Below are 72,089 nucleotides of genomic sequence, written 5' to 3'. Positions count from 1 at the left end.
GCACTGTTGCCTCACAGCAAGAAGGTCCTGGGTTCGAGCCCAGAGGCCGGCAAGGGCCATTCTATGTTAGCCTGGGCCCGCCCATCCTAAGCGTGACGCAACACGAGGGCCTGTTGCGAGCTTAGTCTGGCCAGGCAAGCTATCTACAGCTCTTCCAAGCTCCCGAAAAATCGGGAACCAATCAACTTTGAGCATCTCCAACGGCCCTGGGTAGAGGCGTGTTCAAGGCACTGACATAGTAGAACTGCGACCGGAAGCCATAGATTGTTTACAGAATCTATGCCGGAAGCGCTTCATTCACGCTTCCGCATCTATTACGCATAGATGCTGTATTGAAAGCATTCAACGGGAAGTTCTCATTGAAAACGGAGCAAAGAGCAGCCCTGGAGGTATTTATTGAAAGGAAGGACGTTTTCGCCTTGCTCCCGACTGGCTTCGGTAAGAGTTTAATCTACCAGTTAGCCCCGTCGCGTCGCATACGTCAGAGGAAAGAGTGATGTGATTGGTTTAAGCTTCGTCACAGCCTTTTCTGGCTTCGACCAGTAGCAAACTGAGGCATTTCAGGGAGGCGGGTCAACCATGGGCTCTGGGAAACGGTTGGGCTTAATATCTTGGCCAGACCAATAGCTCAGAGAGCTTTGAAGTCACGTTAGCCAGGCTAATTCTATGTGGAGTTTGCATGTTCTCCATGTGTCTGCGTGGGTTTCCTCCGGGTGCTCCGGTTTCCCCCACAGTCCAAAGACATGCAGGTTAGGTTAATTGGTGGCTCTAAATTGACCGTAGGTGTGAATGGTTGTTTGTCTCTGTGTCAGCCCTGCGATAACCTGGCAACTTGTCCAGGGTGTACCCCGCCTCTCACCCATAATCAGCTGGGATAGGCTCCAGCTTGCCTGCAGCCCTGTAGAACAAGATAAGCGGCTACAGATAATGGATGGATGGAAGGGTATTGAGTGGCTTTTAAGATGTCTAGGAAGATATTAATTAAAACAATCGCTTGAAATTCAAGTCAGATGAATAAAAACGGCTATATTCAAAGCTCCTCATGTTAACAAAGAAACCAATAAGACTAAATAAAACATAATCACTTTACCAGATATGCTTTATCATGTCCCAGGACCCAATTTGTGAGTCCAAATTTACATTTGTCACTGTCATAACTACATATAATTCTTTTAAGTTTCACTATAATTACTCAATAATAGGCTTCAATATAAATAACTGAATAATAAGTGATTAGATATATTCTTGGTATTCCTGTTCGCCAATTAGCAGGGTAAAACTGGCCCAGTTGCCACCTCTGGTTGTTAAGGGATTAGGAGGCAGCTTGGTGTCACACCCAGCTCTGGGCAGATGGTTCTTGATTTGGGAGGTAGTGCAACTTGCCCCTCAGCTCGGGTCCTGTGGTGTGTTGGATCAAGTCACATCTGCTCATTAGTTCTCAGCTGGTGAGCTGGAAACTAGCATATGTAATTTCTTAAGTGAAAGGCTCACATAGCTCTCTTATGATCTAGCCCAAACATTAGAGACATGAAGTAAACACAGACCACTAATATGCCTTTGAAGTACATGTTTGCTTGTTCCATAACCTTGAACTGAAGCTAGTTTCAGGATCATTTATATTTCACTTAAATCATCTTCAGAGAGATTGCCAGAGAATATTCACAAATAAAATTTTAAACTGATATCTGGCTTCTTTGCCATATGAACATGAGGAATGCACTGCTAGGATCTCCAGTGAACATGTTGTAAGTGTCCCTGACATACTTCCATTCTGTACAGTTGATCAGCATCAGTTAGGACAGGTCAGGGTGTGCTGAGTAGTGCAAAAGGTTAGTTCCTCTCCATTTATTGCTTGTTTCTTTCTTGTGGAAGGTTGTGTGATATGAATTGGGGAATTACAAAAATTGAGGAGTGATGGCTCAGTGGTTAAGGCTTTGGCATACTAATCAGAAGAGGGAAAGTTCAAATCCAATGCTGCCACCGTTGGGTCCTTGTGCCAGACCATCAACTTCTCCTCTCTCATTTATTGGTCACTTTGGACAAAAAGGGCAAATGTAAATGCCTTTGGATATCTTAGACAGCAAACTGTTTTATAGATACAGTAACTGGCTAATCAATTCCTCAGTTTTTGCTCATTGTATATTGAAATTAACCATACCTGAATGCATCTGTTTAAAAAATAGCATATGTCCATTATGGCTGAAGGTTTACATCACTGTGGGACGCCAGTGGTGAGTTCAAGGAGCTGCTTGGCCCATGCAGTTGGCCTTGGAGTGCATTAGCTGGAACATCAGGACCATGTAGATACATCTGGGGCATTTCTTTCATCCTTACTTGCCCAATATGTGAGGTGTGGACAGAGCCTTTATGGCATTAAGCCAAGCGGATGGCTTTGAAGCATGGACATATTTTACTATCCACAATCCCAGAAGCAAAAGCTGCCATGATATTAGAAATTTAGAAACATACAACATGTTTTGCCCCAATTAAAAAAAAAAATGCCCCGGAATAAATCCAGCTATTCAGCTTTGCCACCAAAGACCAGTTAATGTAATGCTTCTGCTGCGTGAAACAGGTTCCTGCATCACCATTTGATACAGGAAGTATTACTATGCTGGAGCAAAGCTCTTGATGGTATTTTCTGTTGTGGTTTGATCCAGTTCAGCATTCCAGAGGCACATATTAAATTACAGAAATGTACATAGTTTCAAATAAAGTTATCCAGACAATTTTATGAAACAGGCAAAGAAAAAGCTACATGGCAAAAGAAAGGTGGTTTATTTTTTAATGTCAAGGCCAAAACCATTTTTGAATAAATTATTTAAACTTTTCCACATTTGGGATTATAAGATATAAGTCTGCGGTGTATACCATACACTCTTTGTAAAATATTCATAACCTTTCCACCAGTATGTGACATATTTATTAGATTAAACACACACGTTTGGTTTTCCAAAGATTTGTAGCCATGAGTAAACCACCACTTCACTGGTGTACAACTTGTCATTTTCTTTTAGAAATAAAGTAATAGACGCACCACAAGCTATGTTTACATGAGGAACTATTGACATGTCTGACACATGGTTTTACTTTACCAAGAGAATGAAAGACATTCGAGCAGACCTGACTGAAGACTTGCTATGCTGCTTAAATGTTAAATCTAGGCAAGATGAGGAATCTTAACTGGCTGCAAAGTTTCAGTGCTGCCCTGAAGAATAGGAAATAGGGAGCGTCTCAGTACAGCAATCAGGATTAACAGCGGAAATATGGCCGAGTCTGGGATAGACATGAAAGACAAGAGAAGCCAGTGAGACGGAAAGTAACTGCTGAAGAGTACTCTAACACACCAGTCAATATTTTCACACTACATAGACCATAACACAAGAGATTTGTTGTGACAACACAAGACATTTTCTTGAGAAAACACTGTTGTGTCGTAGTAAAGTAAAAGGTAGAGGTTGGTCGCATTTTTATTACTCTTCTAGGTTTTAATAATTACAGTCCAAGCAGGCTGCCATTCATCCATTCAGTCTGTTTTTTTTTAATTAAAAGCTAAACATAATCTGGACAATATTTGGATAAGTAAATATAATTACATTTACGTTAATCATCATTAATTCATTAGTGTAGATATTGATCAAATGCATGTGTGTGGAAAAATTAGGCAGATGGCTTTGTCCAAAGTGAATGGACAAAGTGAAATGGGAAGCAAACACACTTGTCTAAGCTGTCACTTGTCTACCTCATATAGCTCGGGAGTTTGCTGGCCTGCATTAATCGTAGTGAGTGATGCCAACAAAGTGTGGCACTGCTCAAATATAAAAAGACAGAATGTTGAATGCCAACTTTGTGTTCTGTCATACATATAGTGCACTACTAGTACTACAATCTTTGACAAAACCATTTTCTTAGTAAGCAACCAGGAGGAGGAAGCCATTTTCAAGATTTAAGACTGCTTTATTGTCATTGTGTAAGATACATAATGATATTCAGTGCACTGCCTTACAAAATTATCCTCAGATATAGACATAAAAGATGACAGGTTTCCTTAAAAGATTCAAGATTTACAAACATTTAAGATTTATAAATATACAGACATGCACATAACTCAGCATATGCGTGAGGAAAGTAAAACTGAGCACTTTTGAAGGATATTGCACTTAGTAATAGATAAATAGATAAATGACCATGTAAATGTTCCCTGCGTGTGGGTGGAGCACAGAGGACGGCAGGACAGAGATCAGGGTGAACAGGAGGCTTTATTGCCGCACTTTTCAGTCTGACAATTAAATAAGCAATCAGAGAGACAGAGACACACACACTGTAGTCTCTTCTGGGGAAGCTTCCTTCCGCTCTCACTCTCCCTCCTTAAATAGGGTGCGGTCACTGGGAAGACACACACAAACACAGGTTAATTGCCGTCAGGTGTAGTGATTCTGTCACTTACCTTCCCTGACTCCGCCCTCCTGTCACAGACCGGTGCTTGACCATGCCCCCGCTGCCACATACCCCCACCGCCCGACTCAGGCGGGGCGGCCGTCCGGCCTGCAGCCGACTCCCCCCCACCCCCTTGACGGGAGAGGAAGTCCGCCACGACCATCTGCGCCCCCGGCCTGTGGACCACCTTTAAATTGAAGGGTTGGAGTGCCAGATACCAACGGGTGATCCGCGCGTTGGCATCCTTCATGCGGTGGAGCCACTGGAGGGGCGCGTGGTCCGACTAGAGGGTGAAAGGGCGCCCCAGCAGGTAGTAACGGAGGGCGAGGATTGCCCACTTGATCACTAGACACTCTTTTTCAATTGTGCTGTAGCGCCCCTCACGCACTGACAGCTTCCTGCTAATGTACAGGATGGGGCGGTCCTCCCCCTCCACCTCCTGGGACAAAACCGCCCTCAGCCCTCTGTCCGACGTGTCAGTCTGCAACACAAAAGGGAGAGAAAAGTCAGGGGAGTGTAATAGTGGCCCCCCACACAGTGCAGCCTTTACCTCAGCGAAAGCCCGCTGGCATTGCTCCGTCCACTGGACTGGATCTGGTGCCCCCTTTTTAGTGAGATCAGTCAGCGGGCTGGTGACATCCGAATAATTAGGTATAAACCTACGATAGTAGCCCGCCAGCCCCAGGAACTGTCTCACCCCCTTTTTGGTCTTGGGCCTCGGGCAGGCCACAATCGCTGCTGTCTTGTTAATTTGGGGACGCACCTGCCCGTTGCCCAAGTGGAAGCCCAGATACCGTACTTCCACCCACCCAATTGCACACTTCTTCGGGTTGGCTGTGAGACCCGCTCGCCTCAGCGACTTAAGGACGGCCCTCAGGTGTTGTAAGTGCCGCTGCCAGTCATTACTATAAACGATGATATCATCGATGTACGCAGCCGCATAGGTGGCATGGGGGCAGAGGACCCTGTCCATCAGCCGCTGAAACGTAGCGGGCGCCCCAAACAGCCCAAAAGGAAGTGTGACAAATTGGTGCAAACCGAACGGTGTGGAAAAGGCCGTTTTTTTCCCGGGATAATGGAGTCAAGGGGATCTGCCAATATCCCTTCGTCAAATCCAGTGTCGAATAAAAGCGAGCCATGCCTAGTCGTTCGAGCAACTCATCAACCCGAGGCATTGGGTACGCGTCGAATTTAGACACTGCATTGACTTTTCTATAGTCCACACAGAACCGAACCGACCCGTCGGCCTTGGGGACCAAGACCACCAGGCTGCTCCAGTCACTGTGGGACTCCTCGACGATGCCCATTTCGAGCATGGTCTGAAGTTCTTCCCGAACCACCTTTTTTTTGTGTTCGGGTAGCCTGTAAGGGCGGCTACGCACTGCCACCCCCGGGGGCGTCTCTATGTGGTGCTCTATGAGGTTAGTGCGACCGGGCAGGGGCGAGAACACATCCGAAAACTCGGCCTGCAACTGGGCGACCTCCGTGAGTTGGGTCGGGGAGAGGTGGTCTCCACAGGGGACCGGAGAGGTACGTGATGCCAATGTTCCTTTTTGAACCTCTGGCCCCAGCACCGCCTTCTCTGGAACCACCGACACCAACGCCACGGGGACCTCCTCGTTCCAGAGTTTAAGCAGATTGAGGTGGTAAATCTGTAGCGCCCCACCCCTGTCCGTTCGCCTCACCTCATAGTCGACATCCCCGACTCGCCGTGTGACCTCAAAGGGTCCTTGCCACTTGGCGATCAATTTGGAGCTCGACGTGGGCAACAGTACGAGTACCTTATCTCCCGGAGTGAATTCTCTAAGGCGCGTACCCTTGTTGTACAGGCGGGCTTGCCGTTCCTGGGCCTGCCACAAATTCTCCTGAGTTAGGTGGGTGAGCGTGTGGAGTTTTGCGCGCAGGTCCATAACGTATTGAATTTGGTTTTTGCTTTGTGAAGGTCCCTCCTCCCAATTTTCCCGCAGCACATCCAGGATGCCGCGTGGCTTATGCCCATATAATAATTCGAACGGGGAGAACCCTGTGGAGGCTTGGGGGACCTCTCGCACTGAGAACAACAAGGGCTCGAGCCACTTATCCCAATTACGTGCGTCCTCACTTACGAATTTTTTGATAATATTTTTGAGGGTGCGGTTGAACCGTTCCACTAAACCATCCGTTTGTGGGTGATACACACTGGTGCGGATCGGCTTAATCCTCAATAACCCATACAGTTCGTGTAGTGTTCGTGACATAAATGTAGTGCCTTGATCAGTCAGAATCTCTTTCAGGATTCCAACTCGGGAGATGACGCGGAAGAGCGCCTCTGCAATACTGCGTGCTGAGATATTGCGCAGAGGCACTGCTTCCGGGTATCGCATTGCCTAGTCCACCAGAACTAATATAAAGTGGTATCCTCGTGCTGACCGATCTAATGGCCCGACGAGATCCATCCCAATTCTCTCAAACGGGGTCTCGATTAACGGAAGAGGGCGCAAAGGCGCTTTTGGAATGGCAGCTGGATTTATTAACTGGCATTCGCGGCATGCCGTACACCACCTACGAACATCGCCGCGAATCCCCGGCCAATAGAATCGGGCCATTATTCGGGCTAGTGTCTTATCCTGCCCTAAGTGTCCAGCCATGGGATTAAAGTGAGCCACCTGGAATACCAATTCCCGGCGGCTCTTCGGAATTAAAAGCTGTGTGACTCGCTCTTTCGTTTGAGTGTCCTGCATCACTCGGTATAATCTATCCTTCATAACTGCGAAGTAGGGGAAGGACGGGGTGGCGTTCGGCTGGAGCGTTTGACCATCGATTACTCTCACTTGGTCAAACGCATGTCGCAGAGTCTCGTCTCGCGATTGTTCTAATGGGAAATCCGCGAGGGATTCCCCAATAGAGAGAGGAGGAGCCGGCGGCTCCTCACTCTGATGCGGAGATGACGTAGACGGCTCTGTGACAGCTGCTCCCGCCAAAGCGACACCGGGACCCCCCCCTGTCAAATGGCAGGACCCACTCTTTACTAGGCGTGTCATTAAACCCCGAAATCCCAGCCAATCAGTCCCCAAAATCAAAGAGTGGGTAAGGCGAGGATTAACCGCCGCCTTCACTATAAATTTTTCGCCTCTGAAAATAATGTGGACCGACACCAAAGGGTAGCAGTGAACATCCCCGTGCACACATAACACCTTCACCCCCTGTGCTCCCCCCAATGCCTCATTTTGCACCAGGCTTTGGTGAATTGAGGTCTGGTTCCAACCAGAATCCACCAACGCCTGATATGTATCCCCTTGGATACTCACCGGTATGCGATACGCTCCGGCCCAATCGAGGGCGGCCTCTGGCGTGTCGGGGATCTGAACCACCGCGCCCACTTCCATTGCCGTGCACTGTTGTTGAAGGTGGCCCGGCTCCCCGCAGCGCCAGCAAACCGGCCCGGGCTTTCCCTCTGCACCGGTGTTCTGGGGATCACTCACCTGAGGGGGGGAGAGACAGACGCAGAAGGGAGAAACGGGAGGGCACCGCGGGTGCGGCGGGCCGGCTGGGGTGGTGCCGGCCCCCGTCTCCGCGGTGGGGGAATGGGGCGAGGACGGGACACAGAAGGAGGGGGAGAGAGAGAAGAGGAGAGAAGGGTCGACGTCATCTGCTGTCCTGCCGCCGGAACAGCCGCCAAATGATCCTCCGCCAGCTTGACTGCCTGATCCAGCGACGCCGGGCGGTGGCACTGGACCCACTCCGCGGTTCCTGCTGGTAAGCGGGCGATGAACTGTTCCAGCACCACCTGGTCGATGATCCCCTCGGCGTCGCGATCGTTGGCCCTCAACCACCGCCAGCAGGTGTCCCGGAGCTGCTGGCCGAACGCGAACGGCCGGACGACTTCCTCCAATCGCAGAAGCGCTGGCGCTGTTGCTCTGGTGTGCGCCCCACACGCTGGAGGACGGCCCGGCGAAGGTCCGCGTAGGCCAGCCGGCGGTTGGCAGGGAGCTGTAGCGCGGCCAGCTGTGCGTCTCCCGTTAGGAGGGGGAGAAGGCGCGCCGCGCGCTGCTCCATCGGCCACCCCGAGGCTTCTGCGACCTGTTCGAACAGCGTGATGAACGCCTCGGGGTCATCCTGCGGGCCCATCTTGGTGACAGTGAGGGGAGACGGGCCCGCGGCCGGAGCGCTGGTGGACCCCGCCGACGCGAGGAGGTGCTGGAACGCCTCACGGTCTTCCTGCTGGGCCAGCACCAGGGCTTCGAAGCGCCGCTCTTGTTCCTTCCGGAGTGCGACGAGCGCCTGGTGCTGGCTTTGCTGAGCCGTGGCGAGGGCATGGACCAGGTCGGCGAATGGGGAGGATTCCATGGGGCTGCTTGGTTGGTGCTCCACTTTCCTGGGTTTCAGCACCACTGTAAATGTTCCCTGCGTGTGGGTGGAGCACAGAGGACGGCAGGACAGAGATCAGGGTGAACAGGAGGCTTTATTGCCGCACTTTTCAGTCTGACAATTAAATAAGCAATCAGAGAGACAGAGACACACACACTGTAGTCTCCTCTGGGGAAGCTCCCTTCTGCTCTCACTCTCCCTCCTTAAATAGGGCGCGGTCACTGGGAAGACACACACAAACACAGGTTAATTGCCGTCAGGTGTAGTGATTCTGCCACTTACCTTCCCTGACTCCGCCCTCCTGTCACAGACCGGCGCTTGACCACGCCCCCACTGCCACAGACCATAATATAAATATTGCGCAAGATGTGGGTAGATTGACAAGTTATTGATTATAGTGTGTGTGTGTGTGTGTGTGTGTGTGTGTGTGTGTGAGAGAGACTTCAGAGCAGAGTTCAGTGTGGTGATGGATTTGGTATAGAAACTGTTTTTGAATATTGTGGTGTGTGCTTTGATTGATCTGTAATGTTTGCCTGAGGGCAGACATTCGAACAGCTGATGGACAGGGCGGGATGAGTCCTTTAGCGTGCAGTGTGTTTTCTGCAGGCAGTGGGACATATATATGTCCTCAAGAGCAGGCAGCTGCTTGTTGGTGATTTTTTGTACAGTCTTTATAACTCTTCACAGTGCCTTCTTATCTGCTGCAGAGCTGTTACCATACTATATCAAGATGTCATGTTTGAGGACAATCTCAATAGTGCAGCAGTAGAAGGACATCAGCAGCTGTTCAGACAGGTTGATTTTCCTGAGAGTTTTCAGGAAATACAGTCTTTGTTGTGCTTCTTTTTTTTTTTTAATGAGACAGTGTATGTTGTATGTCTATGTAAGGTCCTCTGATATATGTGCACCCAGGAAGCTGAAACTAGAGACTCTTTCCACCTCCTCTCCATTTATGTTAGTGTCGGGTGAACATCCTGATGTCTTCTGAAATCAATTATCAGCTCCTTAGTCTTTTTGGTATTCAGATATTCAGGTATGTTCGGTTTTCTGTGGTTTTGTCCCCACCGAAGAGGGCGCTAGAAGAGCGAGACTTGGGTATAACTCAGTGTCCAAAATGTTTTGTTTATTTTTCTCTCTTTACTTGTGACACGGCAGCAGGTTATAAACCTGTGGAAAACACCGAAGTTGTGCTATGCATTAGATGCCATAATTATATAAATAACAAATAGAAAGTCATTATAATATAAATGAGCAATCCATATAAATACACACAAATGCATCCTTAAAGCATCAGCAAATTACTGTATAAATATCTGCAGCTTGTATAAATAATTAATCTTTAAAGCATTACCAACAAGATCCATAAACATCAACATTAGAATGCACAACAGCTAATTTGTATAACAAACAACAGACATTACACTTAATCCATTTCGTTACATACACAACACCAGAGCCATTACTACAATTTTCACGTTCAAAGTAGCAGAGACAAGAACCCATTTACAAAGCCGAGTAAGTGAACCACATCTCCCATCATGCACTACTGGAAATAACTACGACTACAGCCCCCAGAATGCAACGCGAATCAGGAAGCAAAGTGCAATAGCGCTTCCATTCAAAAGTTTGTCCCGTCATCTCAGACAAGTAAACTTAAGCATTAATCGGAGGATTAAAACAACGCACTAGCCAAGCGACCACAGTGACAAAGTCATTAACTTCTGACCAGTTGAAAAACAGCAGCTGACGATCAAGCAGTTAACAACAAACCAGCGAGAGAATATTAAACCCAGCACCTTACCGGTGATGTGCGTCGCTCTTCCAGCATGCAATTGGATTTTTGTCTCTGTGCGTGCTCGCTCCCGTTTATCAACACATTTCACGGAATATTACCAGCCAACGGCAAGCCAAAACACCAAACCAGGTGAGTGTCCCCACCCACCTAATCAGCTGAGCAACATTACTTGTGATCACCCATGTGTTGACGTTTTCTACCCTCCACCAAAATGACAGTGCGCAAAACACCTCCCACTTGACTGAATGATCGCAAGATCCAATGAAGTCACAATTTCTACTAATTTCTCCCTTTCAGAGTCCCTTTTTTTTTTTTTTTTTTTTTTTTTTTTTTCCAGTGCATGATGCAGATTTGCAGTTCTTCATGAGCTTCGTTGACCAGAAGAGCTGCGAGCCATGACTGGTATGGGATCAGTGGTACAGTCACTTTATCCTCATCCAACGACTGGACTCTTCCTCCACAGACAAGTAGACCCGTGGTGGGATGTTTTTGAACGACCAGGCGATCAAGTGTTGAGTCTTGGAACTTGACGTTGTGTTGGGCCTCAAGGGCCAAGAAGTTGAAGGCGGTAGCTCTTTCATCAGTTGAGAGGCATGTTTTTGCCTCCCACTTTAGGGCTCCTGAGGTCTGGGTGCGTTTGCTCAGCCAGATGTCAACTGCTCTCTTCAGCCAGCCAAGAGCTCCACACAGACGTGTCAGAGAGCTGAATCTTTTTGGTTCAACTAGTTTCACGAGAGCGATGATGTTTTGGGCGGGCCATTTCAAGGGCTGAGCTGTGGCGGACAAGACTGTTGCTGAAAATGCCTTCCTTTGAAGCGCTGAAACATCTCCAGTGACTGAGGAGATAACTTCTCCAGCTGTTTTCACAGGCCATTCTTCAAAGGGGAGTGGTTGTTCTCAGCACACCAGTCTGTCAGATTTTGAACCTTCTCTCTGTAGGCAGGCTCATCTCCTCCAGTGATCAGTTCCACCACTGTTGTGCCATCTGCAAACTTTAAGATGGTGTTTGTGCTATGTGATGGTGTGCAGTCCTATGTGTACAGAGAGTACAGGAAAGGGCTCAAAACACAGCCCTGTGGGGCTCCTGTGCTGATTGAGAGAGTGGAGGAGCAGTGAGGACCCATCCTGACTGTGGCTGGTTTTTACATTACATTACAGGCATTTACCAGATGCTCGTATCCAGAGTGACACACGACATACCCAGAGCAGCCTTGGGAGCAGTTGGAGGTTATGTGCCTTGCTCAAGGACACTTCAGCCATTTCTGCTGGTCAAAGGAATCAAACCGGCGACCTTTTGGTCCCAAAGCTGCTTCTCTAACCATTAGGAAATGGTTTCTTAAAAAAGCCAGTATCCACAGGCAGATGTTATGATTGAGGCCTAGGTCAGACATCTTGTGGAACAGTCTGCTGGGGATGGTTGTGTTAAATGCAGAGCTGTAATCCATAAACAACAATTGTGCATATGCTCCTTGTTGTTCCAGGTGGTGCAGTACAATGTGGAGGGCAATGGAGATGGCGTCATCCGTTGATCTGTTGGTTCTGTATACAAACTGATGAGGGTTCAGAGTAGGTGGGAGAGTGTCCTTGATGTATTTGAGGACCAGTCTCTCCATGCACTTCATGAGTATTGGTGTCAGAGCTACTGGCCTGTAGTCATTGAGGCAGATTATTACGGACTGCTTAGGAACTGACACTATGGTGGATGTCTTCAGGCAGGTGGAGACTGTGCACTGTGATAGGGAAAGGTTGAATATATTTGTAAATACCTCAGTTAATTCCACAGCACAGTCTCTGAGGATCCGTCTTGGGACACCATCCGGGCCAGCTGCTTTGTGTGCATGTGACATCTGCAGGCTGTATGATGAGGCAGCTCATGTCTGTGGCTGGAGAAGTGGTCGTGATGGTCCTTGTGCTGTCCCTGTCTTGACTACCAAAGAAGTGGGTGAGTTGCTCTGCCAGTGAGGCACTGCTGCTGCTGGTGACCAGGTTGGTGGTGTTATCTTGTGTTGTGATGTGGCGTATACCTTGCCATGCCCAACGAGGGTCCGAATTATCAAAGTGTTTTGGACTTGGCCTGCCCTGAATGTGAATCTTAGTGCATGAAATATAAAATCAAGCTAAACACAAGTGACATGAAATCATGTAAGTAAGCTGGCTGTACATAAATATGGATCTGAAACATTGAATGTATAATAAAATTGAGGTTGTACCCCTAAAGAGAACAACTGACAAATCTGTGATGATTGTGTTTGACCAGTCAGTGGTCTGCCTATTTATAGCTATAAACATTTGGATACCGGCTCACGTGGGTATGGAAATAATTACCAAACAACATCCTAGATTTGTCATTGTGTTGTACGGCATAACCCATTGGAAAAGCATTACAAGTATCTATCAGCTAAGCAGAGACAACTGCAAGACAATTGTAGGAAGGACAAAGAGAGACAAGTCTTAAAACAAGCATACCGAGAGGGACAAAACTAATGCAAGGGTTGGAGTAATCTGTCACCATCCTCACAGTTGAGGGTTGGCAATCCAGGAAGCTATCGACTAGCTTCCCTGAATTCTCTTGGGTGATTATAGCACACCAGATGGATCCAAACCCTCATTTGGTGGCAGGTACACATACACACCTATGAACAATTTAGAGTAGCCAATTGACCTAATCCACATGTCTCTGGACTGTGAGGGAAACCAGAGCACCCAGAGGAAACCCACGCAGACAAGGGGAGAACATGCAAACTCCACACAGAAAGGCCCCCGTCAGCCACTGGGCCCGAACCCAGAACCTTCTTGCTGTGGGGCGACAGCGCTAACCACAACACCACTGTGCCACCCATTGGCGTAATCAGGTGTGATAAAAAACATGATGATAAAAACAAGAATGATACAGTGAAACTATGAATTAACAATCATGTAGTGAATTACAGGGTGAAATCAAAGCTGTTCAGTTTCATTCGCAACATTTCATCAGCATAGTTTATTCAATTTTCAAAACACGAATATCTTAAATTAACCTTAAAAGCTGTTTTCATTGTACTGCTGCATTTAAAAGCTATTAACAGTGCTGTGATACATACAGGTAAGTCCAGTGGGAACTGCTTTCAGTGGTAACAGACTGGGCTGTCAGAGTAGAACAGTGCTAATTTGTCTGCATCCCCCCTCTTCTCTGCAGGCCTTCTGAGCCCATGTCTGCCTGGTATAGGGGGAGCATTGTATCTCCTCCAGTCTAGACTGCACTCCTCCCTATCACTCCTCCATACCTTCAGCAACCCAGGCCACATGCTGCCTGCTGCAAAAGAAAATTGGCAAAAAAAAATTTTAAAAGAGGTGCTATGGATCAAATAGAAGCCAAGTCATTCCACAGTCTGAGCTGATGTCCACGAAATGGTCAGATTTGCTTTGGACGCAGAGTAACACACATTTCATACTTCATGAAAGGCTCTAGCGGTTGTGCACTGGAAGCTTATCTGTGTGACTGATTATTCCTTCTAAACCAGACTCCTACTAGGAAGCAGCATGGTGAATTTTAATTCTGATGTTTCACCTTTCTGACAGCTGTTCACCAGCGCCACTGCAGTACAGCACTCAAGCTTTCATTACTCGAGGATCAGGAGTGACTCAAGACAGGAGGGATCTCTATATATTTCCTGATATAGGGCTTAACTTTGGACAGATAAAGTATTTTATCTATAGATTGTGTCAAGAACATTACAGTTTGCAGGAATAACTGCCTAACGTTTATTTACATACCAGTAAAGAATGCTGGAAAATGTTATTAATTTCACATGACTGGTAACTGTTTTCCCTTCAGGTCTTGGAGCATACCAAGAGTTTATCCTGCCACGAAGGTTCATGGAGTCCATAATTTGATGGAGACAGTGTCAGTGTGAACCTGACCATTCTTTACTAGCTCTGGTCGAGAGGTGTTGTCTAATGAATACCTAGTAGTTGTGCTAATATTGTATCTAGGCACAAACATATTCATTTGCAGCCTAGGGTGACTAAGCATTTCAACTGAGAGTATCTAATGTAGAGGTTGTTAAGAAACAACTGCATTAGTGAGTTTGCTTTAGTAATACTAACTCATTTGTCATCCTGTGAAAAGCTCTGTACTAACAAGTTGAGTAAACAGAGAGAAAGCTTGGGCCTTTCAGGGCTTTGCTTTGGGCAGTTGGGTGTAATTGGTCTGTTTCAGCATGGACTGAAGCCAGGTGACCACAGTAGAAGCCCAGCTGCCCAGTCTGCTCTGATTGTCTTCCTGCCTTTGTTTGTTTTAGTGATTTCCTGTGTAAACACTGAACAACAAGATCACTCTTTTTCAAATGCGAATTCTGTCAACTGCATCAAATTGGCTGACCTGTTTATTTTATCACTTTCACTGGACTGGATGGAAAGTTTGTTTTCCTTTTCTATCTGCTGGCATTAAAATGCTGCTATTTTTGGAACAATTTCAGATCAGTATTTATTCCAATGTAAAGCCTATTTCTGGAAATATTGGAGCCATTCAAGAGCAATTTATTGTTTTTCAAGGAAAGGAGCTACATCATGTGCAGGAGATTGCTTCCACTAAGCTTCCTATAAACTAAAAATGTACAATAGTATCATTTGTCTGTGCAAATAACATATCAATATTTAAAAAACAGATAAACAAAACCACTTCTTCTATACAGAGAGGAAAGTTTTTACAGGCGGATCATTGTGTCTCTTGGCTGTTTGAAGTGTAACCCTTCTGTATAAGTATGATCTTAAACTGCTGTGTTCCTGTGGGAATCTTTAAGGTAGTTATGTATATAAGAAAGAAAGAAAATAGGGCAAAGGCAGGCACCTATATGCAAGCTGAAGTAAAGGAGGTTTTCTACAGCGAAATGGCAGCTTTGCCAAATTACTGATGGTTTGTTGGAGCACTGGCATGGCAGGACTTTCCAACCTTATTAAGAGGATTAAAGATTTATCCAGCACATTTACTTTTGTGTCTTGGCATAGGAGAAGCACACATTCATGGCTTCTGAATACAAACAAAAGTATGCCATTTTGAAAAGCTGCCTTTAACAGTTTCTTCTTACTGCTGTCTGGTCCTCAAAGATACTGATTAGTTCCCCTAAGGCAAGCATCATGATGAAAACATTTTTTTTTTTTTATTGCTGCAATGAGAAGCAGTGTTTGCAGAAAGATGAAACTATCAGATAATTTACACTGTGGATGCAATTATCCTGAAATAATAATGTTGTATGATTTTACTCTTTATTTCCCCTCAAGCTGATGTCACACACAAAATAGAAAGGATGAGGACCAGAATCTGGGGCTTGTAATGGCTTTCTAAAGTTGTTTGGTGGCATAGATTGCTAAATTATCTCTTATCCCAATGCAAAATGTAAAATTCTGGAAATTTGTTGCTCTGGTTACACAGCACGTCTGTAGTTAGTAGTTTGGAGTTATTCTTTAACAAACATACTTTAAATCCCAAATTATGTATACATTGAAAATCTTCACCATTTGAAATTAACATCATTACCATCATTGTGCCATGACTGCATTGAGTTGGGCATACCTAACCACCTGTGTTTTCTTTCTCTCCCCCCCCCCCCCCCCAAATCTGTCCCTCTGAGTTACATGGAGTCAACAGGAAATCTTTTGGTGGAGACGGTGGGGACCTCGACTGGCTATCGTAGCCTGCAGGGAATCGGCCGTCAGACATTCTGTCGCATGTCCCAGACCCGGTGAAATGTAACTGAATTGTCTTGGCCAGGCCTAAGGGTCCCATCTGCATCTCATCATTGCTGAGGAGTGTGCTCCCATCACCCAATCAAGCATCCAGCCAGAGCAGGTCATGATATATTTTTTACCATATTAACATGCCATTGTGCGTCATGCCTGATGTAAAGACTCTCGTCTCTGCGAGCCTACCACACAGATTTAATACTTGTCATTTTTAGGGCATACCTAACAACGTGTTTTCTTTCTCTCTCTCTCTCTCTCTCTCCCCCCCCCCCATCTGTCCCTCTGAGTTACATGTTGATCCTGGGATTGAGATGCTGGCCTCTTCTGCCCCTCGGACCTGCTTGATCCATCCTGGTGCCCTGTGTCTGGTCGGAGTTTTATCGCCCCACTCCTGTGAAGGACGGCCCCATGAGGACAGTTGAGGGTTATACCTGTTAAAACTGTTAATATTATAGTCAGGCTGTCTGTTGTTGCCCAAATGAGGATGGGTTCCCTTTTGAGTCTGGTTCCTCTCGAGGTTTCTTCCTCATGTCGTCTGAGGGAGTTTTTCCTTGCCACCGTCGCCACAGGCTTGCTCATTGGGGATAGATTAGGGATAAAATTAGCTCATGTTTTAAGTCGCTCAAATTCTGTAAAGCTGCTTTGCGACAATGTTTATTGTTAAAAGCGCTGTACAAATAAACTTGATTTGATGATTTGATTTGATTGTACAATGATTGGATTGTATCTCATGAAAAGTGAACCACAGTGAATGTCACAAAATACATATGATTTTCACTGGCGATAATTTTTTAAATATATTTACTTTCATGACCAAGACCAGATTAGATCATTCTCATGTCCTTGCAACATTTTCTTCATGAGGATGATGTGAATCCGTGCATACACATAGGAACATGCACATGCTCACAGAAATATAGAAAGGCAGCTGCATTTGTGCTTCCTAGATTTTCAGAAAATTGTTTCAATGACCTACAAGGCTCATGATGAGTCTCTTCTGAATAGATAGCAAGATAAATATAAAAGTTCAATCTTGGCCAGGTTAACATCACCCAGCCTTTTCTCTTAAACGAATGAACAAAACTCAGACTTCTGTCATTTTTCCTCTTTATTCATACTTTGATTAGACAATATGTACTTAATCTTTTTACTTCAAGTTTATTCACGAAATACTTTTTTTTAAATGAATACCCGAGTAAGTAATTCACCTGCTATTGTATTTCACATGTGCCTTCTCATTTGCTGATGATGTTCTATACGTGGATAGAAAATGGGTCTAAAAACGTTCACCTGACCATATTGTCAACAAGCCCAACAAACTGCATGAATCTACAGCCTGGGCCAGAAGGAAGTCAACTTCTGTCTCATTACTTCATGGCATTTTACATTGAATGTACTAACCCCATTTCCAGAAAAGTTAGGATATTTTCCAAATAAAAACAAAAATCTGTGATTTGTTCATTCTTGTGAACCTTTATTTAACTGACAAAAGTACAAAGAAGATATTTTTAAAAGATTTACTGACCAACTTAATTATATTTTGTAAATATAAACAAAGTTAGAATTTGATGCCTGCAGCACACTCTGGGACTGAGGCAAACACAAGTTAGGACTGAAGCAAAATAAGACTGAAAAGTTCATAGGATATTTAAGTCATACCATTTTGGAAGATTCTACAATAAGCAGGTTAATTGGTATCATGATTGGGTATAAAAGGAGCAACACCATAGACTCAGTCTTTGCAAGCAAATATAGCTCATGGCTCACTCCTTTGTGCCAAAATTCGTGAGAGAATTGTTAGTCAATTTAAAACAAAAAACATCTCACTGTAAGATTTTGGGTCTTTCAAAATCTACAGTATATAATATTGTGAAAAGATTCAGGGAATTCAGAGACATCTCAATGCATAAAGGGCAGGTCAGAAACCACTATTGAATGTACGTGACCTTCAAGCCCTCAGGTGGCACTGCCTGAGAAACCATCATGCTAATGTGACAAATATAGCCACATGGGCTCAGGAGTACTTTGGAAAACCATTGCCACTTCAGAGTCCACTGCTACATCCAGAAATGCAACCTGAAACTGTATAACGCAAGGAAGAAGCCATTCATCAATTCTATGCAGAAAAGCTGCCAAATTCTCTGGGCCTGCCCGAACTCATCTCAGATGGACCGAAAGACAGTGGAAATGTATGCTGTGGTCAGATGAGTCCACATTTCAGCTTCTTTTTGGGAAAACCAGACTTTGAGTTCCCAGTGCCAAAGGTGAACACGACCATCCAGTTTGTTATCACAGAAAGGTGCAAAAGCCAGCAACTGTGATGGTATGGTGGTGCATCAGTGCCCATAGCATGGGTGAGTTGCATGTATGTGAAAATACCATTGATTATATTGGGGCATATATTGGGATTCTAGAGAGACATATTCATCAAGGCAACATCTATTCCCGGGAAGTCCATGCTTATTTGAGCAGAACAATGCCAGGCCTCATTTTGCACAGGCCACAACAGCGTGGTTTCATAGACACAGAGTGCATGTGCTTGACTGGCCTGCTGCTAGTCCAGATCTGTCTCCTATTGAGAATGTATGGTGCATCATGAAGAAGAGAATCAGACAACAGTATCCACGGACTGTTGAGTAGCTGAAGTCTTATATCAAGCAAAAATGGACAAAAATTCCAATTTCAAAACTGCAACAATTAATATCCTCAGATCCCATACAAAAAGTGTTATTAAAAGGAAAGGTGATGTAATACAGTGGTAATAATGCCTCTGCCCCAACTTTTTTTGAGTGTGTCGCAGGCATCAAATTCTAACTTTGTTTATATTTACAAAATACAATTAAGTTGATCAGTAAAACTATTGAAAACCTTTTCTTTGTATTTTTGTCACTTAAATGAAGGTTCACGTGAATTAACAAATCACAGATTTTTGTTTTTATTACATTTTGGGAAATATCTCAACTTTTCTGGAAATCGGGTTTGTATTTTTACGACAAATATTGGTGTTTTGGTCTTCATTCTATAAATGGTTGAAATAATCAGCCCAGGGTTAACAACAAATCAACCAATGTGAGTATGAAACATTCCACCTTATTTTGATACCTGCTTTTTTTTTAACTTGAAAGAGAGAGAAAGAGAGTTTTAGCCCTATACTGGTGTATTTATACCAGTCAGTCCTGCTTAAACCACATTATTCAGCACCTGCTATAAATTATTTATCAACTACGGTGAAACTAATAGGCAAGGTATGCAGTTATGAGAGTGTGGAATGTAACTCTTATTCAAATCCGAAGACTTTATAAGGTTATTTATAATCACTCCGTTAGACAATTGTGCCACTGCACAGTCTGACCAACAGTAAACTTGATGCCACAAATCCAAGTGAAAATATTTGAAATGCAGTGTGGATCTGGTCATAAACTTGTTGGAGAACAGCTCTTGCTACTGCATGCCATAAAACCAAAGATAATTTATATAATACAGGGTAGGATGGAGAAGCCCTAAATGAGGCCACTTTTAGTTTACAGCTCAATCATGTTGTTGAAAGCATTTTTACAACCCTCCACCATAAATATTGAGTGAGATAAAATAGAGATAAGCACCAGACAAAGACTAGATAAGAGCGAGTGAAAGAGGGTATGCTTTAGGCTAATGCGTTAGCATGTCTTCAGGCACACTGGCTCACTTAAATCACTCAGCTCAGCAGATATGATATCTGTTACCGTGGCCATTACTGAGAGAAAGGCTGACTCACTAAATGCCATTAAGCACACTTTATTTACAGCAGAAGATAGCCAAAAGTGCTCTGACTTGGAAAGCATAGCACAGATGCCTCACATTTTAAACCTTTTAAACATTTGATTGGTTTATCAGCAATATCCCTATAATGTGTTAGAGTGAAGCTGCCATATCATACATGATATTTGTCCATTTCTAATTGTTTTGAGCTGTGCTCTTTATGTAACCTAGCAGATGATCTATCATAAGTAGTTATCCATCACAAAAAGCTTATTAAAGCTGACAGTGATAAATGTGCTCTGAAAATTGCACTGATAAAAAGTTTTCCCTGCAGCTGATATTACACCTGGCGTACATTTTCACCACTGGTGTCTTTAGGTCAAGATTTGCACTATAATGATTGATAGTAGAGTGAAATGTTTAGACCTTTTTTTTTAATGCTGGCAGAAGAGACAGAAGGAGATTTTTTTTTAATCAAAAAGACTGGCTCCATCTGGTCCATATGAAATTGCTTAACAACAATCTGTCTGGTTGTTGTGCTGTAAACGAGCAACCATTCACAATGTGATTGACAGATTTTGGCTGGAACCTGGTCCCACTTAGCCTCCTCTGACATGGGGCAACACACATTGGCCAGCAGGTCATAACCTCAGCCAACCTCAGTTTGTCCGCGGGTCAGCAGACAAACTCAGAAATGAGCTGTTTTATTTGTTTTATGGCTGTATGTTTATCAGCACAATAGTAACAAATATGTGACTGGTATGTACTTACCATAACTGTCAGGTGGTCACCTATTCAAATGCTGAAGCTGTTACACAATTTGACTGATGCACAAAATGTTTTAATTAAGACCTTGACTATGACCGAAAACTCTAATCCAGACATGTAAATATTGTATCTTCTTTGGCCACTATGTTTGTGTAAAGTCTTGCCATTGCCATGTTGGTTTACCATTCAGACCATAGTGGTTACAGTGATTGGGTTACAGTGAACACTGAGAGTTTGGACTCTTTTCGGTTGAGTCAAAGCACAGTGAGCAGTGTGAAAGGCGAAAAGAGCCTTTAAAAGCTGATCAGGTTTCTGCACGCCTACAGCTGGCCATGGCTGGGAAAGGACACCACAGGAGGCTAGCCACTGTTGAGATAAGCCCACGCAATTTAGGAATGTAGAGACAGAGAACGAGAGATAGGGGAGGCCCTGATGAGAACTGTGCTGTAAATGTTTTGCATCCTGTCAGAACATTCATATAGGCTGTAAAAGGCAATGTAAATTACCTTTGGCTCCATTTTGCATTGTTGCAATTGTTTGAAGCATTCTAACCGGATACAGTCTCATTTCCTTGTCACCCAGGGTGGTACCCTCAAATATACCTTTCTTCTGTACCTTTACTATGTACTCTTCCTGGATATGTGCATGTATTGTACCTTTAAATTATTAATCTAAAAGCTAGTTAAAAGGTACAAGAGTAGTGCTTAAAGGGTCCAGCTCTCTCGTCCCAGAACCCAATTTGTTGTTTTTGTTTACATATGGGCCACTGCGTTTTGAAAGTGTGTTACTGCTATTCTGCTGGCTCTCTTTGTGTACTCACCTAGCTGAATACCGGGCCTTTACAAGAAAACTTTTGCTAATAAAAACCACACAATTTTGAACACAATATGCCTGATATTTTCTTTCCATCGTGGCCACCATGAAGACTGAGACTGCCAAGGCTGGGTGTTGTCAATTACAAGAACCGTATGGAAACTGAATGAATTGGTCAAAAGAATTTAAAATCGAACTACTTTTGCAAAATCTATGCCTAGAATGTCGCTGCATTTTTGCAGAGTGTTTTTCAAACAGAACACAGTGGAATATTGATGACATCGAAAATGGTAACTCGCTACTTTGTACAGAGGCTTCTAGCAAGTGTGACCTGGCCCCTTTAAAGCATATACACAGAGCCATGGCCTCACTTTTGTTTATAAATGCCTTGAGACCTCAAGAATGGCACAGGAATAGTTTTAAACATTATAAATAAATCTAATATAGTAATTTTTACAGTTAAAGTGATTCATATAAGTAGCGGTCTGAGTGAATGACGTTGACGTCCGGGAAGGAAGTCTATTGGTCTCATCGCCATTTCCGCTATACTAAAACACAGAGCTGACTGCAACTCCGATCCTTCATTTTGAGGTAATTTATCGCCATGCCACATAGATGTGCCAGCAACACAACAGAAGGTGGATTTACATTGCATTCAAGGCCCAAGAATGTTCAAACTGCAAAGATTTGGACGCTTTTTGCAAGAAGTTCACGGGCACATTGGGCGCCTACGAAGTGGTCTCTCCTCTGCTCTGCACGTTTTACTGAAGACTCATACAAGACCTCTGATCTGTTGAGGAGTGTTGGCTATAAGCCTGTATTGAAAGAGGGTGCAGTACCAGCAATTAAATAAAACTACAAGAAAAGGAAAGCATTTATTTTATTTATTTTTTAAAAGAAAAGTAAGTTCAGTTGCACCAGTTCTCCCAGAGTGTGAGCCGAGGGTTGTTGGTAAAACCCGGGACGGGATGAGACAGGACGGGACATATCGCTCTGGCAGTGACCTCCCAGCGGTTGTTGCTAAAACCGGTGACATCCCGTTGCATCCTGGGTTTTAGTAATTGCCTGAGCCGAGCAGTAATGGCGGAGTACTCAGTATGGAGAAAATGGAGAATGAGTAGAGCAGCTGTCTGATTTCTTCACTGGATATTGCTGCCATCTCGCCCTTACATGGAAAAAGCGAATGAACGAAGAACTGAAAGTCAGATTTTTTTTAAACAAATCGGCCACAGGATTGGCCTTCAAGAAGCGAGAACACAGACGGATAACCTCCAACTCTCATTTGGATGTAAAATAACAAAAACAACACGTAGTTTATCTGCATTTAGATTAATACATGTAGCTTGTATTGTGTGTTTAAGTTACCGGTATAAGATTATTTAATTTGCTTCAGAATGTGATTGTCTCAGTTTATCTGATTATTTAATTAGCCTTTTACGTTTTATCAGTGAAAATGCATGCATGTACATGTATGTTGCATAAGTTATAACACCTATCCTGTTTTAATGAGAGTCAACCCACAATCAATGAAGTTAAATCAGTCTTAGTTGAGCAAGTCGGTAACGGTATTTCTTACTTTCACTATAAACTTTTATTTCTATGACTTTGGTCTATAGCTGTCAAAGGCCTCAGCCTTAAAACCGGTTACTGCTGTGACGTCACGCACTCAGGGCTGGCTGACTCAGCGGGGCAGCTCCAATGCCAACTTTGCAGTTGATTTTAACTCTCAAAAATATATATATATATTTTTAATTCCCATTTATGCAGCATACAAGAGTCAAGTGTGGAGATACTATACACTCAGAAATTTATTTAAAAATAAAGATTCTGCGTATCTGCTTTAAGGTCTGATGTAACTGTAAGGCACACTACATTTACATTACCATGGAAGATATACAGCAATGGTACTTTTGATTGTAGCACCACACTGACAAGGAAAGGTACATGTTTTGTTGGTGGTGGTGTTTTTCCCCCAAAGTGCATCTGTTTGAAATAAAAATAGAAAGAAAGAAAGAAAGAAAGAAAGAAAGAAAGAAAGAAAGAAAGAAAGAAAGAAAGCACAACTTTATTCATCACACACTTGTGAAATTCCTCTCTGCATTTAACCCATCTGAATCAGTGAACACACACATGCACACACACATGAGCAATGAGCACACACACATACCCAGAGCAGTGGGCAGCCATGCTAACAGCGCCCGGGGAGCAGTTGGGAGTTAGGTGCCTCGCTCAAGGGCACCTCAGCCCAAGGCCGTCCCATATTAACTTCACCGCATGTCTTTGGACTGTGGGGGAAACCGGAGCACCCGGAGGAAACCCATACAGACACGGAGATGGTGTTGTATGCATGTGATGCATTACAGTATGTTATACATACACAATTACATTTACATTTAACAACCTTAGATGGTGTTATATGGATGTGAAGAAAGAAAGAAAGAAAGAAAGAAAGAAAGAAAGAAAGAAAGAAAGAAAGAAAGAAAGCGCAACTTTATTGATCACACACTTGTGAAATTCCTCTCTGCATTAAACCCATCTGAAGCAGTGAACACACACATGCACAATGAGCACACACACACATACCCAGAGCAGTGGGCAGCCATGCTAACAGCGCCCGGGGAGCAGTTGGGAGTTAGGTGCCTCGCTCAAGGGCACCTCAGCCCAAGGCCGTCCCATATTAACCTCACCGCATGTCTTTGGACTGTGGGGGAAACCGGAGCACCCGGAGGAAACCCACGCAGACACGGTGAGAACATGCAAACTCCACACAGAAAGGCCCCATTGATTGCTGGGCTCGAACCCAGGACCTTCCCGCCGTGAGGCGACCACGCCAACCACCTACACCACATGCATTACAGTATGTTATACATACACAATAACATTTACATTTAACAGCCTTAGATGGGGGCGGCACGGTGGTGTAGTGGTTAGCGCTGTCGCCTCACAGCAAGAAGGTCCGGGTTCGAGCCCCGTGGCCGGCGAGGGCCTTTCTGTGCGGAGTTTGCATGTTCTCCCCGTGTCCGCGTGGGTTTCTTCCGGGTGCTCCGGTTTCCCCCACAGTCCAAAGACATGCAGGTTAGGTTAACTGGTGACTCTAAATTGAGCGTAGGTGTGAATGTGAGTGTGAATGGTTGTCTGTGTCTATGTGTCAGCCCTGTGATGACCTGGCGACAGATAATGAGAGAGAGAGAGCCTTAGATGGTGTTATATGGATGTGATGAAGGTTATGCTGCCGTGATTTTGTCTCTGAGCCTTCAGAGACACACTTCAGGCTTGCTCCACTCCAGACAGCCAAGAATGTGTTTCTCTCTGAAGGGAGGAGGGTGACTCTAAGCCAATAGGCTCAGAGTAGCAAAGCTCATGTCATTTTCTGTGTGTTCCTGATTCAGGACAGAGAAGTCCACTCCACTGAAGAGACAGAGCGCACAGTTAGGACGACTTTACATCAAGAGGACTGAGTGAGATCAAGTTTATATTAGTATTAGCTGAGGATTGGACATGCATCCAGGCGCTCTTCCCAGGACTATGTGCGTTTGTGTGATTCACGCCTGAGGGACAGCTTTAACACTAATGACACCCGAGCACAACTGCGCACTCAGATAAAGGACTACCGGGCTCAGGAGCATTAGTGCGTCTGTGACTAAACTTCCACGTAAGTGTCTTTGACATCATTTGAAAACCGTGTTGCAGGAAGGCGACTCTCAGGCCAAATCCTCCACACCGGCTCGCACACGTGAGCGTGTTGTGCTGCTCGTGGTAATACTTTATCATGCGTGCGTGACGTTATCACTCCACCTAATCGGAGACTGTTATGAGCTAATTATCACAATTTATCTGAACTTTTGCCTGTTATTAAAGTCTGCTTTGAACTGAATAATGAAGACATGCGTACAGATCGTCTAGCCAGTGTGTTTGGTGCGTTGGGGGATTTCTTGCGTGTGTAGGCAGAGAGAGAGAAGCTGAGCTTACAGTGCACTGGGCTTGTGCCTGAGGCTCAGCTGTTGCCTGTCACTTTGGTGCCAACTGCTCTTCACAGGCGGCTGTAACCATTAGCCAGTTTACAGCTTAGCCTCAGTCTTATCTGTGTCCTCTCATCGAAAAAAATAATGTTAACGAGTGTGAAATATGACAAACTGGGCTCATGTTTATTCACATTACTGCAAGCTAACGATCATTAAATGGAGCTATGATTCACCTCAGGCAGTCTGCTACACCATTTTGTAGTTTGTACATTCAGAGATAGCCTAGACACTGTGTACACTCTAAATCTTCAACTGTACTTGTCCTGCAACATTTGGTAGTTTGTACACTGATAAATATACTGTAGGCACCAGAGTGTACTTATCCTACAACATTCTGAAGTTTGTACACTGATATAGGCACCAAAGTGTACTTGTCCTGCAACATTTTGAAGTTTGTACACTCTTAAACATAGGTACTAAAGTGTACTTGTCCCACAACATTTTGTAGTTTGTACACTCTTAAATATAGGCACCAAAGTGTACTTATCCCACAACATTTTGTAGTTTGTACACTCCTAAATATAGGTCCCAAAGTGTACTTGTCCCACAACATTTTGTAGTTTGTACACTGATAAATATAGGTACCAAAGTGTACTTGTCTCACAACTTTTTGAAATTTGTACACTCTTAAACATAGGTACTAAAGTGTACTTGTCCCACAACATTTGGTAGTTTGTACACTCCTAAATATAGGTACTAAAGTGTACTTGTCCCACAACATTTGGTAGTTTGTACACTCCTAAATATAGGTACCAAAGTGTACTTGTCCTGCAACATTTGGTAGATTGTACACTGATAAATATAGGTACCAAAGTGTACTTGTCTCACAACATTTTGAAGTTTGTGGGGTACTAAAGTGTACTTGTCCCACAACATTTGGTAGTTTGTACACTCTTAAACATAGGTACTAAAGTGTACTTGTCCCACAACATTTGGTAGTTTGTACACTGATAAATATAGGCACCAAAGTGTACTTATCCTACAACATTTTGAAGTTTGTACACTCTTAAACATAGGTACTAAAGTGTACTTGTCCCACAACATTTGGTAGATTGTACACTGATAAATATAGGTACCAAAGTGTACTTGTCTCGCAACATTTTGAAGTTTGTACACTCTTAAACATAGGTACTGAAGTGTACTTGTCCCACAACATTTTGAAGTTTGTACACTCTTAAACATAGGTACTAAAGTGTACTTGTCCCACAACATTTGGTAGTTTGTACACTGATAAATATAGGCACCAAAGTGTACTTATCCTACAACATTTTGAAGTTTGTACACTCTTAAACATAGGTACTGAAGTGTACTTGTCCCACAACATTTGGTAGTTTGTACACTCCTAAATATAGGCACCAAAGTGTACTTATCCCACAACATTTTGAAGTTTGTACACTCTTAAACATAGGTACTGAAGTGTACTTGTCCCACAACATTTTGAAGTTTGTACACTCTTAAACATAGGTACTAAAGTGTACTTGTCCCACAACATTTGGTAGTTTGTACACTGATAAATATAGGCACCAAAGTGTACTTATCCTACAACATTTTGAAGTTTGTACACTCTTAAACATAGGTACTGAAGTGTACTTGTCCCACAACATTTGGTAGTTTGTACACTCCTAAATATAGGCACCAAAGTGTACTTATCCCACAACATTTTGAAGTTTGTACACTCTTAAACATAGGTACTAAAGTGTACTTGTCCCACAACATTTAGTAGTTTGTACACTGATAAATATAGGTACCAAAGTGTACTTATCCTACAATATTTTGAAGTTTGTACACTCTTAAACATAGGTACTGAAGTGTACTTGTCCCACAACATTTGGTAGTTTGTACACTGATAAATATAGGCACCAAAGTGTACTTGTCTTGCACCATTTTGTAGTTTGTACACTGATAAATATAGGTACCAAAGTGTACTTGTCTCGCAACATTTTGTAGTATGTACACTGATAAATATAGGCACCAAAATGTACTTGTCCTGCACCATTTTGAAGTTTGTACACTCTTAAACATAGGTACTAAAGTGTACTTGTCCCGCAACATTTTGTAGTTTGTACACTGATAAATATAGGCACCAAAGTGTACTTATTATACAACATTTGGTAGTTTGTACACTCTTAAACATAGGTACTAAAGTGTACTTGTCCCACAACATTTGGTAGTTTGTACACTCTTAAACATAGGTACTAAAGTGTACTTGTCTCACAACATTTGGTAGTTTGTACACTGATAAATATAGGCACCAAAGTGTACTTATTATACAGCATTTGGTAGTTTGTACACTCTTAAACATAGGTACTAAAGTGTACTTGTCCCACAACATTTGGTAGCTTGTGCACTCCTAAACATAGGTACCAAAGTGTACTTGTCCCGCAACATTTTGCAGTTTGTACACTGATAAAAATAGGCACCAAAGTGTACTTGTCTTGCACCATTTTGTAGTTTGTACACTGATAAATAAATGTACCAAACATTACTTGTCCTGCACCATTTTGTAGTTTGTACACTCTTAATTATTGGTACCAAAGTGTACTTGCCCTGCAACATTTTGAAGTTTGTACTCTCTTAAACATAGGTACAAAATTGTACTTGTCCCGCAACATTTTGTAGTTTGTACACTGATAAATACAGTCACCAGAGTGTACTTATCCTACAACATTTTGAAGTTTGTACACTCTTAAACATAGGTACTAAAGTGTACTTGTGCTGCAACATTTGGTAGTTTGTACACTCCTAAATATAGGTACCAAAGTGTACTTATCCTACAACATTTGGTAGTTTGTACACTCCTAAATATAGGTAACAAAGTTTACTTGTCCCGCAACATTTTGTAGTGTGTACACTGATAAAAATAGGCACCAAAGTGTACTTGTCTTGAAACATTTGGTAGTTTGTACACTGATAAATATAGGTACCAAAGTGTAATTGCCCTGCACCATTTTGAAGTTTGTACATTCTTAAACATCGGTACTAAAGTGTACTTGTCCCACAACATTTGGTAGTTTGTACACTGATAAATATAGGCACCAGAGTGTACTTATCCAACAACATTTTGAAGTTTGTACACTGATAAATATAGGTACCAAAGTGTACTTGTCCTGTAAAATTTTGTAGTTTGTACACTGATAAATATAGGCACCAGAGTGTACTTATCCAATAACATTTTGAAGTTTGTACACTGATAAATATAGGTACCAAATTGTACTTGTCTTGCAACATTTTGTAGTTTGTACACTGATAAATATAGGCACCAAAGTGTACTTGTCTTGCACCATTTTGTAGTTTGTACACTGATAAATATAGGTACCAAATTGTACTTGTCTTGCAACATTTTGTAGTTTGTACACTGATAAATATAGGCACCAAAGTGTACTTGTCTTGCACCATTTTGTAGTTTGTACACTGATAAATAAATGTACCAAACATTACTTGTCCTGCACCATTTTGTAGTTTGTACACTCTTAATTATTGGTACCAAAGTGTACTTGTCCTGCACCATTTTGTAGTTTGTACACTATTAAAAATAGGTGCCAAATTGAACTTGTTCTGCACCAGTTTGTAGTTTGTACACTCATAAATAAAGGTACAACACTGTACTTGTCCTGCACCATTTTGTAGTTTGTAAACTCTTAATTATTGGTACCAAACTGTCCTTGTCCTGCACCATTTTGTAGTTTGTGCATTCTTAATTATTGGTACCAAAGTGTACTTGTCCTGCACCATTTTGTAGTTTGTACACTATTAAAAATAGGTACCATAGTGTACTTTTCCTGCACCAATTTGTAGTTTATACACTCATTAATATCGGTACCAAATCATACTCATCCTGCACCATTTTGTAGGTTGTACACTAATAAATAAAGGTACCACAGTGTACTTGTCCTGCACCATTTTGTAGTTTGTACGCTCTTAAATAAAGGTACCACAGTGTACTTGTCCTGCACCATTTTGTAGTTTGTCTCTCATCTCATTATCTCTAGCCGCTTTATCCTGCACCATTTTTTAGTTTATACACTTATAAATATAGGTACCAAAGTGTACTTGTCCTGCAACATTTGGTAGTTTGTACCCTGTTAAATATAGGTACCAAAGTGTACTTGTCCTGCACCATTTTATAGTTTGTACACTGATAAATAAAGGTACCAAATTGTACTTGTCCTGCACCATTTTTTAGTTTGTACACTCTGAAACATAGGTACCAAACTGTACTTGTTCTGCACCATTTTGTAGTTTGTACACTCTTAAATATAGGTGCCAAAGTGTACTTGTCCTGCACCATTTTGTAGTTTGTCTCTCATCTCATCTCATTATCTCTAGCCGCTTTATCCTACAACATTTGGTAGTTTGTACACTTATAAATATAGGTACCAAAGTGTACCTGTCCCGCAACATTTGATAGTTTGTACACTGTTAAACATAGGTACCAAAGTGTACTTGTCCTGGACCATTTTGAAGTTTGTACTCTCTTAAATATAGGTACCAAAGTGTACTTGTCCTGCAACATTTGGTAGTTTGTACATTTTTAAATATAGGTACCAAACATTACTTGTCCTGCACCATTTTGTAGTTTGTACACTGATAAATAAAGGTACCAAACTGTAATTGTCCTGCACCATTTTGTAGTTTGTACACTCTTAAATATCGGTACCAAACTGTACTTGTCCTGCACCATTTTGTAGTTTGTACACTCATAAATAAAGGTGCCACACTGTACTTGTCCTGCACCATTTTATAGTTTGTACACTATTAAAAATAGGTACCAAATTGTACTTGTCCTGCACCATTTTTTAGTTTGTACACTCTTAAATATAGGTACCAAAGTGTACTTGTCCTGCACCATTTTGTAGTTTGTACACTCTTAAACATCGGTACCAAACCGTACTTGTCCCGCAAAATTTTGTAGTTTGTACACTGATAAATAATGGTACCAAAGTGTACTTGTCCTGCACCATTTTGTCGTTTGAACACTTTTAAAGTACCAAAGTGTACTTGTCCTGCACCATTTTGTCGTTTGTACACTCTTAAATATAAGTACCAAAGTGTACTTGTCCTGCACCATTTTGCAGTTTGTACACTCTTAAATATTGGTACCAAAGTGTACTTGTCCTGCACCATTTTGTAGTTTGTACACTGATAAATAAAGGTACCACACTGTACTTGTCTTGCACCATTTTGTAGTTTGTACACTATTAAAAATAGGTACCAAATTGTACTTGTCCTGCACCTTTTTGTTGTTTGTACACTATTACACATAGGTACCAAACTGTATGAAGGTAAGTCAAAAAGTTCTAAGACAGACGTTATAATTTCAAAAGGTGTGAAAGACATCCCCCAGAATTTTACAATGAAGGAATAGTCTGATGGAAACACCACTTGCAGAAGTGTTTAGACTTAACTGGAGGGTATGTAGAGAAATAGCTTTGTTAGTTTCATAAATAAAGATTATTTTCAATTTGTCTTAGAACTTTGACTTACCCTCATCCTTGTCCTGCATCATTTTGTAGTTTGTACACTCATAAATATACACTTTCTAAACTCTGAATCCTAAATTGTACTTGTCCTACACCATTTTGTGGTTTGTACACTCTCATACGTAATTTCTTGTCTGTGGGGGGTACCAGCAAAGGAACAGCCTTTGTACTTTCGAATATATCTTTTACGTGGGAAGGTGCCTATGGTGTACCTTTAACTAGCTTATAGAGTTCAAAGTACATCAGTTAGCCCTAAAGTCCAATTATGTATTCTATTATTATTTTAGTTACTCTATATTCACATTTGTAGCTGAAAGATCCACAGTAAGCTACAAATGATACCACTGATTGTACAATTGCAGTGACAAGTAAAGGTTTGTTATAGTTTGTTACCTTATTTCTGAGAGTGTACAACCCTATTTACAACTTGAAAGCTGATTACATTCAATGGACTGTATCATCTGACTGTGCTCATGACAGTAAGCTCTCAATTCACCTCAGTCTGTCAGAAACTAATGTATTTGTCAACCTGAAAATTTTTTAAGTTTGTTTGGTACTATCAGGCTTTACACTTTGAATTTTTAAATGTTTTATAGATTATACTCTCCTTTAGAAATAAGAAATACCAAAATGTACATGTATTTTTAGGAACTTGTAGAAACACTGTACTGCCCTCTAGTGGATATATATATGTTAATACATGCTCGCTGCATGCATGCATGGAACTTGCCACTGACAGAGCAAAGCCTCTGAAGGTGTATTGGGTAACAATGTACAAAATGGTCATTAGTTATCATAAATAAAGTTCATTGAAGATAAATTGAAAGTGCTTCTCCATAAATAGAATGTGATACTAGTATCACTACCAAAGATAGAAAAGAAAAAAAGGCCCCAAATTGTATTTTGCCTTGTTAGGAAGTTCAAGATACTAGGAAAGCAAAACCAGATGCCATCGGCTTATTTCTTCTCAATCGTATCATTCATATCACATATCATCATAATTATTCATATCGCACTTCTACATGGAAACTCTACAGAGAACTGAACTGATTGGAACAGAACTCGGTACTGATCTGCTTTACATCTCCATCTTTATTTGATTTTTTTTTTAATTATTATTTTTGCTGTTTAAATCTCCCAAGCTCCATAAATGAAAAACAGGGTCATCATAACCCCTCCTCTGACTGAGTGGCTCCTTGTGTCTGTGCCAAATGGCAGGAGAGACTCCATGAAGTCTCCGACCCCATATGAGTGCTTTACCATTACAGCTCAAGACTAAGTCCTACACACAGGAGGACATTAATATAAGTGTGTTTCAACAAGGTGCTAGATTGGAGTGAGATAACAGGGACATGTCGACATTGCAATGTAAACGGATGGAATATGGTGTGCATATGTATGTGCCATAGGAGTCGAAAGTTAATCCCTAGTGCCAGCGTATGTACGTCTCTCTGTTGATTTAATGCCTGGGCTGGTGCAACATACACAGAGAGGCATTTGTATGAGCCCGAATTAATCACCATTTGCCTACTCGTGTGCTAACTGCTCCAAACCCAGACCCTCTGGCACTCTTTCACATGGTCCATCTAGGGGAGAAAGGAGAGGAAAGGGGAGAAGAAAAGTGGGTGAATGAACTCACGGCACTCAGAATAACACTGTCTTTCATAGCTGAGACAAGAAGCAGTGACTGGGCTTTCCTGCTGCAGACAGGCTGCGGGGCCGAAGCTCTCGCTTCCCAAAAACAGGTTTTTGGCCCTCTGGTTGCTCTAGAATATACAGCTTGTTGAGTTGATGGTGGTCTATACGTATGTGGCAGCTTAGCCCATGTTTACATTAGACCGTATCAGCGGATCATCAGATTAACGTTTTTAAAACGATTAGTGTGCACACAGCAACACCAATACACGATTTGCGTGCACACAGCAACGCCAATACACGGATACGCTCGGCTCCGCAGGCATCCTGCGCTCCAAATCACTCCGCCCTGAACAGCGAGTGCCCTCTGGAGGGTGCGCACTCCGGCCTTGCGCAGCTCACAGAGCACGCGAGTGAAGTGAACAAGCTGTGATTCGGGACTGAGCCGCTGTGTGTGTGATCCCAGCGCATATCACTTACCACTTGCAAGTGGAAGGATGGCAAGCCTAAAGACAATCATAACTACACAATGGGCAGTATTTGCATCAGTATTTGCAGTATTTTCATACTTTTATACTCTTTAATGAAAGGTGATACAAGGCGGAAGTCCGCGCCGTTTTTCAGCAGTCGCGTCACATGACCAACGCCAGCGAATCAGGAAGGTGGATGTCACAGTGACATTGTCCAATGAGACGCCAGCTAGAGCTCAGCACAGTGTATCTGCGTATTCTGAATGTTTACACAGCACCGGCGCTGACACGATCTGGATTGAATACGTGGACGCTGGCGGATTCCTGTTTCCCGGCGTTTCCAGGCGGTTTAATGTAAACGGACAGTGCATCCGCGAAGAAAACGAGACAGATACGGTCTAATGTAAACGTAGCCTTAGTGCCATGTGGATTACTCTTGGATCAGTCAGAAGCTATCAGTGTGGTCAGTCAACCAGGAAGAAAAATAAACATTAGTTGAAATGAAAGACAGTAACTGTTTTCTACCCTGTCGATCTTTTTATCAGGATGCAAAGCCTCCTTAGACATATAGCCTATATACATTTACATTTATTTATTTGGCAGATGCTTTTATCCAGAGCAAATTACAAGTGAGGCAGCATATTGTCCAAACTTTCAAGGGGATATATTGTGAAAACTTACTTATCCTGTCCTTTAGATGTTTTTCAACTCTTGAGTTACACCCACATTGAGAAAATCTAAATAAGTATCTACTGTAGTCTCTTCAATTTAGCAGTGACAAAATAAGGACCTATTTACACAAACCACTCAGAATCACAGACTTGGAGATGAGGAGCACATCCCGTGATGACGAGTATGAGCTCTGAATTGAGAGGGCGTTTTCTTCGGTTTTTCCTCGTCAGAGTTTTAGGAGTTGTAATCGAAAGCAGCACTAGTGCTTTTCTACTAGTTTTACACTAGATAGCACGATTCAGCTTGACTCTGCAAATTACCCATATTCCTCCATGTTACTGCTATTCCTATTGCCAGATGAGACTTGGTTCATCTTTCTGCCCAGGTACTATGCAAGGCGAGCTGTGACATCCCAGCAAACCTTCCCAGAAGGGTTTTTAGACTGATAGTCCCTGACTTAGGGAAATAGTATTAGGATATACTTATTGACAGAGCCTTAAATGCGCTTCTGTAAGTCGCGCTGGATAAGGGTGTCTGCCAAATGCCGTAAATGTTAAATGTAAATGTGGCATATGTATGGAGGTTAAAAAAAAATTGTGCAGATCATTGATTGGTCAATCACAGTTGTCACAGAAGCACCCATGTTCATGTCTCTGGCTATAGACCCTTTTCAGTCACATGACCTTCGTAAATGCGACCGCCATTTTGGACATGTAGTGGACTTCGGCTCAAATCAGTTTGAATGCGAGGAAGGCGACAAACGAAAAACATAAAAGAAAAAGGCGCGAGATGCAGAAAACACCTTCACTATCCAGCGACGTAGGGCATTTACAGGGCGAGCAGAGGGAGAGATATTTGCAAAAATTGAGGTTAGCAGGCTTAGAGAACGACGTTTACCTGCTTCCACCAGGATTGTTCACTGACGTACGGAAGTACACGAAGCCCTCGTCTTTACCTGACTTCGGCCCACATGATCTGTATACCTATGTCGTTAAAAACCCATCGCCATACACATACACGCCAACGTCCGAGGTTCCGGAGCACGCTCCGGCTTGCTCCAGGAGTGCTCCGGCCGAGGTTACGGAGCGCGCTCCGGCGTGCTCCAGGAGTGCTCCGGCCGAGGTTACGGAGCGCGCTCCGGCTTGCTCCAGGAGTGCTCCGGCCGAGGTTACGGAGCGCGCTCCGGCTTGCTCCGGAGCAAGCCGGAGCGCGCTGCTTAATTTGAGGGCAACCTCGGCCGGAGTGTGCTCCGGAACCTCGGCCGGAGCACTCTGGGAGCAAGCCGGCGCGCGCTGCTTAATTTGAGGGGAACCTCGGCCGGAGTACTCCGGGAGCAAGCCGGCGCGCGCTGCTTAATTTGAGGGGGAGCAAGCCGGAGCGCACTGCTTAATTTGAGGGGGAGCAAGCCGGCGTGCGCTGCTTAATTTGAGGGGGAGCAAGCCGGCGCGCGCTGCTTAATTTGAGGGGAACCTCGGCCGGAGTACTCCGGGAGCAAGCTGGCGCGCGCTGCTTAATTTGAGGGGAACCTCGGCCGGAGCACTCCGGGAGCAAGCCGGCGCGCGCTGCTTAATTTGAGGGAGAGCAAGCCGGAGCGCGCTCCGGAACCTCGGACGTTGGCTCCGGCAGCTATTTATACTGGATCCGGTGTAAATAGCTGCCTGATCATAATTACAGTAAACTAGTAAATACAGTAAAGGAAAAACTTGAGACTGAAAGGTTTTAACAGTCATCCAAATGACTGAACGTAAACATTGCTACAGTAACATACCAGCTACTTGTTGACATTAGCTAGTCAACAATAGCTACTACAGAAGAACAAAGAGGTTACAATGGGTTATTTTAGCCTATTTGGTTACACACTCGCCGCCACAGAATGTTAACAGCAACGTAATGCCTTTTCTGGCTAATTTTATTCGTCTTACCTCCAACAAAGTGGTCACTACACAAGCGTTGGTATGCCGAGGGCTGCCAATCTGTTAATGGCCGCTATCCATCTTCTCCATCGGGATCCGATAAAATGATAAACCTTGCCTTGTTTGCTGATGGTTACTACATCCAGGTGCACAACAATATAGTGGCATGATGGAAGTCTTGCTGAAAGTAAAAACTTTCTTTGCTGCCGTTCCTCAATGTTGGCTGTGGTAAACTACTGGTAGTACATGTCCAAAATGGCGGCCGCGTTTGTCGTGACGTCACGTGAAAAGGGTCCATAGTCACGTCTCTAAATTCATCAAAAATCCTCAGTAGTGTAGACCGTCTGCCATCGTTTCTACATCTTTTCAAAAGTCTACATCTTTTCTGCAAGATTTAAGATGTCACATCATCAGATTAAGCAAAAGTTTCAGGTTTCAGACTCATTTTTATTTATTTACACATAGTAAAATTGCATGATCACAATTTAGCTTTATTTTGCATTTCTTTCCTGTGAGCCAAGTAAAAGCCAATATCATAAAAGGCAACACCAGGCACAGTGTAACATCAACTGAGAGATGTTTGGTTCGAGTTTAAATGCATTTTGTAGTCGGAGTAGTATTTTAGTACTTGTGCTTGTCACTTGATAACCTCTAGAGAAACTCCTAACTTCACGGGTAGAGTTATATGATGACAAACAACACACATTTGGCTGGGAGAAGTTATAGAGTCATGGCAAGCTGTGCTGTTCTGTGTAGAAGCACTATACGGTGGTGCTTGAAAGTTTGTGAACCCTTCAGAATTTTCTATATTTCTGCATAAATATGACCTAAAACATCATCAGATTTTCACACAAGTCCTAAAAGTAGATAAAGAGAACCCAGTTAAACAAATGAGACAAAAATATTATACTTGGTCATTTATTTATTGAGGAAAATGATCCAGTATTACATATCTGTGAGTGGCAAAAGTATGTGAACCTCTAGGATTAGCAATTAATTTGAAGGTGAAATTAGAGTCAGGTGTTTTCAATCAATGGGATGACAATCAGGTGTGAGTGGGCACCCTGTTTTATTTAAAGAACAGGGATCTATCAAAGTCTGATCTTCACAACACATATTTGTGGGAGTATATCATGGCACGAACAAAGGAGATTTCTGAGGACCTCAGAAAAAGCGTTGTTGATGCTCATCAGGCTGGAAAAGGTTACAAAACCATCTCTAAAGAGTTTGGACTCCACCAATCCACAGTCAGACAGATTGTGTACAAATGGAGGAAATTCAAGACTGTTGTTACCCTCCCCAGGAGTGATCGACCAACAAAGATCACTCCAAGAGCAAGGCATATAATAGTCCGTGAGGTCACAAAGGACCCCAGGGTAACTTCCAAGCAACTGAAGGCCTCTCTCACATTGGCTAATGTTAATGTTCATGAGTCCACCATGCATGGCAGGGTTGCAAGGAGAAAGCCACTGCTCTCCAAAAAGAACATTGCTGCCCATCTGCAGTTTGCTAAAGATCACATGGACAAACCAGAAGGCTGTTGGAAAAATGTTTTGTGGATGGATGAGACCAAAATAGAACTTTTTGATTTAAATGAGAAGCGTTATGTTTGGAGAAAGGAAAACAGTGCATTACAGCATAAGAACCTTATCCCATCTGTGAAACATGGTGGTGGTAGTATCATAGTTTGGGCCTGTTTTGCTGCATCTGGGCCAGGATGGCTTGCCGTCATTGATGGAACAATGAATTCTGAATTATACCAGCGAATTCTAAAGGAAAATGTCAGGACATCTGTCCATGAACTGAATATGTGTGTATATATGCATAACATAAGTATCTGTATATATGATTTGATTTGGTTGATATTATACCATGTTGGTATGTCTTGGTATGTTGGTATGTTTTCTTTTTTTGTTGATTTTGTTTTCTTTTGTATATATAGTTTATTATGGTGGAAAGTGATGTTTGATTAGTGGTGGTATAGAGGGTTAGAATTTGATAAGTTATTACTTCTTCCTAATCCTTTCCGAACATTATTATGTTACTGCCTTGTGGCTACGCTATTCTGTTTGTTTATGACGATGTTTTGATGATTGCATTTTTTATTTTTATTTTTTTGTTTGTTTGTTTTTATATATTCTTTACTGTTCAGAATCAATCAATCAATCAATCAATCAATCAATCTCAAGAGAAGGCATGTCATGCAGCAAGACAACGACCCTAAGCACACAAGTCGTTCTACCAAAGAATGGTTAAAGAAGAATAAAGTGAATGTTTTGGAATGGCCAAGTCAAAGTCCTGACCTTAATCCAATTGAAATGTTGTGGAAGGACCTGAAGTGAGCAGTTCATGTGAGTTTATCCCACTTTATCCCAGAGTTGAAGCTGTTCTGCATGGAGGAATGGGCTAAAATTCCTCCAAGTCGGTGTGCAGGACTGATCAACAGTTACCAGAAACGTTTAGTTGCAGTTATTGCTGCACAAGGGGGTCACACCAGATACTGAAAGCAAACGCATACTTTTGCCACTCACAGATATATAATATTGGATAATTTTCCTCAATAAATAAATGACCAAGTATAATATTTTTGTCTCATTTGTTTAACTGGGTTTTCTTTATCTACTTTTAGGACTTGTGTGAAAATCTGATGATGTTTTAGGTCATATTTATGCAGAAATATAGAAAATTCTAAAGGGTTCACAAACTTTCAAGCACCACTGTAACTGACCTAGTCCTGATAAACTCTGGAGTATTTTGATGATGTCCTTCCTCATTTTCTATGTCAGATTCAGGCTTATATGAGTTCAGATGTTGAGCAGCAATCATATTTTGGTAACTGTGTGAGTCAATTTGTGAGCATTAATGAACGTTATGATTCTGCTAATGAATATTGATGACTGATGGGCTCAGCAAAAATAACCTGTGAGGTGGAGAGGCAGTTTATTAAAACACACAATTTTTTTGAAAATAGTAAGAGAACACATTAAAGTGCCTGTGTGACAGTTGTGGGATTTAAACTTCCAACTTCCCAGTCACTGGATAAGAACTTTAACTTAAGCTCCAACTGCCCCATCAGCAACAAGAGATATATTTACTTAAATAATACTTACCTCGCTGAACTGAATTAAAACTGAATCACAGCAAAGAAATACACTCCTGGCACTTTTAATGGCATTTTTATCATCTTACACTTTATAATTGTTAACTCTAATGAAGGCTTCAGCTGAAAGTGGTTTTAATCAACACTGCTTTGGAGATTCAAGCGATTTAGCTTTGGAGCTTTAGCTTTTGTAGATTTAGCTTTGGTGGCTTATGACAGTATTACTTTCTGTTCGTGCTCTAAGAATTAATTTATTCGTGGTAATCATGCTAGAAAGGATTATACAGTTTAAGCTTCTGACTTACGAACACCCATGTTTCTATTCCACATCCAAACAAAAATACACCATGCTCCTACAGCTTTCCATTCTGTGCATATACACCAATCAGTCATAACGTTATGACCACTGACAGGTGAAGTGAATAACACTGATTATCTCATTACAATGGCACCTGTCAAGGGGTGGGATATATTAGGCAGCAAGAGAACTGTCAGTTCTTGAAGTTGATGTGTTAGAAGCAGGAAAAATGGGCAAGCGTAAGGATCTGAGCGACTTTGACAAGGGCCAAATGATGATGGCTAGATGACTGGGTCTGATCATCTCCACAATGGCACATCTTGTGGGATATGCAGTGGTTAGTACCTACCAAAAGTGGTCCAAGGAAGGACAATCAGTGAACCGGCGACAGGGTCATGGGTGTCGAAAGCTCACTGATTCTCATGGGGCACGATATGGTCCAATCCCATAGAAAAACTACTGTAACACAAGCTACTGAAAAGTTACTACTGACACATTTCTGTTTCGGCCAGCATTAACTTGTTCAACAGTTTGTGCTACAGTACCTGTCAGTAGTTGTCATATTATGGCTGATCAGTGTATCAAGACAACATTTTGATAATGGACAGTGAAGGAAGCCAGACAAAGTAGTATCTGGGAAAACAGCAGCTCAGTTGTTCTTACTAATCACATAAAGTTATGTGAAGAGCACATGCTCATGTTACTGACCACTAATAAGGGCTTATTTGCCATACAGCTAATGCTGATTATTTGCATTCAGAGTGGAATTTCAGATCTGTATTCTATGCCAGATAAGATTGACGCAATACTCCACAGAATGAATTGACAGTGGATTACTGAGCATATGAATTTTGGGTTGTTGTTTTTTTTTCTCCTAACTTTGCAAGTTAGGGCGGCACGGTGGTGTAGTGGTTAGCGCTGTCACCTCACAGCAAGAAGGCCTTTCTGTGCGGAGTTTGCATGTTCTCCCCGTGTCCGCGTGGGTTTCCTCCGGGTGCTCCGGTTTCCCCCACAGTCCAAAGACATGCAGGTTAGGTTAACTGGTGACTCTAAATTGACCGTAGGTGTGAATGTGAGTGTGAATGGTTGTCTGTGTCTATGTGTCAGCCCTGTGATGACCTGGCGACTTGTCCAGGGTGTACCCCGCCTTTCACCCGTAGTCAGCTGGGATAGGCTCCAGCTTGCCTGCGACCCTGTAGAAGGATAAAGTGGCTAGAGATAATGAGATGAGATGAGATGAGATGAACTTTGCAAGTTAATTTGCAAGCTGGTTAAGATGTATCACCTGTCTAATACTTCATAAGATGTCTTGGAGCCTGTCTTTAGAGACAAAAACAAACTTGAGATCCTATGACATGTCAACAGAATCCACTTCTATACTGATTTAAACTGTCATTGTCCTGCTGCCTGGGCAAATCATCAGATGGTGGAAATCTAATCGCTCTCCACATACTGTACACTCACAACACATCTCTTTGAGCAAATTTTGTTTCTCCTACTAAAAAAAAAAAAAACTCCACTTATTTTTACTTTCTAAATCGGTCTACTTAAAATAGCTCCCTCTTCACTATGTTACTGTATGTGGGCCAGTTTTTCAGCTGCACTGGGTAGGTATTCAGTTACTGACTGTAGCCCATCATTTGCTATGCACAGTCTTTTGTCAGCTTCCCTCCATCAAAGAAAGGCACCACTGTCCATTACATATTACATTACACTGTCCATTACATATTTCTCATGGTAGTGACATGAGAATAGGTCTGAGTTTAGAGTATATTCAGTGCAACGGCATAGCTGGTGTTTCCAAACAACACAGTAACCTGAGTACTCGCTACTAAAATCTGTGTGGCTTATTCAGATTTTCAAAATCCAATAAATCTTAATCTGCTTAAAGATCTCAACATATGCTGTTGACACAAGCACTTGAATAATTAAATAAATACAGACATTCGATAATGATCCGATTATTAGCAGGTATGTAAATACTCTCGGGGTTACAGCTGAGTTGAGAACAGTTCAGCAACCAAAAATATTCAGCCAATAATAATGCGTGATTAGAAACTGACACGGATAAAGGGTTCCAGGAGGATTAGCACAATCTGCAGATGGACTATAGTCCTACAAGATGTACCAATGAGATTGGTGTAGCCAGTATGTATACTGTATATCCTCGATTTTTAAACAGTAGTTGCTGTATTTTATCCTGTACAGACATTGTTAAGTAGATGAGGTCCCTACAGTTTTATGACAGAAGTGAGTGTCAGTAGGATCTGGGGTCAACATACAGGTGGGTAAATATTGACTAAAGCAGGATGAGGACATACCTCCCAGTGTCATCCTCCAGCCCACAATGGTGCAGAGGGAGGGGGTGACAAAGACGACTGTCTTGCCTCCAGCACACATGATGGGGGTTCAAAGAGTGCTGAGTTTGTTTGGAATGCTCACACTGTCTTCCTGTTTGAGGGTGAATGAAAACATTGGAATGGCAGACAACCAGATGTGCATGGGATGACACACAAGCTTGCGCGCGCACACACACACACACACACACACACTGTAAATGGACATACCCGTTATTCACTACCCAACTTGTATGCTTTCACTGACATGCTTTAACTGACACCAAACACTGACATTCAAACGCTTGAAATTTAACAAACATTTAAGAGCTTTTGCTTGTCACCACATCAAAAAAAGTGTGTATATTTATTCTGTGCCTTACCACATAAACCATCATTTTCCAGTTTTTACTTTCAGAAACACACACAATTCCAAGAAACAGCTTGTGTCCAATAAGACTGATGACTGTGATATCTAACAATAGCCCAGACACACAAAAAAAGCCAAAGCAGTCTGGTGAAAGTGAAGAAAATAGTTTGGAACACATCTCTGCATCTAGGAAATACGGTTTATAATATGTTTAATGGAGAGGATTGGTGATTTCCACCATAAACTGTAACCTCAGTCTCTTCAGGTCAGCAGTCTGGAGTGTTTGATTTGCTTTGGAAAGAACAACAGGAAGCTGGAGTAAAAGTTTGTAGAGGGTTGACCTTTGGAGGAAGAATAAAATGCAATTTAGTGCTCACAATAGACAGACAGAGAGGCAACAGCCGCATGTGGCTTGTAAGAGACAATTAAACTCTTTTACTGGGTGACGGTGCAACCCAGAGTCAGCATTGGCTGGGTGATATTACTGAGGTCACTCTAGACCATTGCCATGGTCAAACAGCCTGCCAATGTAGTAGACAAAAAAACATCCTACCGTCCAAGCGTCACAGGTCAAATCCATCAACACCATCAGTATAACGCTGACAGTGGTTTAACAGGGCACAGGTTTGTATACTTTAGCAAGGACCCCAAACATCTAACCTTCCCATGTATTTATTTAGCAGACCGCCATATCTATCTAGACTTATCTATGACCATGTGTAGAGTAGAGACCAAGGAGCAACCTAATAAAGATATACAGTGGGGTCTAAAAGTCTGAGACCACACTGAAAATCTGTAAATCTCTCTGTTTTTCATTTAAAATTGGAAATAAACAAAAGGTTGTAGAATTTGGAACTATTTAAAACAAAGAAAGAAAGTAAATATTCAGTATCTTGAATATTTGCTATTCAAGATTCTGTGCTATTTTTAGTTCCCTACTTAAATGTAAATATATTTGTAATCTTGACCATGTTAACTGCTTTATACAAAAACTCAGATGTTCTTCATGTCCAGTCTCTTCTATTGAAGCGTGTGTTCAGACAACATTGATGGATTTGATCATGGAGTCTGTGCCAGCTCGAGCGCACACTGCAATTAAAGCAAAAAACGGTACGTGCTATACCAAATACTAAGAAACTCTGAAATTCATCCATTATCTGTAACCGCTTATCCCGTACAGGGTCGCAGGAGCCTATCCCAGCCGACTATGGGCGAGAGGTGGGGTACACCCTGCAAAGTCACCAGGTCATCGCAGGGCTGACACATAGAGAAAAACAACCATTCACACTCACATTCACACCTACGGTCTGGCTCAAACCCAGAACCTTCTTGCTGTGAGGTGACAGTGTTAACCACTACACCACCATGCCGCCTCTAAAATTCATGTAAACATTCATATAAGGATTCTGTTTTTCACTCAAATTGATGGCAAGAATATACTTTGTAATTGACATTCATGTATTGGATTAAAAAAAATGCAGCACTGAAGCATTTTCACTAGTGCGCTCAGACTTTTGGACCCCACTGTACATCTGTATTATCTATAAAGGGACTCATGTCTGAGAGCAATCAGGAGTATTTTGGTTCGGGTAGAACTCAACCACCTTTTGCCTTTTATAATTCCAGCTTTACTACTTCTCATAATGATTTAAATTGTGCCCAATTAAGCCAGGTCTAAACTGAAGCATCCAGCACACAGGCCAGTGAGGCTTCTCCCTGTGCAGTGCCACTGAGGCATGTGTTCAATTAGCTGGTTATAAAAAAAAACTGTAACGGAGCACTTCTCTGAGGAATGTTAATGATTTGAGGGATCGTGGGCTGGGAAACGTTGTCAACTGTTCCTGAGTATTATCGAATGTGGGGCCACTTAGATTAAGGGATTCACATGATGTGTGAGAACTGGAAACACTTTTTTCAGGTCAATTCCAAGTGATGATGTATGTGTTGAACTCACTGCTGTTTCACTGTTAGGGGTAGTTTTTCTTTCTCCCCCCCCAAAAAAAGCACTTAATTAGTGCTGTTAAAAGTCCTGCTATTTCACAACCTTCTCTTTGCTTTTAGTCAGCTACATGTAAATTTGAAATGGATGCGAACAGACACATAAGTAAAATAAACACAGTGATGTGTTTCGTGATTTCATTAGGTTTTTAATCAGACATAATGTCACTACACTACAATACACTACTCTATAACACAGAATAAACTTTTGAGATTTTTCTTCCTTTGTTGGTAAATTCGCCTATGTGTTTGAACTAAACACTCCGTTTGTCCAAGTGTATGTGTGTAGACTGCCACATGGTCTTTGTGTATAGTGTGACGATATAAAAGGACTTCCTACCCTTAACAGTGTCAGAATGTGTCAGTCAACATCCCATTGTTTCCAATAGGCTTTGCTCTTTTCAGCTAGGTGAGAAAGAGTCAAATAGAGGGTGAAATACAATGTCCCATCATATAGCCCAGTAGACTTGATCACAAATGGAGTAAATTCCTTTACATTTGTATGAAATTCAACACAATCACTCTGATTTACATGTAAAATTATCTATGACAAGGGTTCTCAACCTTTTCTACTTTAAGGCCCACCTATTCATACTTGTAACGAGTCGGGGCCCATTAAAAAAAGATCCCCAATTATTTTAGCTCATCTATTCTAGTACAATCTAATAACCTATCGTAAAGTGTATTAATGGGATGCAACATCACTCCCTGTTACAGATGGGAGCCCAGGAATTAAATAAATGCAATGAAAACAAACTGCTTGTATTTAAAACTGTATGGATGTGCCATAAGCCAAACCATGCATCCAGGGCATTCTCAGTCAAAAGGGATTAATGATCCAAAAGTGGAATCTGGTCTGTTAACACAAGAACTTGTTTATGTTCAGCAAACAAGCAAGTTATTAAAACCAAGAAGTACATTCAAAAGAAGTGGATATAGAAACCACTCAATGGGATTAGATCCTTACACACTAACAAAGAAGGATTTTTCCTATGAAAGAAAAATATATTAGCTAAATTTGACATGGGGCGGCATGGTGGTGTAGTGGTTAGCGCTGTCGCCTCACAGCAAGAAGGTCCGGGTTCGAGCCCCGTGGCCGGCGAGGGCCTTTCTGTATGGAGTTTGCATGTTCTCCCCGTGTCCGCGTGGGTTTCCTCCGGGTGCTCCGGTTTCCCCCACAGTCCAAAGACATGCAGGTTAGGTTAACTGGTGACTCTAAATTGACCGTAGATGTGAGTGTGAATGGTTGTCTGTGTCTATGGTGGGGTTTACATTAGACCGTATCAGCGGATCATCAGATTAACGTTTTTAAAACGATTAACATGCACACAGCAACGCCAATACACGGATACGCTCGGCTCCGCAGGCATCCTGCGCTCCAAATCACTCCGCCCTGAACAGCGAGTGCCCTCTGGAGGGTGCGCACTCCGGCCCTGCGCAGCTCACAGAGTGCGCGAGTGAAGTGCACGAGCAGTAATTAGGGACTGAGCTGCTGTGTGTGTGATCTCAGTGCATATCAGGTATGCGCGTCACTTACCACTTGCAAGTGGAAGGATGGCAAGCCTAAAGACAATCATAACTACACAATGGGCAGTATTTGCATCAGTATTTGCAGTATTTTCATACTTTTATACTCTTTAATGAAAGGTGATGCAAGGCGGAAGTCCGCGCCGTTTTTCAGCAGTCGCGTCACATGACCAACGCCAGCGAATCAGGAAGGTGGATGTCACAGTGACGTAGTCCAATGACGACGCCAGCTAGAGCTCAGCACAGCGTATCCGCGTATTCTCAATGTTTACACAGCACCGGACCAGATACGATCTAGATTGAATACGTGGACGCTGACGGATTCCCGTTTCCCGGCGTTTCCAGGCGGTTTAATGTAAACGGACAGTGCATCCGCGAAGAAAACGAGACAGATACGGTCTAATGTAAACTTGGCCTATGTGTCAGCCCTGTGATGACCTGGCGACTTGTCCAGGGTGTACCCCGCCTTTCGCCCGTAGTCAGCTGGGATAGGCTCCAGCTTGCCTGCGACCCTGTAGAAGGATAAAGCGGCTAGAGATAATGAGATGAGATGAGAAATTTGACGTGAGTAGAATCAATTTTGATCCTATTGTAGCCGGAACTAAATACAAAGATAATCGTTATGCATACTATTAATTAACTTAATGTGAAGATAATTAACAGATAATCAACAGATTTAAGGGTTTTTTTTAAGATTGTGTTTATTTTTAGTCTTTTGTATTTGTAATTATTTGGATCTGTACATGCACGACCCCACCAGCTCTGCTGATCAACTTATCGTGCTTAAATAAAGTTATTCATTCATTCATTACGAGTTGGAAAATTATCCATCCGTTGAGTTCCCCGACATATATATATGAGACACCCAGCCATAGAATTTTGAAATTTTCAGATATTTCAGGGTCTGCCAATATGTAACATTGGTGTAATGTTATCTGAACAAAAGATGGCTTAAGATGTCCTAATGTATGCCATTAAAGGGGTTATCTGAGGGTTACAGGACCACTGATTGACCCAGGTCTGTCAGCACCAAAGTGGTGTAGTCCATATCAGAGCAACACTCCATCAGTTGACCTTTCCCTCCTCTGCTCCGGAGCAAAGGACTGTTACAGTAGGGTGATGGTCCTTTATTGGCCTTTATGGCTCTTCCTTTGTTATGCTTGTGTCTTGATAATGGCCATTGGCAGGTCATTAAAGTCTTGAAACAGCCTTACTTTTATAAGGTAGCTAGCACACAACTAGGCATTATCTTAAACAATGGCTGTGAACTGCAGTAAATAGCAGTACACTGCTAGGACATAACCTTGTCTGACGATCATTGCGATTCTTACTAGCATGTCCTTACAGGGAGAGAAAAAAACCAAGTGACCCCTTACAGAGTGACATCTGACCTTTCCGTATCACTGCTTTTTAGATGCAATAAAATAAATTACAAAACAAGGATATGCAAAAGTATATATTTTTCTTGACAACTTTGAAAGATTGAATTTCACCCAGAAACCAGACAAGACTTTGAGTACACTTGGTGAATCTGATATATGACCAAAGTAAAAGCAGTTGACCATGTGACAATTGGCCCATATTATGTGAATTTAGGACACTGTCAAATATGGCGCGCTATTCTGAGAGCTAAGTCTGTGCTTCAAGTCCTTAGAGAATGAGAAATTGGGTGGATCAGGATTATTGTGACTTTAGGACACAGTTTTGTTCCAACCTGCACTGTAGTATTTCAACAATGAGATGTGTATTGAGGTTGGGACAAGTTAGGTCAGAGCGTCTGTTTTACAGTTCAAAGAAGTTAAAACCAGGTGTGAGCTGCTGTTTGGGTCATTCTGAACACAAGTGAGCAGAAAAGTGTGTGTGTGTGTGTGTGTGTGTGTGTGTGTGTGTGTGTGTGTGTGTGTGTGTGTGTGTGTGTGTGTGTTGGGGGGGGTAGAGAGGGGGCAGGAGATTTATGACGCTATGTAGCTAAGGAACAACTAGGGGTCAGGGATGTGTGACTTGTGTTCTTTTATATTTCACAAGTATTTCAGGTCAACCCTGACCTATGAAACACGAGCTAGTTCTCTAACAATAGAACCTAGAACTGTTAGCAGCTTATGCATAGGCAATTTATTAAAAATCATAATAATCATAATAATAATAACAACGTGAATAACTAACTACCTCACCTTATTTGTACTTTGTGGTAAGGCTTCATCAATCAATGCCAGATTTCTCAAGTGGTGTTTGTATAAAGAAGAAAAATATCGTCTTAACACTTTGTATCTATGACATAATTGGCATGTACAGAATGAGACAAAAGCTGACTCATGCGTCTGCTCCAATGGGAAAACTGGCATCAACTTATAGCACATGACAAGAACATTTATTAGGGAGTAGTAACAAAGAACTGTTCCCTCTATAATTAAAGAGGTGTGAAAAACTCATGCCTGTTGCCAAAGTGTGCACCTAGTAAAACCTCTGTTAAATAGGGCAGAGGTGCTCCCTACTACTGGTCTTTAGGTTTAATTGCAAGCCGTGCCATTATGCCATCTGGGCCTTGAGGTGCCTGGGAAAGTTTCATAATTCACCATAAATGCTTGTTTAATAAAATTGCATTGTCAATACAGTAACGTCTTAGTTCCTTGTCCACTGAAGAGAGAGAGAGAGAGAGGTCACTCAGCATTTTCAACACTCCAAGCCAAGACTCATGAATGCCTTCACAGCAGGATGTGGGCTTGTTTATCTCTCAAAGACTTGCTAATGCAAGGGAGTGTGAACCCTTTCTTCCTCTCACTCTTGAACACAAAGGCCTGAAGTTTGGGCTCAGTCCTGCTGGGATTGAGCGTCTATGTCCTTGACTGCTACAATGGCTTTGTCCACAAAAATAAAAAATAAAACAACCCACAATGTCATTTATCAATCATTGCATGGAAGATAGACAGAAAACATCCCAAAACCAAACGCTGTACTTCAAAGATCAACCTGCATCACAGTTGAATAAGCCAGGGTGTATAATCATACACCATTTGCAGACTTCAGAGGGAGCTTCGGTTTCATGAGCAAAAACACCTTAGCTTGCAGTGAAATGGTTTGGCCTACCCACAAAGACCACCCTGGGAAGGGTGAATTCATGCTCCTCCATCATCCATCGTTTAGGAAGCAAGCACCTTGGACTCAACTTCAAGCTTTGTTTATTGAAACAACAGACAGGCCTCCAACTTTTGCACATTCCTCAGGAAATTATAGAGAAGATGTCCTTCAAGTTGGAACCTTGAGGTTGTCTGATTTTGGGAGGTTACATCATAATTTTAAAACGTACATTCAACAAATATATTTAATTCAAATTTTCCTGCTAAAAGCCAGTGAAATGAATGACCGTATTCAAAGAATACTGCAACTAATTATGAAACTTCCTTGTGGAAGCATTTGATCTGGATAGGAACTAGTCCTTTGATTCATATGGAAATCCACAGGGTTGCATGTAGAGCTTTTCTTTAGGTATGGTGACAAGGAACTGCTGTGTTGACTGGGAAGTGAAAGATTGACTGTAGCTTGGGCTCATTCAGCTTTGTTAGGGAGGAAAGCTGTCTGCAACTGCCTCTGGCTAGTTTTGGTAGTTTAAATGCATGGGTTAATGAAACCATTAAGTCTTAGGGGTGCTGTTACTGTAGTTTTTGATATGTAACCATACATCTGAATTTTAAAACATTATTATAACAAATCTACACAAGCCTTTTCTGCTACATGTCATGCACACCGATGCTGATGGAAAGGTCATGGATAGAGAAGCCATACTTTGACGTTGGCCTTTCCACATTAGTGAGTTGTTCATTTGCAACGAGACATATATCACTGGAAATTTGTAAGAGGTAAATTAGGAGAAGCTTTTTGATGGGGTAAATGTATAGTTATGCCTCTGAATCTGAGCAGAGACCAGTTTCTCAGCTCTATCCTGAAGCAAGCAGGCCAAAGCTGCCCTTCAAAAATAACCACTTCAGCACCAGGTTCCTTAATGCACATGCCTAGATTGACCTTTAAAAAAAAGGTTAGCATCAGTGTTTGAATATTCTGAGACAGACATAAACTTCTGAGGAAAATATTCAGTGATTGAAGTGTAATAATATCAAGGGTGGCTGAAGCTGAATGGCTGAGCCTGGGTTATGAGGGAGTGGCTTCCAGCCGGAGCTCCACAGGAGTGCAGTAAGTGCAGGAGCCATCTGGTCGAACTGCTCTTCTCTCGCTCACGCGCTCTCTCACATCCCCAGCTGTGTGCTGGATGTGCACATCGGTCACACTGACATTACTGGAAGGAAATGCAACAGGAGGCCTAAGGATCTCGCCAACTGGATTTTAGATATGAAACGACTGGACAATGTTCCTTCTGATGAAATGTGATCCAGGGATCTGTTTACAATAGGAAAGAGAAGGAACTTTTGGAGAGTTCCCTTATTTCAAGAGTTGTGTGTTAAGAGGTAAGGTCAAGAAAGGTAATCAAGGACAAATGCTAGAAGTTTTTAATTGTAAGTACTGTTTTGTGCTTGATAAGAAATAATAATTTGCTCATTATGTCATGAAAAGCTCTGCTTTCTCAAGTTATACATAGGTTTTTGTAGCTGCTCATTTTAAACACTGCCCTGTACTTAAGTGCAAGTGTGGCATAGAGGCGTCTGTCTGAAGTCTGGCTTCGCTGAATAAAGCATGGTGTGAGAGAGGTAGAAAAGTGTGGGACTGACCACAGAGGAACTGTGGGTAAATACCAGCAAGTTCGAGTCAACTGCCTGATGAAAGCCTGCCTGAGTACAGGTGGTCCCTTTCTAGCTACATTGACAAGCCTTTCAGCCATTTGGCCATGGAATAGTGTACTGGTTGTGCTCTAATTGGATAGTGCTCTTTTGTAGGACTCTAAGCTATGAGTTTAGCATTCTCACATGATCAAAAATCTGGCGGTTCTTAATACATAGTTCAATGATTTGTAATAAGTGTTATTTTTGTCATATATAAGCCAGCATTAGTAGACAGTGAAATGGACATGTCCTATATATTGTTCAAGAAGTTGACACGCTGTTGTTCAGTTCAGAAATCTTCCACAAATGGTTTCTGTGTGTTCACCGTTGCCGACATAACATATACAAATAGTCTTCTTGTATACTTCCTAACTTCCCTTCTCTGCTTATAGAAGAGTGAGTCGAAGTGCTTTTTGGAGCATATATCTAATCTCTAACAGACAATAGGATCAAGTCTTGTTGACTTAATGTTCTAATCCTGACTGCTGTAGTGGAGAGAATCTCTCATTTGTGGAACACTGAGACTTTTAAAAGCTTAGAAGTGATGCCAAGGATTATGTTCTTGACATTAGAGCTTTAGCCAGGTTCCCAGAGCTGACAGTATTTTGCCCTGTTCCAAATCAACTGAGGCCTGGAATGAATGTAAAATAAAACAATTCACCTGTGCAAAACATTTTGTTAAGTTTGTCAGTTTGGTATCAATTATTTGCTAGCTCATAATAAACACACGTAGCAAAGTAACCCTGCTTGCTTTCCAGAAAGTAATGGGGGGACTTACTTCTTAGTGTGATTTCCTAGATAATTACATTAACTTAATGCTGATATCTTTTATCTTAACTAAATATCAAAGACATGGCTATTAGCCATAGCTGAGTCAGGAGACTTCAATTTGTTAGGGCTTGACCTCAGCTCCTCAGGACAGGGGACACACACACACACACAGCAAATCCTGCATCTCATAGCTTCTCCAGTTGGTCTCTGTTTACATCAGATTTCTCAAAAGTTAAATCTTAACATTGACTGCAGTCCCCAACTGTATGAGTGTGTGTGGCAGTCTACCCCCTGTGTACAGCCTCTGGCCGAGGGATTCAAGCTCTCTGTGGGTGGATCTAAAAGATATGCATCTCAGCCTCCCAAAGCCATGTTAACAAGGGATTCTACAAAAGAAATGGATGTTAAACACTGACTTCTAGAAGAGTTAAAGATTTGGAAAAGGCCACACATGTTCACATGGATGAAAAAAATAAATCTGCATTTTGACTAACCGGTGGTCCATGAAAGAGGGTGGAGTTAATGAAATGCTAAAATCCACCATGGTGTCTGAGTGGAAGTGTTGAAGAAGTGAGAATGAGCAAAATTATTTGAAGCACACATATAATGTTCAGCTGAAGGTGTTTTGGCACATTATGTAGCTGGTAAATGAATTCAAATTGAATTCAAACACAGAAGAATGACTTGACATGGTAAAAGATTAAAGGGCTTCCTTTTGCTTTCCATTTTTTTTTTTCAGTGTGTGTTAACCCCTTAAACTCTCCTGGACCTGTCCGTGGGTCCAGACTCACATTCCTAAGTCTTGTAACTACATACCTTTCCTATCAGTTTCAGTGTAGTTACTGAATGATTAATAGTAGTTACTGAATAATATGCTTTCAGATGAATAACAGAATAGCAAGCCAAGAGTTTAAGGGCTTTAAATATCTGAAGGAATAGGAATATGTGTTTATTCTGATTTTCTGAGTTTGTAGGTGGTATGAATAGCTCTTGTCTTACAGGTGAAGAAATCAATGAAGAGATAAACATTAAAAAAAAAAAATCGGGGGCGTCATGGCTCAGGTGGATAAGGCGCCATACCATAAATCCGGGCGACCCGGGTTTGATTCCGGCCCACGGTCATTTCCCGATCCCTCCCTGTCTCTCTCTCCCGCTATTTCCTGTCTCTACACTGTCCTATCCAATAATAAAGGTGGAAAAAAGCCCCCCAAAAAATCTTTAAAAAAAAAAAATCGGGTAACTTGACCAGCTCTATAAGCTACTAATAAGCGCTTCCATCTTTCTAGGGTTTTTTTTTTTTTTGGTTCATCATACCAACAGCCTTGTGCAGGTCACTGCTGCTGTTGTCGTTGAGTGAATGGCTTGGCCTTGGCTACTTGAGTTGGACCGCCTGGACTGCGAACAGTTGCAATGAATGACTAACCACAGCTCTCACTCAGTGATTATTCAGAGAGAAATCCAACACAATGTAGTACAAGAAACACTTCATACAGTGGACACGTTAATCTTTGTCCAGTGTGTGAATAGTCATAAGTCAGATATTCTGAACATTCATGAAATATGTATCATGTTCGCCCAAACTATCATGCCACTTCAAAGGGCACAATCAAATGTGCTTGGTTTTCTCAGCTGTCCACTTAACCACAGCAGGGAGTGAAGAGGAGGAGGAGGAGGAAGGGTGTTAAAGTGGTGACTAGGGTTAACTGAAGTCACACAGTATGAGTCTGTATAGCTGAAATCTGACCACAACTACACAACTATTTACAATCAACGGGCATGTCTGGAAAAGGCATTTGAACAAATTCTTTTTCCACCACATCATGACAGAATGTGCAGTCATACATCTGCATAAAGTAAAAACGAGAAGAATAAGAAGTTTCTTAAAAATCTTTTCACTCTGTCACTCATGTAATTGCAAGTCAGGCCTTTTGTGAATGCAAACTTAAAAAAAATCTGGAAAAAAGAGGACACACGATAAGTACACTTCACAATATTCTACTATAGTATCCTACTTATTGTACTAGAGTACTATAAAATAAGCAGGATGTACTACATGTAGCTATGCTGGCTATTAGTCCAGTTTTTCTCAGTTTATTTATGTCATTCTAACTTCATTTTTAATACATTTAACAGAGGAAATCTATAGAAATGGAAACATTTGAACATCCGTGGTCAAGTACAGTCATAAAATGTAAATGATGTGTACAAAGTCAGTGTTAGCCTACTGCAGTAGCCCAGGACTATATGCGACCACACAAGCAAGTGCTCCTAATGCTGTATCACTAAAACTATCAACAGTAACACTAAAACTTACAGGCAGAATCTTTTACAGGCCTGTTTTCTCCATAAAGAGCAAACTATGAATCATAGCTGCTCTGAAAGCCAAAAATCAACATAATATGTTTTAAGTAATGAGTACTGGAGCTTCACCGAGTGTTGTCAGCCTCAGAGGATATAGTTTCATGACTAACAAAATAACTCCTTATTTTTCATCTCTAGGAGGTTTGCATGATGAACCTGGAGAATCCTGGCGGTTTCCACAGAAGCGGGAAGCATCTGGACATGGATCAGAAGGTTGGCAAGCTCACTTTCGGCTTTCAGAGAAGCTCTACCTCAGATGATGATTCAGGATGTGCTTTGGAGGAGTATGCCTGGGTTCCACCTGGACTACGACCAGAACAGGTGAGCCTTTTGTTGAGTGCTCTTACTGTCTCTTCACTTCCACACCCACCTCCGGTGGAAAAACAAACAGCTGATGAAAATGTTAGTGTCGCAACCTCGCCAAACAGATGAATGGAACAACTGGTGGTAAAGATAGGCATGTGTAAAAAAAAAACACAGATAAATGTCATATCATGAGCACTGTTCTTCGGGAAGCATTTGAGCCCTGTCAGTGGGTTAGACAACCAGATGAACAGACATTAGCGAGTGTAACAATCTTTAAGCAATCTTGATTTATATACAAAAGGAAGATTAATCACTCCATCGGGTGATTAATTAGATCAGCCAACTCATTTGTTAGGGAAGCGGAGCATTTTGTAGGCATCACCCCACAGGCACTTGGAAACAGGATATGCTGTTTTTTATTTACAAACTGTTTCATGGAAAGTCTGCAAGTCATTATGGCAAGCTGGCAGACAATGGCCTAAAGCCATCGACACTAACTGCCAGCTAAGCGAACAGTATGAGGAACACTCAGGGCAATGGTTGTTTTCTGTACTCGCCTGTCTGCAAAGGCAGGCTTTTCATGACTGAAAATGTGATGATGTGGCGCTTTTCCAAGTCAACAGGGAAGGCCTTAACAGTTATCTCAGAGGCTGTCTAATCCCCCTACTCGTCTGAGAAGCACATATGACTGCAATCAGGGGTGAGGGGCGAGAAAAGGGTCGAAAGCAATATAAGACTAAAATCCAAACACTGCCTTTGTGTTAAATGCAAGGAGCAACTGTAATGTCTTTACAGCTGCCATTCTGCAAATGACCTCAAAACATTATAGGTGATCATTGCTGGGAAGTACACAGATACTCAAAAACACTGTTAGCTCGTTGCCCAAGGGAGAGGAGTGGGTGGTAATATTAGCATGAAATGAGCATGATTTATGTTACTGCTCATTGTCAGGTTTAAATGGCAAGCCTGAATAAGAGCAGGATGCTCCTTAAGCAGGAGGAGACAAGTCCAATCCTCTTTATCTGCTGAATGTTACGACCAGCACTCATAAACTGATGCCCCTTACCGAGGTCACCAGCTAGAGGGCAAAACACAGTAAAGAAAACATCTTTGGCTTGGACAGAATGAAAAATAGTCATACAGACCCTTCATAGCGAGTCAGTAACAGTAATACATTTATCAGAGATATCTGGCAGGCCCTTCTGTTCGATCATTTCTATCATAGACATGATATAATGGATATATAATGGAGGTTACTGAACCTGGTGTAAATTCCAGTTGTCTTTCAAATGCTGATATGATGAGTTTGATTGCTGCTTGTCAAGAATAAATAACGGTGTGGCATATCACGAGAGTATAAAATATTCACCAGGGTTATAGTTTATACGCAATTACATAGTACAATCTATACATGCTCTCTCTCTCTGTGTGTGTGTGTGTGTGTGTAAAATATTCACCAGGGTTATAGTTTATAGGCAATTACATAGTACAGTCTATACATGCTGTGTGTGTGTGTGTGTGTGTGTGTGTGTGTGTGTGTGTGTGTGTGTGTGTGTGTGTGTGCGTGCGTGAGACCTGTCATGACAAAAAGTGTGACTTTTACATAGTACTAAAATCTTACTATATTCTACACATATTTTAAAATATATGTCCAAGATTTAAAAAAAAGATAACACATTTCAGAAAAGTGCATTATTAATATCTACTGATCAAAAAGATAAGCGAAAGGAGATCTTTTGTAGCAAGTCCTTTTGAGAAAATGCTCTAGTAGCTTGTCTAACTACGTAACTGTAACTCTGCAACGTAACTGCAGCATTATTTAAAGACTGTCTTCTAAAATTCAGTATTTTAAGCAGACTGCAGCTCACCGAATGTGTTTGTATACAAATGTTTACCTCGATATAATACAAGCATGCAGCAAGATGAGATTTTGTGTGTTTAATTCATATAATGTTCTATGATTCTATTCTCTAATATGGAGGAATTTAACCGAATCACTGAAATATCCATTACATTTCATGTCACAAGATGTTCCATGGCTGCTTGCAGTAGCCTCATCAATATCTCAGACCAGCTTTAATCCACACCCTGAAAGCATAGGAACTGAAAGCTGGAACTGCTCAATTCCTGATCTCAAATGTCTTCTACTGAAATGAGCAAATTGGTGTCTGGTAAGGCAAAAGTTCTAGAGGTGTTTGAATGCATCCAGGCTAGGTTTTTATCACCTGGATGAGTGTAAGGCTCAGAGTATGCCTTAACTTATGACACAGCATTTTACAATCCTGTAATCAGTTCACTATTTGATTGAAGCGCTGTATATATACACACCTGCTTATCTGCAGGTGTGCTCTTCATTCGTTTCCAGTCAATGATGTCTGAACAGCATGTCCAGGCCGGTGAAATATGTCATTCCTTGACAAGCATGTTCACCTTGGGAGCAGGATCAGCCTGACCGACTAATATTTCAATGGCATGCATTTTATAAATCAGTCAAGCCAACCGCTTTAAGGAATAGTGCAATGATGGGTGCTAATTTCAGGTATATTCACCGCCTCACATTTATCGAGTTGCTGAAAAAGACCTGCGAAATCAAAATTTAGCTTTAAAGATGTGATATGACGCATTCTTACAACAGTAATAAAGTTCCCAGGCAAAAATACTAGTCTCCTATGGTTAAAGACAGATGATTATAATAGAAACATATTGTAATACATACAATATGTTCACTTTGGTGTAATTACTTCCAAAAGTTTTGTCGGAGATCAGGGTTCATTTGTAATTTCAACTCTGCCTATCGGGTTTGCAGGTCCAGCTGTATTTCTCCTGTTTGCCAGAGGACAAGGTTCCCTATGTTAATAGCCCAGGAGAGAAATATCGCATCAAACAGCTCTTGTATCAACTGCCTCCCCATGACAATGAGGTAAGCTCAACTGGGATGTGATGGAGTATTATGCAAAAAAAAAAAATGTAATAAACTAATATCAGCATGAAGAGAACATCAGTGCACGAGGGAAGGTAGTGTTTTTTTGGACTGTATTGACAGCCTACCCGCTTTGCATCCTCCCCCCCCTCTCTCTCTCTCTCTCTCTCTCTCTCTATATATATATATATATATATATATATATATATATATATACAACCCCGATTCCAAAAAAGTTGGGACAAAGTACAAATTGTAAATAAAAACGGAATGCAATAATTTACAAATCTCAAAAACTGATATTGTATTCACAATAGAACATAGACAACATATCAAATGTCGAAAGTGAGACATTTTGAAATTTCATGCCAAATATTGGCTCATTTGAAATTTCATGACAGCAACACATCTCAAAAAAGTTGGGACAGGGGCAATAAGAGGCTGGAAAAGTTAAAGGTACAAAAAAGGAACAGCTGGAGGACCAAATTGCAACTCATTAGGTCAATTGGCAATAGGTCATTAACATGACTGGGTATAAAAAGAGCATCTTGGAGTGGCAGCGGCTCTCAGAAGTAAAGATGGGAAGAGGATCAGCAATCCCCCTAATTCTGCACCGACAAATAGTGGAGCAATATCAGAAAGGAGTTCGACAGTGTAAAATTGCAAAGAGTTTGAACATATCGTCATCGACAGTGCATAATATCATCAAAAGATTAAGAGAATCTGGAAGAATCTCTGTGCGTAAGGGTCAAGGCCGGAAAACCATACTGGGTGCCCGTGATCTTCGGGCCCTTAGACGGCACTGCATCACATACAGGCATGCTTCTGTATTGGAAATCACAAAATGGGCTCAGGAATATTTCCAGAGAACATTATCTGTGAACACAATTCACCGTGCCATCCGCCGTTGCCAGCTAAAACTCTATAGTTCAAAGAAGAAGCCGTATCTAAACACGATCCAGAAGCGCAGACGTCTTCTCTGGGCCAAGGCTCATTTAAAATGGACTGTGGCAAAGTGGAAAACTGTTCTGTGGTCAGACGAATCAAAATTTGAAGTTCTTTATGGAAATCAGGGACGCCGTGTCATTCAGACTAAAGAGGAGAAGGACGACCCGAGTTGTTATCAGCGCTCAGTTCAGAAGCCTGCATCTCTGATGGTATGGGGTTGCATTAGTGCATGTGGGATGGGCAGCTTACACATCTGGAAAGACACCATCAATGCTGAAAGGTATATCCAGGTTCTAGAGCAACATATGCTCCCATCCAGACGACGTCTCTTTCAGGAAGACCTTGCATTTCCCAACATGACAATGCCAAACCACATACTGCATCAATTACCGCATCATGGCTGCGTAGAAGAAGGGTCCGGGTACTGAACTGGCCAGCCTGCAGTCCAGATCTTTCACCCATAGAAAACATTTGGTGCATCATAAAACGGAAGATACGACAAAAAAGACCTAAGACAGTTGAGCAACTAGAATCCTACATTAGACAAGAATGGGTTAACATTCCTATCCCTAAACTTGAGCAACTTGTCTCCTCAGTCCCCAGACGTTTACAGACTGTTGTAAAGAGAAAAGGGGATGTCTCACAGTGGTAAACATGGCCTTGTCCCAACTTTTTTGAGATGTGTTGTTGTCATGAAATTTAAAATCACCTAATTGTTCTTTTTAAATGATAGATTTTCTCAGTTTAAACATTTGATATGTCATCTATGTTCTATTCTGAATAAAATATGGAATTTTGTAACTTCCACATCATTGCATTCTGTTTTTATTTACAATTTGTACTTTGTCTCAACTCTTTTGGAATCAGGGTTTATATATATATATATATATATATATATATATATATATATATATATATATATATATATATATATCAGCAACATTTTCATTTAAGAGCTGGTTAAGACCTGTAGAAATTAGTCTATTTCATACTTCTGTGTAGTTACTCAAAAGCTAAGCTAGAATAGGGCATAAAGAATTACTCTGTAGCAGCAGCCCAAAAGCAGTTTGGGGTTAAGTGCCTTGCTCAAGGCAAAAACTGCTATGATCAAAGGAAGGATGTTAGGACTTTTAGTCCCCAGATACCAGGACTCAGACAACAAGCCGTCCCTGGAGCCCGGAAACCTCCAGCTCTGGTTCTCTGGTTTGAAGTGATAACCCACAGGGGCACTGCCACCTTTGGCAGGACCTGAAGAAACAGCGCTAAAATAAAGCTTCTATTGTTTGACCCATTGTTGAAGGAAAATGTGTTTCTGCATCATATTTCAGACCCCATTCAAATTGCTTTTTAAGGATGAACTAGTGTGGGTGCTGGTTAACCTCATGCGTTTTCATACCTTGTCACATTCACTGGATTCCTCTTGCCATCACAGAGGACATCTTTGTTTCCTTGTTTGTCTGTGGGTGTTGGCACAATGAGACATTTGAGCGGGTGATTTTATGATGCTTCTGGGGGGCTCGACACAACATGTGGCACAGAGATTCCTCACATTGCTGTGGTTTACTAGCAGAGGCCAGAGTGTGTAGGGACACTGCTCTGATGCATGTTGTGTGTACCATAATTACTGCTCTGAAGTACTATCACATTGCTTGCTTTGTCTCAGGTTTGTTGCAGATGTCTGTCTCTAACACAGGCCTCATGAACAACTCTTTCTCATTAAGCGTTGTTAAACAAAATCACCCTGATAGTTCACGCCCAACAAAAGAAGCAGAGGTCACGGAATGGTTGAAAGAGAACTGGACAAACCCAATCATTAAAACCTTTTAACCACAGCTATCAATTCCTGTCTTAGGTGCGCTATTGCCAGTCCCTTGGTGAGGAAGAAAAGAAGGAGCTACATATGTTCAGTGTGCAGAGAAAAAAGGAAGCGCTGGGGCGGGGAACTCTAAAGTTACTGCCCAGGGCTATGCTTCACGCGATCTGTGAACATGTAAGTCAAATCACAACTCCTACTATTCAGAGAAACAATCGAGTCACACAAAAGTAACTGGATTTTTAAAAACTTCAGTGTGGGGAGAACGTTGGTGGAGGAGAGATGGCAGTGTTCACCTCAAGAGCAGGGCCTGGACTGTGTTGGCACCCAGCATGTTTCGCATGCTCCACATGTAATGAGCTTCTAGTGGATCTCATTTATTTCTATCATGAGGGGAAGATTCATTGTGGGAGACATCATGCTGAATTGCTAAAGCCTCGCTGTTCAGCCTGTGATGAGGTAAGTGCAAACACTTACCGGTATATACACGCTATATTTTAAATCTATGAAACGCGAGGCCATTATTCATAATCAACTTATTGCTCAACGGATTCAACATCTGGATAGCTTTCAGAAATGAAATAAAACGCTCTATATTTTTCAGATCATCTTTGATGATGAGTGTACAGAGGCAGAGGGCCGTCACTGGCACATGAAGCACTTTTCCTGCTTTGAATGTGAAACTATTTTGGGTGGTCAGCGGTACATCATGAAAGATGGTCGGCCCTACTGTTGTGGGTGCTTTGAGTCCCTGTATGCTGAATACTGTGAGGCCTGTGGAGAACACATTGGTAAGCCAAGGTCTATCTTGTGCCTTCATGTCCTTTGCGCTGTAAATTAAATGTAGTAACGTTAGTGCGTTTTCACACAAAATTTGATAATACTGACTCTTATTCAATAACCATGATATGTTATTCAAGCTTTTCCATGAATAAGAGGTAATTACATAATTTCAGGATGCAATATCCCTGTTACTACAAAGAAAAATCTGAAATCTTCCGGTCTTACACAAATCCAGATTACTAGGCATAAACATTTTAAAAATAGTTCAGTTATATTGTGATGAAACTGATTGCTTAATTGGTAAAAAGTGAAAAGTTAAACCATTTTCAAATGTGACTTATTTTCAAATTACAGTTCACATTTGCCAAACAAAATGGACAATTCATCACCTTACAAAAATGTATAAATAAACGTGTATCTTCATTCTTTAGTGAATATATTCATCACCTTTGTTCTTCTAATATCAAGGTTGTACAGGTGTAATCATGAAACCCTATTTGATTCTAATTTACTTCAACTTTTGTGATATAAACCTACCCATGCTATTTTAATTCTGGTTATTTTCGTTTAGGGGTTGACCATGCTCAGATGACATATGATGGTCTCCATTGGCATGCCACAGATGAGTGCTTCAGCTGTGCCCAGTGCAAAACCACCTTGCTTGGTTGCCCATTCCTGCCAAGACAAGGCCGCATCTATTGTTCCAAAGCTTGTAGTCTTGGGGAGGATGTCCATGCGTCAGACTCATCAGATTCTGCCTTTCAGTCTGGCAGGTCTCGTGAATCCCGTCGCAGTGTCAGAACAGGAAAGAGCAGTCGTTCTGCAGACCAGTGTCGCCAGTCTCTGCTCTTCTCACCTGCTGGAAACTACAAGTTCCCTGGTTTCTCAGGCAATTCAGAAGACACTTTGTCAAACAAGCTGTCCCATTTGAACTTAACAGATGATCATTTTTGGAGGAACAGGGAGGAAGAGGAGGTACCTGAGGACCATGAAGAATGGGCTGAGCATGAAGATTATATGACCCAACTACTTCTGAAGTTTGGAGAGCATGGAGTCTTCCAGCAGCCAGAGGACAACAGACCAGGTGATCCTTGGATGACTGACTCTGAGATAAAAAATAAGGTGGAGTCAAAGATTTCAGGCAGTGGTGGCAATAGCAGTCTGGCCAGTAAAAAGTACAAAACAGACATGTACTGGACACATTCCCAAGATGGACTGGGAGACTCTGCATATGGTAGTCATCCCGGACCTGCAAGCAGCAGGAAAATTCAGGAGCTTGATCTGGAACATGGTGCTAGCTTTAAGCATAAGGAAAAGCAGTGGTATAATGATTCACTGGAGTGCATCACGGATGGACTTAAACAGCAAGAGCAGGGTGTCGGAGACTCCATGGACTCTCTAGCACTATCTAATATCACAGGTGAGTATATAAACTGATAAACAAGAGAAAGGTGAAATTTCTTTGGAAAATACTGTTCATGAACGAAACATGATTCTTACTGAGATCTGATCTAATCTCTATTACAGGTGCATCAGTGGATGGGGACTTTAAAGAGAAACATGTACCCTTTTCATTGCACAACTTCAAGCTGGAGAATCAGGATTGCGAAAAAACAAGCAACATGGGAACTCTTAACTCCTCAATGCTGCACAGGAGTGCCAACTCCCTCAAGAGCCTTACGTCGGAGCTGGAGCATGTAGAAGTAGTAGAGGAAGAAGAACCAGAAGAGGTGATCCCCCTCCCAGAGGAACGACCCATACCTCCTGTTCTCCGGAGGTCCAGATCTCAATCAAGGCCTCATCAGGTCAAGTTCTCCGATGATGTTGTGGACAATGGACACTATGAAGATGTAGAGGTGCGACAGCCTCCAATGAGTGAACGCACTCGGAGAAGGGTGTACCATTTCGATGAACAGGACGAGCAACACCGTCGGCATCATCATAACCACAGACGAAGAAGCCGAAAGTCTCGGTCAGACAACGCACTGCATGTAGTACCCAAAGAGCAAGCACGTATGTGCTTCAGAGAGGACTATCTCCAGCGTGGTCCTCTACCTACATCTCAGTATGTACAGCAGTCTCATTCCCATGTGAACTCTGATTACGTCTTGCAGAACCAAGCTGCAGAGAGATTCTATCGTCTTTATGGAGACGATGACGATTGGTGCTCTACCTGCTCATCATCTTCCTCTGAATCGGAGGAGGAAGGTTTTTTCTTGGGTCAACCGATTCCCCAACCCAGGCAGTCGAGGTATCAGTATTATGCTGACAAACTTCCCAATCAAGTATCCCCACCTTATAGCACAAGGACAAATTTCAAAAAGAAGCGAGGACATAAGGGGAAAAACTGCATAATTTCATAGACTTTATCGAATCCAAAATAGTCACCAATATGTTGCAATACAATAGTTAGCTCCTGTATTTTATCTGCCTTCATTCAAAGGCCAGCATTGATCCTAGCTCAAAATATTTCTGCAGTATTTTTGATGAACAAGACTATAACATTCTTGAAGAGACATTTTTGTCTTGCAATTCACTAATATTCCATATGTTGTGCAAAAAAACAAAACCCTGCTATGTTTATGAAAATAACTGGTCACTTGGTCATTGACACAATGAAAGATTATATTTATAAATTACCATATATAAATGAGTGAATATTTAACAGTGCAAATATAAGTGTGTGTGTGTGTGTATATATATATTGTAAAAACTGTTCTGATTTAAAGCAGATATTTTTATATCCCTGAATTTTTAACAAAGGAAAAAAAGTACTATGATAGTTGACAGATAGCGGTAGTTGACAAATGATTTGCAACAGCTTCACTTTTGTTACTTAGGTTTGTTTGTTTGTTTGTTTGTTTGTTTGTTTGTTTTGTTTTTTTAATGAAAATGTCACCAAATGCAATGCAGTTAGACCCTTGTTATGTCAGGGTCACATGTACACATGCTTCTTTTCTATTAAAACAAACAAATGAAAAATACATCCCATATTCTCTATTATGTGGTGCGTCATTGGTTTGAACTTTTTTTATGGGCCATTGTAAACAGATCAGTGAAACATGAGCTTGGCAATAAAAGCATATGCAAGTTCCTTTTAAATGTTCTTCATTTGAAAAAAAAACACATTCTTAAATGAAGACTGTTGATTACAAACATTTATAATATTAACTGTTTTAAAAGGTGAAATAACGAAATTAAAGTTTCAACAGCAAAAATGAATACTCTGATTTTAGGCACATGAAGAATGTTTAACAAAGGAACTCCCATCACAGCTGTATAGCCATCCATCCATCCATCCAGCCGCTTATCCTGTTCTACAGGGTTGCAGGCAAGCTGGAGCCTATCCCAGCTGACTATGGGCGAGAGGCGGGGTACACCCTGGACAAGTCGCCAGGTCATCACAGGGCTGACACATAGAGACAAACAACCATTCACACCTACGGTCAATTTAGAGCCACCAATTAACCTAACCTGCATGTCTTTGGACTGTGGGGGAAACCGGAGCACCCGGAGGAAACCCACACAGACACGGGGAGAACATGCAAACTCCATACAGAGAGGCCCTCGCTGGCCGCTGGGCTCAAACCCAGGACCTTCTTGCTGTGAGGTGACAGTGCTAACCACTACACCACTGTGCTGCCCCCTGTATAGCCATCATTGAAAACTCTCTCTCACTCAGTACGTTTACATGCACATCCAAATTGAGCTGCTGTCGGTAATTGAGCAAAGGGTCTCAGCAGGGGTGCCAGAGAAATCCAATCCTACATGCACTCAAGGAAATCGAGCTATTGTGTGAGGTACATTATGCACCCGAGCCACAGGTGGCGCTACACGCCCCATCGTGTTGGTACACTTCCGGTTGTCGTCATGAAGAAGAGCTATTCAAGAGTGTAAACAAAGTTATCAGTTCCGTGTTCTCCATTGCTCGTTTTTCTCCCGTCCATGAATTTTAATATATTCAACTCCTTAAGCTGAATGAGCATGAACTCTTTGTCTCCTCATTGCTCCAGAAGTGCACGTTTCTGCTCACCATTTTCTCTTCTTCGTTTGTTCCTCCTGACCTCTTCTGCTGCTCGCTACTACTGTTGTCATGCCGACCGAGGCTGTCGTGTTTCCCGCTTGTGGTCTCGTCACTCATCACTTCCGGAAGGGGCAGTGCTGAAGTAAGTAGCTCGACAGGGTATACATGCACTAAGTAGCTCAGCAAAAATCGCATAATCTAGGTCGTGTAGCTTGATTACGAGAAATCAAGTTCGGTTCAATTTCAGCCTAGCTAAGGTGTATCCATGGCATTTAGAACTTCGATTTCAGTCGGGCAACGGCAGAAATTCGATTTTCTCTATGTGCATGTAAACGCACTCATTATCTCTAGCCGCTTTATCCTGTTCTACAGGGTCGCAGGCAAGCTGGAGCCTATCCCAGCTGACTACGGGCAGAAAGGCCCTCGTCGGCCACGGGGCTCAAACCCGGACCTTCTTGCTGTGAGGTGACAGCGCTAAACACTACACCACCGTGCCGCCTCATTGAAAACTCATCTCATCTCATTATCTCTAGCCACTTTATCCTGTTCTACAGGGTCGCAGGCAAGCTGGAGCCTATCCCAGCTGACTACGGGCGAAAGGCGGGGTACACCCTGGACAAGTTGCCAGGTTATCACAGGGCTTCATTGAAAACTATGTATAGAAATGTTGTAGAGAGCAAAAATACAACAAAGGAATACCAAACTAGTAAACATCACTGGCCTAAAAACCCCAGCATTATTCAGTATGACCATTCCAAAGACATGTAAAGTACAACCCCAATTCCAAAACAGTTGGGACGCTGTGTAAAACATAAAACAGAATGTGAAGGTTTGCAAATCATGGAAACCCTATATTTCATTGAAAATCATACAAAGACAATATATCAAATGTTGAAACTGAGAAATTTTATTGTTTTGTGAAAAATATGCTCATTTTGAATTTGACGTCAGCAACACGTTTCAAAAAAGTTGGGATGGGACAACAAAAGACTGAAAAAGTTGTGTAATGCTTAAAAAAAATGAATTAGGTTAATTGACAACAGGTCAGTAACATGATTGGGTATAAAAAGAGCATCCCAGAGACTCTTGAGTCTCTCAGAAGTAAAGATGGGGAGGGGTTCACCGCTCTGTGAAAGACTGCATGGGCAAACAGTGCAACAATTTAAGAATAACATTCCTCAATGTAAAATTGCAAAGAATTTGGGGATCACATCATCTGTGGTACATGATATCATGATAAGATTCAGAGAATTTGGAGAAATCTCTGTATGCAAGAGACAAGGCTGAAAACCGACATTAGATGCCTGTGATCTTCAGGCACTCAGGCAACACTGTATTAAAAGCAGACACATGTCTGTAGTGGAAATCACTGTATGAGCTCAGGAACACTTCAGAAAACCATCGTCTGTGAAAACAGTTCATTACTGCATCCACAAATGCAAGTTAAAACCAAATATAAACAATATCCAGAAACACCACCACCCTCTCTGGGCCCAAGCTCGTTTACGATGGACTGCAGCAAAGTGGAAAATTGTCCTGAGGTCTGATGAATCAAAAGAAAAAATTCTTTTAAGAAATCATGGACACCCTATGTGTCAGCCCTGTGATGACCTGGCGACTTGTCCAGGGTGTACCCTGCCTTTCACCCGTAGTCAGCTGGGATAGGCTCCAGCTTGCCTGCGACCCTGTAGAACAGGATAAAGCGGCTAGAGATAATGAGATGAGAAATCATGGACACCACCTCCTCCAGGCTAAAGAGGAGAGGGACCATCCAGCTTGTTATCAGTGCACAGTTCAAAAGCCAGCATCTGTGATGGTATGAGGGTGCATTAGTGCACATGACATGGGTAGCTTGTACATCTGGGAAGGCATCATTAATGCTGGATGATATATACACGTTTCAGAGCAATATGCTGCCATTCACACCAAATCTTTTTCAGGGAAGGCCTTCCTTCTTTCAGCAAGACAATGCCAAACGACTTTCTGCACATATTAAAACTGCATGGCTCTGTAGTAAAAGAGTCTGGGTGCTAAACTGGCCTGCCTGCAGTGCAGATCTGTTTCCCATTTAAAACATTTGATACATTATTAAGCACAAAATATGACAAAGGGGACCCCAAGCTGTTAAGAAACTTGCAATTGCATGTCAGAAATTGTATGTCAGGCAAGAATGGGACAGCATTTCTCTTTCAAAACTACAGCAGATGGTTTCCTCAGTTCCCAAACATTTACAGTGTGTTGTTAAAACTAGAGGTGATGCAACAAAGTGGTAAACATGCCCCTGTCGCAACTTTTTTGAAATGTGTTTGTAGCGGTTCAGTGTTGGTGGGTGGAGCACAGAGGACGGCAGGACAGAGATCAGGTTCAACAATCGCTTTTATTGCTACACTTTGCAGTCTAACATTCCTTTCACACAGACGCACACACGACTGGCGTCTTGTTCGGGGATGAGCTCTCCTCTGCTCTCCCTCTTTAAATAGGGTGCGGTCACTGGGAAGACACAGAAACACAGGTTAATTGATGTCAGGTGTAGTGATTCTGCCACTTACCTTCCCTGACTCCCCCCTCCTGTCACAGACCGGCGCTTGACCACGCCCCCGCTGCCACATACCCCCACTGCCCGACTCAGGCCGGGCGGCCGTCCGGCCGTCCGGCCTGCAGCCGACTCCCCGCCCCCCCCTTGACGGGAGAGGAAGTCCGCCATGACCATCTGTGCCCCCGGCCTGTGGACCACCTTGAAATTAAAGGGTTGGAGTGCCAGATACCAACGGGTGATCCGCGCATTGGCATCCTTCATGCGGTGGAGCCACTGGAGGGGCGTGTGGTCCGAACAGAGGGTGAAAGGGCGCCCCAGCAGGTAGTACCGGGGGGCGAGGACCTCCCACTTGATGGCCAGACACTCCTCTATGGTGCTGTAGCGCCCCTCACGCACCGACAGCTTCCTGCTGATGTACAGGACGGGGCGGTCCTCCCCCTCCACCTCCTGGGACAAAACCGCCCCCAGCCCTCTGTCCGACGCATCAGTCTGCAACATAAAGGGGAGAGAAAAGTCAGGGGAGTGTAAAAGTGGCCCCCCACACAGTGCAGCCTTTACCTCAGAAAACGCCTGCTGGCATTGCTCTGTCCACTGGACCGGATCTGGTGCCCCCTTTTTATTGAGATCAGTCAGCGGGCTGGTGACGTCCGAATAATTAGGTATAAACCTATGATAATAGCCAGCCAGCCCCAGGAACTGTCTCACCCCCTTTTTGGTCTTGGGCCTCGGGCAGGCCGCAATTGCTGTGGTCTTGTTAATTTGGGGACGCACCTGCCCGTTGCCCGAGTGGAAGCCCAGATACCGTACTTCCACCCGCCCAATCGCACACTTCTTCGGGTTGGCTGTGAGCCCCGCTCGCCTCAGCGACCTAAGGACGGCCCTTAGATGTTCGAGGTGCCTCGGCCAGTCATTGCTAAAGATGATAATGTCGTCGAGATAAGCGGCCGCATAGGCGTGGGGGCGGAGGACCCTGTCCATCAATCGCTGAAACGTAGCAGGTGCCCCAAACAGCCCAAACGGAAGTGTGACGAATTGGTGTAAACCAAACGGTGTGGAAAAGGCTGTTTTCTCTCGGGATAGTGGAGTCAAGGGGATCTGCCAATATCCCTTCGTCAAATCAGTGTCGAATAAAAGCGAGCAGTGCCGAGTCGATCGAGCAGCTCATCAATACGAGGCATTGGGTACGCATCGAATTTAGACACCACGTTGACTTTTCTATAGTCCACACAGAACCGAACCGACCCGTCGGCCTTGGGTACCAAGACCACCGGGCTGCTCCAGTCACTGTGGGACTCCTCGACGATGCCCATTTCGAGCATGGTCTCAAGTTCTTCCCAAACCACCTTTTTTTGTGTTTGGGTAGCCTGTAAGGGCGGCTACGCACTACCACCCCTGGGGGCATCTCTATGTGGTGCTCTATAAGGTTAGTGCGACCGGGCAGGGGCGAGAACACATCCGAAAACTCGGTCTGCAACTGGGCGACCTCCGTGAGTTGGGTCGGGGAGAGGTGGTCTCCACAGGGGACCAGAGAGGTACGTGAGGCCAATGCCCCTTTTTGAACCTCTGGCCCCAGCTCTGCCTTCTCCAGAACCACCGACAACAATGCCACGGGGACCTCCTCATTCCAGAGTTTAAGCAGGTTGAGGTGGTAAATCTGTAGCGCCCCACCCCTGTCCATTCGCCTCACCTCGTAGTTGACGTCCCCGACTCGCCGTGTGACCTCAAAGGGTCCTTGCCACTTGGCGATTAATTTGGAGCTCGATGTGGGCAACAGTATGAGTACCTTATCTCCTGGTGTGAACTCCCTAAGGTGCGTACCCTTGTACAGGCGGGCTTGCCGTTCTTGGGCCTGCCGCAAATTCTCCTGGGTTAGGTGGGTGAGCATGTGGAGTTTTGCGCGCAGGTCCATAACGTATTGAATTTCGTTCTTACTTTGTGAAGGTCCCTCCTCCCAATTTTCCCGCAGCACGTCTAGAATGCCGCGCGGCTTACGCCCATATAATAATTCGAACGGGGAGAACCCCGTGGAGGCTTGGGGGACCTCTCGCACTGAAAACAACAAGGGCTCGAGCCACTTATGACAATTACGTGCGTCCTCACTTACGAATTTTTTAATGATATTTTTGAGGGTGCGATTGAACTGTTCCACTAAACCATCCATTTGTGGGTGATACACACTGGTGCGGATCGGCTTAATACCCAATAACCCATACAGTTCGCGCAGTGTCCGTGACATAAATGCGGTGCCTTGATCAGTCAGAATCTCTTTCAGGATTCCAACTCGGGAGATAACGCGGAAGAGCACCTCTGCAATACTGCGTGCTGAGATATTACAAAGAGGCACTGCTTCCGGGTATTGCGTTGCATAGTCCACCAGAACTAATATAAAGTGGTACCCTCATGCTGACCGATCTAATGGCCCGACGAGATCCATCCCAATCCTTTCGAACGGGGTCTTGATTAATGGTAGAGGGCGCAAAGGCACTTTTGGAATGGCCGCTGGATTTACTAACTGGCATTCGCGGCATGCCGTACACCACCTACAAACATCGCCGTGAATCCCCGGCCAATAGAATCGGGCCATTATTCGGGCTAGTGTCGTATCCTGCCCTAAGTGTCCAGCCATGGGATTAAAGTGAGCCGCCTGGAATACCAATTCTGGGCAGCTCTTTGGAATTAAAAGTTGCGTGACTCACTCTTTAATTTGAGTGTCCTGCGTCACTCGGTATAACCTACCCTTCATAATCGCGAAGTAGGGGAAGGACGGGGTGGCGTTCGGCTGGAGCGTTTAACCATCGATTACTCTCACTTGGTCAAAAGCATGCCGCAGAGTCTCGTCTCGCGATTGCTCTAATGGGAAATCTGCGAGGGATTCCCCAATAGAGAGAGGAGGAGCCGGCGGCTCCTCACTCTGATGCGGAGATGACATAGACGGCTCTGTGACAGCTGCTCCCGCCAAAGCGACACCGGGACCTCCCCCTGTTAAATGGCAGGACCCCCTCTTTACTAAGCGCGTCATTAACTCCCGAAATCCCGGCCAATCAGTCCCCAAAATTAAAGAGTGGGTAAGGCGAGGATTAACCGCCGCCTTCACTATAAGGGGGGGAAAAAGATGTGGACCGACACCAAAGGGTAGCTGTGAACGTCCCCGTGCACACACAACACCTTCACCCCCTGTGCTCCCCCCAATGTCTCATTTTGCACCAGGCTTTGGTGAATTGAGGTCTGGTTACAACCAGAATCCACCAACGCCTGATATGTATCCCCTTGAATACTCACCGGTATGCGATACGCTCTGGCCCGATCGAGGGTGGCTTCTGGTGTGTCGGGGATCCGAACCACCGCGCCCACCTCCATTGCTGTGCACTGCTGTTGGAGGTGGCCCGGTTCCCCGCAGCGCCAGCAAACCTGCCCGGGCTTCCTCTCTGCACCGGTGTTCTGGGGCTCACTCACCTGAGGGGGGGGGAGAGACAGACACAGAAGGGAGAAACGGGAGGGCACCGCGGGTGTGGCGGGCCGGCTGGGGTGGTGCTGGCCCCCGCCTCCGCGGTGGGGGAATGGGGCGAGGACGGGACACAGGAGGAGGGGGAGAGAGAGAGAGAGAAGGGGAGAGAAGAGAAGAGGCGGTCTGCTGTCCTGCCGCCGGAACAGCCGCCAAATGGTCCTCCGCCAGCTCGATGGCCTGATCCAGCGATGCCGGGCAGTGGCACTGGACCCACTCCGCGGTTCCTGTCGGCAAGCGCGCGATGAACTGCTCCAGCACCACCTGATCGACGATCTCCTCGGCGTCGCGGTTGTTGGCCCTCAGCCAGCGCCAGCAGGCGTCTCGGAGTTGCTGGCCAAACGTGAACGGCCGGCCGACTTCCTCCAAGCGCAGAGCGCGGAAGCGCTGGCGCTGTTGTTCGGGGGAGCGCCCCACACGCTGGAGGATGGCCCAGCGAAGATCCACGTAGGCCAGCCGGCAGTCAGCAGGGAGCTGTAGCGCGGCCAGCTGTGCCTCTCCCGTTAGCAGGGGGAGAAGGCGTGCCGCGCGCTGATCCATTGGCCACCCTGAGGTCTCCGTGACTTGCTCAAAGAGCGTGATGAAAGCCTCGGGGTTGTCCTGCGGGCCCATCTTTGTCAGGGTGAGGAAGGACGGGCCCGCGGTGGAAGCGTCGGTTGTCCCCGCCGACACAAGGAGGTGCCGGAATGCCTGTCAGTCCTCTTGTTGGGCCAACACCAGGGCCTCGAAGCGCTGCTCCTGCTCCTTACGGAGCGTGACTAGCACCTGGTGCTGGCTTTGCTGGGCCGTGGCAAGGGCGTGGACCAGGTCAGCGAATGGGGAAGACTCCATGGGGCGGTTCGGCGTTGGTGCTCCACTCCCGGGTTTCGGCACCACTGTAGCAGTTCAGTGTTGGTGGGTGGATCACAGAGGACGGCAGGACAGAGATCAGGTTCAACAATCGCTTTTATTGCTACACTTTGCAGTCTAACATTCCTTTCACACAGACGCACACACGACTGGCATCTTGTTTGGGGATGAGCTCTCCTCTGCTCTCTGCTCTCCCTCTTTAAATAGGGTGCGGTCACTGGGAAGACACACAAACACAGGTTAATTGATGTCAGGTGTAGTGATTCTGCCACTTACCTTCCCTGACTCCGCCCTCCTGTCACAGACCGGCGCTTGACCACGCCCCCACTGCCACAGTGTTCTTCTTCGTCCCATAGCCAGCAAGGGCCTTGGGGCACCACTGATGACATTTTAACAGTCCATCATTGGTGTGTCTAGGGCATTTAAACTTGGTGGAGTCCATCCCTCCCCAAGCTTGCTCAATGGACAATTTAGTCTCGCCAGTTAGCCTCACTGCATGTCTTTGGACTGTGGCTGGAACTGGAGTACCCAGGGAAAACCCACACAGACATGAGAACATGCAAAATCCACACAGAAAGGCCCCCATTGGGTACTGGCTCGAACCTAGAAACTTCTTGTTGTTAGGCGACGGTGCTAACCACTACACTACTGTACCGCCCTTGAAATGTGTTGCTGACATCAAATTCAAAATGATCAGATATATTTTTCAAAAACAATAAAATTTCTAAGTTTCAACATTTGATATGTTGTCTTTGTACTATTTTCAATGAAATATAGGGTTTCCATGATTTGCAAATTATTGCATTCTGTTTTAATTTACAGTTTACACAGCGTGCTTTTTGGAATTGAGGTTGTATTTTTTTTGTCGAAACTTGACCAGATTAATGTTTGGTCAGATTTAAACATTATATTCACCTCAGATATAAAATGTTGGAGGTCCACTAGACATGTAGCTTCTTAAGCTCAATCAGGTTTTCCTTTAGTACAGCCTGAAGCAATTAGCATCTTGTCCACCAGTCCAAAGGTGTCACAGCCTGCCTAAATAACTGAGAATAAGAAAAGAGATG

General features: G+C 43.1%; 1 protein-coding gene across 1 annotated transcript; it reads left to right on the top strand.

Annotated features, from left to right (window-relative positions):
* The first annotated feature begins 25,003 nt into the window (after positions 1 to 25,003).
* On the top strand, positions 25,004 to 63,093 carry prickle1a (prickle homolog 1a). Its single transcript, XM_060914635.1, has 8 exons — positions 25,004 to 25,271; positions 53,480 to 53,662; positions 56,454 to 56,567; positions 59,368 to 59,505; positions 59,584 to 59,787; positions 59,933 to 60,119; positions 60,683 to 61,531; positions 61,639 to 63,093. The coding sequence occupies exons 2-8, from the start codon at positions 53,489 to 53,491 to the stop codon at positions 62,472 to 62,474; spliced, it is 2,502 nt and encodes an 833-aa protein (XP_060770618.1). The 5' UTR covers positions 25,004 to 25,271; positions 53,480 to 53,488; the 3' UTR covers positions 62,475 to 63,093.
* The last annotated feature ends 8,996 nt before the right edge of the window (positions 63,094 to 72,089 follow it).

Source organism: Neoarius graeffei, chromosome 2, assembly GCF_027579695.1.
Source record: "Neoarius graeffei isolate fNeoGra1 chromosome 2, fNeoGra1.pri, whole genome shotgun sequence".
Classification (NCBI taxonomy): Eukaryota; Metazoa; Chordata; class Actinopteri; order Siluriformes; family Ariidae; genus Neoarius; species Neoarius graeffei.
Note: the sequence above shows the minus strand (reverse complement) of the source record. Positions and strands in the feature narration are given on the sequence as shown.

Coding starts and splice junctions, on each gene's coding strand:
- prickle1a (XM_060914635.1), top strand. CDS start 53,489: ATGATGAACCTGGAGAATCCTGGCGGTTTCCACAGAAGCGGGAAGCAT. Junction 59,788..59,932: donor GCTGTTCAGCCTGTGATGAG/GTAAGTGCAAAC, acceptor TATATTTTTCAG/ATCATCTTTGATGATGAGTG. Junction 60,120..60,682: donor GGCCTGTGGAGAACACATTG/GTAAGCCAAGGT, acceptor ATTTTCGTTTAG/GGGTTGACCATGCTCAGATG.